Consider the following 63,405-nt stretch of genomic DNA (forward strand, 5'->3'; position numbering starts at 1 on the left):
AAACCCTCTCGCACTTGCCATGTTTCTCCTCTGTGTCAAGGCCATTTCCCAGCACCATCCCGTTTTGTTGTCTCTCCTGGGAGACTCCCATAATTTGCATGACCCTCAAACTTCACTTATAATAATCACCATACACTCGCCCATAAGGTTTACATGTTTGTCTAACAGCAAACAAGTTGCCAGGTCGCGTATGAAACACAATATACACATTATATACAATTAGAACGTATTGGTAACCACAACCTGGCAACCCACAACCCGATTCACACGCAGATGGGCCAGCTAACTCGACATTACCTGAAGCTTCAATGTTTGCAGGCTTGATTTAAATGGTGGAGAGCTGTCTTTAGTTGGAAACATGTGAAGCTGTAATGCTTAAAATTCCTCTTCTTCAGCCCAGGATTTGTTTGCAACAAACTGAGTCCAAGCTGGCTCTTTTGCCTCCACTGAACGTTGGGTGCAAGTCGGAGAACACGGGCTCATCGAGGGCAGGGGAGAGCTTGGGTCTATTAAAATAATAATCATTTTAAACACAGGAAAATAACAACCTCTGCATCCGCACAATAGGTGGTTGTGAGTCCGAGCCTCCGTGTTTTAGTGAGTTGGTGTTTTATTGGCAGTTGTACATCGCATTTCACCATTTGGGATCACGCCAAACTATTGTGTTTTTGCAGGTTGCAAAACTCCAGTCTGTCAGGGCGGTGAGGCCACCATTTTCCTGACAGGAAAAGGACAGGCACGAGCTTTCGTGCCCGGTTGTGTTTTGTGCAGGTGAAGAGACGCGACTGCACTGCTGCATGTGTGGTGAAAAACGTGGTTGTGTGCAGCACTCAGTTTGGAAGGACGATTATGTTCCTGGCCATATAATGGAGTCAGAGGTGTAGTGGTATTTTTTTAAGTACCAGTGTGCATGTATGACACGCGTGTCATAGTTGTGGCTCATTTTGCAGGTTATGTAACCACTTTTCCTGGAGTGGCAAGTTTACATAGTTAGTCAACTGTAACCAGCCACAAGATCAAATGTTAGGCTGAAATCATGAACAGTTTCATCATGTTTAGAAAATTACGCAGAGTGGATTGAGAGCGAGAGCAAGAGCGAGACACAAGGAGGAGAGGAGACTGGCCTTTAAATAAAGAGAATAGTTTATTGCAAATACAATGCAGGAAGTTGGGCTCCACAGGCTGACCGAGTGGGTGCTACGATCTGGCAGCGTGGATGTGGCAGAGCTGAGACTCTCCTACGGAGTCTTGATTACAGGATAGGCTGCAGCTGGAAAGGCTCTGTTCTTTCTCCAATCAGGCAATCACGAGCTCCGAGGGAGGCAAGAGGTTTCCGTGGTTCAAATGATGTCGTGTGTAACATGAATGATGAACAAAAGAATGTTTCACTGCCTTTTCTAGTTGTTATTAGCTGGATACAGACTGAAGAGAAAATAATGTAATTGATTGTGCTGCTCTAAAACTATCAGCAGTTACCGGCAACTTTTAAGGTGGATTTTTTTTGCTCAATGCGTGAGGTGACATTGTGAATCAATCTACACACCTTAAATGTCAATATGAGGACTTTGACCTTTGCATTTGTTTTTATTGGCTCTCTTCCATGGAATACACTTTAGTGATGACTGAATCCTCAAATGCTCAAAAACAGCATATCAATTTCAACTGGATTATGCAAATTGTATTTATCTATGTATCTGTTTCTATAAAAAGTGAATACTCTATAAAATATGGTGAAGCATCGTTCTGATGCACTCCAGCAGCGCTACCATAATGCAGCAGCACCGCCAAATCCGTGTGTGTTTTAATGTGGTGTGGTGTGTTATAAGGTTTAGGGAGATACTGCAAGTCATGAAAGCACAGATGCGCCTACACCCAGCCAACCACCATTGACCCAGTCAACTATGAAGGACAAAAAATGACATAGGCATGAATAGATAAATAAATAAATGCAAAAATGAACTGCTATTTTTGTAGAAAGTTGAACTAAAAAGTCCAACTGTAATGGGGATGTGTGTGGGACTGTGTAAAGTTGCATTAACAAATGCTTGCAGTATGGGGATTTTATATTTATTTAACCTTTATTTATACCTGTAATCTTACTGAGACATACCGTCTAATTCTCAAGAGAGACCTGCTAACTTGGTGGCTACACAGGACCCCCTACAGGGGATATTTGGTGGCCATAGAGTGAATTTTGGGGTCACGAGCCATCAGGCCAGGGTTAATGTCATACCCTGCATGTTCCTTGCCGTGTGGGGGACACTGCAAGGTTCTCATTGGTAATGGAGAGGTCATGGACAGGAGATGCCTTCAGGTGCTGTGGAGAGATTTGTGCTGCTACCTGAGTTTTAGACCAGGGAAAGACAGGATTTGTTGAGTGTCATCTGCATGGCTGTGCTCAGAAAAGCCATGAGAGTGAATGTGAATGTTTATCTGCTTCACAGTGCCTGTTCACCTTAGGAGAGTTTACATTCTCCTTTTTTTCTATTTTTAGACTAGATAAATACAGGTTAAAGTGGAAATCTCAAAGACTTCAGTCCTGGTTGATTTGGTGACACCCTGTAGCTCTTCATCTACCAGCTCACTGTGGCAGCTCCTTCTGGTTCCATTACTCCCTGAAATACTTCAAACTTCAAATGTCAGCTAGTGTTTCGCCAGTAAAATGCTTTAAATGTGAAGCTGCTGAAGTAGGAAATATTCCGTTTGCATTAGTAGTACCTTTATACAGCATTTATTCAAGGAATGTTGAGACTGACACCCAGTTTGTAATACTGCAAACATATATAAATAATGCAGTACTGTCATCAGTGAGCCATAGGCTTTTGTTACCTCATTTGGTGATACGATCACAATGTAACAGACATTTATTCAAATGAAAATCTTTGAGTAATTTTAATTTTATATAATGAAATAAATGTAAAGGGGAAAAAAACAAATCTGACAAATGAATCAAAATCAAAACAAAAAAAAACAAACAAAATAATTGAAATATTTTAGGAACATTTTTGTTGTCATTGTTTGCTGGGATAGTGGTGGGGTATTTGCAGTTCCTGGCTACCTGTGTATTATGTTTGCCAATGTGTCTGCCTGTGCTTGATGTGGTGGTGGGGGGGGGACTCCATCCATGCCTGTTTACACGTGCCCCTGCCCCGCCCCTCTCCTGTCCATGCTGTCACAGACCGGCGCAGCATGGACGGCGGAACCCGGCCCGGCTGGCTCTGTGTTAGCACAATAAAGCATTTCAAATCAGAAGCTACAGTAATGGACCCCTGTCGCGACACGAGTCCCGTCTCAAAATAAAAACAAACTCGGCACGCTTCCTGTCCTCTCCACCTGTTTGACCACAGCGGCACCAGCGCGAGCCGCTTCCTCTCTCCGCCAATCAGCGAGTGGCGGAGCCGCAGAGGAGGCCACGCCCTCTGTTCTCTGTACTTTGGGAGCTGGAACATTTTGTTTACGAGCGTTACAGCTGGACGTCCTGCGGACCACTGCTAACAGAAAAACCTACACTTTGTTGACAGGCTGGCGTTGAACCCCTCCGAGCGACTACCGGGTAGACGTTTGGACGTCCAACTATATTAGTTTCGAGTTTAAGTAATGAAATATAAACACGTCCCTCCTTCATGCTTACTTTCAACAAAAAAGAAGTTATGGATATTTGCGACGGGAAGAAGAGGAGAAAGGTAAGCAGCGGGGTGCGGGACTGCAGGCGCAGCGCGGCCGGGAAGATGAAAGGGGAGGTGGGCAAAGTCCTCCGCTCGCGCACGTTGGAGGACAACAATCACACGAAGCCTATGGAGGAGGACGAGGACGACGACTGCTTCTCCATTAGCTTCCTCCGGAATGACCGACTGGAGCCCGCCGTGGTGGTTTCTCCCCGGTACAGCCTGCTTCGGGAGGTCGGCCGGGGAAGCTACGGGGTGGTGTACGAGGCTATAGCCCGGAAAACGGGGGCCAGGGTGGCAGTAAAGAGACTCCAATGCGACGCCCCAGAAAACGTAGAGCTGGCACTGGCCGAGTTCTGGGCCCTGACTAGCCTGGAGAACCGACACCAGAACGTGGTCCAGCTGGAGGAGTGTGTCCTGCAGAGGAACGGCCTGGCCCAGAAGATGAGCCATGGAAACAAGAGGTCCAGACAGTACCTGCGCCTGGTGGAGACGTCACTCAAAGGTGAGCAGGCCACTGTAGTGCTGCTCATGATGCACTACTACATGCATGAAAGGGAATCAGAGGGAGCTCCACAAAATACTGTAAAAGGCTCCTTACTGTAAACGCAAAATTATTCAAAAAAAAAAAAAATCAATGGCTTAATGTCCAAATTCAGACTTTAGGAGGCCTTCTGTTAAAGGCCCAGCTGTCTCATTGTTTGATAAAAATCACACTGAATTTATCAACTACAGAGTGATTAGATTTGTTTTCATGCAAGCGTGCGCTATGGGTTTGTAGTTCATGGCTGTGAGTGTAACCAAAATTGTGGTCTTGAATTTCTTATTCACACTGAGCTTTAGCATGATAAATAAATGATAACAAAAATACTTGAAAGTACAGTTTATAGTGCTTATCCTAGTTATTTCTCTAACCATTTTTATATGGACGTCATTTACTTGAACTGTACGGTTTGGATGACATGCACGGTTGCTTTATCTCTACTTATCTGTACTATATCAAGTGGAAAATATGTGCCCTAAACTACAAACTGCATGTACGGTGGAAGGCTCATTCACTGAAGGAAGGATTTTGTGAATTGAAAGTAACCGTCATTCTTTTTGCAACCCTCATCTGTGAGTGACGCTGCTATACGTTACCTCTGCTATGCACAGAGAGTACACTGTGTTTCCCTCAGCTCACAGGGAACACAGTGTACTACTTGGCACCATGTTAACCCGTTGCTTGTTGACCAAAATTTCAGACACTGAACCATGATGTTACGGTGTAATGTGGGATATTATAATGAAATACTGCAGCTTTATTTTGTGACAGCTACATTTTTACTTACTTATGTTTGTGTCATTGTTGGCATCAATCCAGTTTGACCTACTTATCACTTCCTTTGTTATTGCTCTGCCTTCCTAGTAGAATTAGACAGATAGCTGTTTAGAATATCTTCCTGAAGTTGAAATAAAGCTTTGAAAGGCCAGTGCTGACCCGTGCTGTTAAAAATCAGGCTTCTAACTGAATCTTTTGTCTTTGAATGCCCTGGCTGTTGAAATGAAATATTAATCTGAGCTGACATCGCTTGCAACCATCAAGTGATAATTCAGGATCTTTGTAGGATCTGGAAAGCAATGCAACAAACTTGTTTTTCACCTCACCAAGCTTCTAAAGTGAAAAGCTAAGTACTCCCCTGCCTTTGTACAACAGCCCACAAAGTGATCATCATGGCAGGCCAGTGTGGGGAGCAGTGCTGTTTGGGTATTTTGAAAGCCTGTTTCATTGCTACTTCAAAGTTTCATTTTGTTTCTGAGAGCTGCATTAAAGAGGAATCAGGTTAACATTTTGCTAACACTTTTCTTTGTTCTTTCTTTGTTGTTTTATGCAATGAATCTGATCGGGTAGTGGACTTTATGTATGAAGGGATATGTGAGAAAAAAAACCCTACTACTAGAGCTGAATTGATAAATCGGCTTGGTTGATGTCATCTTATTACAGATACTGTGTGTTGGTATTGGCATTAGCTGTGTGTTTGCTGATAAGCAACAACACATGCTTGTAGGTTGATGTTTGGGGTCACAGTGTCTGTATTGCATTGTTTGTAAGTCAGACTGCACTGACAGGTGTATCTTTACACTGTGTCCCACTCGCTACATATCTTGGTCATAACTGTTTACCAACCAAATTTAAGGGCTTTATACCAAAAATGTGTGTTTATTTAACAAAACAAATACCAGCTCATTCTTTAAATCCTCAAAAGTCCACTTTTCGTCAGGATTTATCTGTTATTTACACTCAATATATTTATCTAATGTGAGCAGGTTTATGGCGTCGTCTACTAACTACATGGATCATAAGAGTGTCAGGATCCAGGTGGTTATAACCTCAGCTGAACCATTTCCTGAGGTAGACCCTGACTGTCATGTCTTAGCCCACCTGTTTCTCCTGAAACCTGTGGATTATCTAATCTTTTTTTGGTTGCATTGGAATTTGAAAATATCTAAGACACTTATATCCTTGGAGTTCAGTCAGAAAATACCTTTCATGTCAGGTAAAGTGCTGAAATGGCACTGACAGTAGCTCTGTACTTGTGTGTACTTGACTTGTGTATGAATCACTGAGAGAATCACTGAGAGAAGGTTAGGCTCGTCATAGTCCGAGCATGGAGCACCACTGGGTTTGAGCTGTAACAAACTGACTAAATGTCACAGTTTGACTGCTGTTATTTCACTAATCAAGTCATATCTGTCCATCTTCAATCTGCATGCTGCAGGGGAGCGCATCCTGGGTCACCCAGAGGAGCCGTGCTACCTCTGGTTTGTCATGGAGTTTTGCGAGGGTGGGGACCTCAACCAGTACATCTTATCCCGCCGGCCTGACCCCCAGACCAACAGGAGCTTTATGCGCCAGTTGACCAGTGCTGTAGCTTTCCTGCACAAGAACAACATTGTTCATCGTGATCTGAAACCAGACAACATTCTCATCTCACAGAAATCTGGTTCACCTGTTCTCAAAGTGGCTGACTTTGGCCTCAGTAAAGTTTGTGCTGGCCTAAACTCCAAGAACAGTGAAGACCCCCCTGTAGCAGGAGCAGGAGACAGAGGCAGCAACCAGAACAACATCATCAACATAAACAAGTTCTGGTTGTCGTCAGCTTGTGGCTCGGACTTCTACATGGCCCCTGAGGTGTGGGAGGGCCACTACACGGCCAAGGCTGATATCTTCGCCCTGGGCATCATCATCTGGGCAATGATAGAACGCATCACTTTCATTGACGCAGAGTCCAAGCGTGAACTCCTGGGCACCTACGTACGCCAGGGCACAGAGATTGTACCTGTTGGGGAGGCTCTGTTGGAGAACCCCAAGATGGTTCTCCACATTCCTCAGAAGGCCAGGAGCTCCATGTCCGAGGGAGTAAAGAAACTCCTCCAGGACATGCTTGCAGTCAACCCTCAGGACCGACCGGATGCCTTCCAGCTGGAGGTGCGGATGGACCAAGTCACGTGTGCTGCGTGACAGCCCCACCTTCCCAAAACCTCCCCTTGTTTTAACCTAACCAGTCAAAGAAGGGACCCCTTTCCTTCCCAGGTAAGCTCCACTTCTTTAACGACTGATTAGTGTTACTTACTGTCTTCCAACCTTCAGGACTGTTCTCTTTAAGTTAGTTGTGTACAACCAAAGAACCTGCAGGTCTTTAACCTAACCTAACCACACAACAGCTAATTTCGCAGATTTATCAGTCTCTAACTAGAGTGGAGGAGCAGGCCGTGACATGAGCTGCTGTAGTGATTAATGGGAATTAAACCCTCACTGATAGCTGAAAGGGAGCACTGGCCGGTGGTAACCCACGGCTGAAAACAGGTAATCTTCCCTTCAGCTGACACCATTAGCTTTTCTTGTCCCGGTCACCGCCTGGAACATCCCTGGTTTATTAGCCACCGGTGATGTGAAGTGACTGGTTGTTATGGTTTGCTACGTTTTGGTGTTTCAGAGATGTTCTTTCACTGCTCTAAAGTGACTGAAGTGAGAAGCCATTTTATTACATTAGCAGGTGAGGAATTTCACAAATAAAGCAAAACATGTCTGATTGAATATAGCTTCTATCATGACACACACCCACTTTACATCTGGTGTGAGTGTTATGTGGTTAGATTATTTAAATCACTTTATAAGGAGGTAAAACTGAAAATGAGCTTGAGTGAAATATTGCTAATAATCCCTCATTGCAGAGGAAAACTGTGTACACAGCTAATGTAGGAGTAGTAAGTATAAAGTTTAAGCAGGAAGTGGGTCTGTAAACTGCAACTGATGTTACAAGAGGAAGTTTGGGTGATAATTTTTTACCTTTCTTCTGGTTTCCTTTTCCTTATTAAGGGAAAATGACTAACCTGGAGATTTGTTTATTCCTCCCAGACTTCATCAATTCACTTTGTTTGTACAGTGTAATTATTACTGAATGATAGCCAAAACCAGTGAGATAGTGTCCAATTTGAATTATCCTTGAAGAAAACTACAGGAAAAGTATTTTATCATCTCTATTGGGCCATGGGAACCACAAGTGGCTGACAAGACATCAGACGGGATGTAGGCCTAGTCCCTTCACTCCAAATAGTTCCTAAGCCTTAATGCTGCCCTTGATTTCTGCCAGAGCTTCCCACGTCACTGTCAAGGTAACGGGATTAAGAAAAGTGACGGTAGCTATTGTAGAGCACTGACGTCAAGACACAAAACTATTGATACAGTTAAGAAGGCTGATGATACTAGATGCTGAAGTTGATCAGCAGTCGCTGATGAAGATGAAACTTGTTTGAAGTGAATTAACAAATACGAAAGTGTAGTTAAAGTTGAAGTTAGGTAACAGGAGGTGTGTTGATGACTGTGGGAAGGGTGTGGGGACGGAGAGGGCAGAGAAAGAGCACAGATACAGTATGTGAGCAGGAGGGAGGACGGCTTTTGGCACTGGGAACCAAGCAGGGTACAACCTGGGCCTGAGGGCAAACAGCCTAGCTTTAAATGAAGTGCACACTGTGTGTGTGTGTGGGAGTGTGTGTGTGTGTGTGAGAGAGAGACATTGTGAGAGAGCAGAAACCATGAGTTTCTGGCAGGGACATGCATTGTGAAGTGAACATGAACAGTGACGGTATTTCTGGCATTAACCTGACGTTTTCAGCCCTGGAGGTTTATGTGGTTCAGATTCACACCTGCCAGTGAATTATATTAATAATAATTAATATTATTATATTATATCTCGCATGAAAACACTGAAATCAAAGTACCGACTGCTGTGCAAGTCCCCTCCTCCTGTGATATTTATGTCTTCTTCACTGACAGTCAACTGGCTTATTTCCCACCAGAGGATATCCTGACAAGCCACTTTTCACAAATGCATCACTACCTGCTGTTTGCTTACTTATTGATTTGCATGTTTCCTTGTTGGATTTGTACCCCAAGGCTCAGTGACATTAATGTAGCAGCTATATGTTGACAGGAAGGGCAGCGCACTGTCCAGTCTGCTGCTCATGTGGCAGTATTTGTCTCTGCCCAGCCATTGGATCTTGGACACATGTGCCCAATTACATGGACCTCCTTCATCCCTACTGCTGGAGATCAGGAGAGACCACTCTGTGTTGTTATTGTTTCTTCTTGGGTTTTTTTTTAGCACTAATGAAATAGGAATGACTGTAACACGCCTGTGTTTGCATGATATTTACTCTGAATGGACATTTTCAGCCACAGTGGTTCAAACCACATTCCAAAATGCAAACGATGAAGCAGTGTTAGTGTTTCTCAGTGGTGAGAATGTGATGTTTTAGCACCTAACAGAAAACTCTTAGAGTTGGATGGAGGTGTTTTCTAGTTCAGTTGTTTTGTTGTATTGGAGTAGTCAACATTTATTACTTCTTATCTACTCTATTATCATTACTTTCTGCTTATGCATACTCTGACTATGAGCATAATCACAGTATGGTGTGTACATTTTTAGTGTTAATCACATTATGACTGGATTATTACTGGGTATTTAAACATAGTCAGTTCTAGGCCATTGTTATTTTACCTGAGAAACAAAGAGTCCAGGAAGTATTTTTCCACTGAAGAGTACTTTTAGTGTCAAACCAGCCACTTGAATTTCCATCGCACTTCATTTAAGGAAATATAAATTACACAGCTATTGTGCATATTTTCCTGTTTTGTAAAAGAGGGTAGAACTGTATGGTCAACCTCCATGGTACACTACTGACTGGAGAACTTCACACCATATAGCCTGTGAACATTCATTCAAGGCTTCAGTGTGTAAAACTACTTATACATAACGAAGGTAATTTAGATTTATTCATATTGCCAAACACACAGCACATAGACTCGTACCTTTCACCCTTCACTTAGTTTTGGATAGGCTCCAACAGAACGTCACCAGGCACTTTTTTCATTAGAAAATGATCTGAACTTTAATGTGAAGAATCAGAGGGACATAATTCGAATTCTCAAGAAATCCACTTCCAGAACAATCACCCACACTCAGTATGAAATGAGCTCCTGTGCTGCAGTGACAGTGTAGGATAGGTGTCCCTCTAAGATGGTAATTGTCTCAGTTTGCTATTTAGAGCGGAAATTTCTTGTAGCACATCAATCAGCCGCTGAGTGGATATTCACTGACCCGAACTGTCCGTCTGTTTGTTTGAACTTGAACCCTCCATTGACCAGGACTAAGCCTGGAATTTGTTTAACAATTAGCTCTCCCATCCTACAACTATTCTCTGTTAACCCCTTATTGTAAGGCCCTGCTCGGAGACCCTGCCCTCTCACCCTGTGATGTAACACCTCTCGGCTCCCAGCGGTCGACGGGGACGGCGGTGGACTCTGAAGGTGCCATTGCATGCTAGGAGACTGGCCTCTTTCTCTTGCTGCATGATGGGATAGCATGTTATGCAACAGACCCACGGCCCTGCACCAGTTCAATGGGAAAGCTTGTCATCTGTTGGAGCGAGGGATTAGTGGCTGTAAACAGGGGGTGGAGGGATGGGTGGGGGGGCAGTTGTTTTTGCTGCGTGTGTGTATTTATGTCAGGAAATGGACATAATTGAGGGGACAGCTGATGAAAGCACAACGACAACACTCAGATCACTGATGAGATAGCACAAAAACAGAAGAGCAGAAGCAGTCTGGAGTGTGATGGAGCAGCATGTGGGCCTGATGTTGCTGCTGTGGGAATCTATGGGATCCATCCCAGTGTGGGGATGGATGTGTTTCAGTTTGATTATTTTCATGATAGATTTCTTGAAAAATGGCTCAAATCATGATTCAGTAACAGACAAATTGTTTCTAAGTCCCACGTGGAACCATTTCTACTATATGGAAACTGAAATATGAAAGAAGCTCAGTAACTGCACTGTTTGCAGTCCCAGCGTTTCATGATCTTGAAATAACAGTTACCTTGACAACGGACTGAAACTTAAGTGGAACATTAAGTGGAGTTGTACTTTTATTCCGTGGAGTGCACTAAATTATGGACGGTGATTTGTATTCAAAAAAATAATGGAGACCACAGAAGAAGATATCGTGATCAAAGCTGGTTATTTTTCAGTGCAAAACTATTCAACAGCCGAATATATCAGATCTGAAATTGACTGGTTTCACTGTCTTTGATGCATTCACTTACACACAGTGACGCTGTTTTATGTAAGGCAATCTAAATATCATTACATTGTCATTTATCATTATCATTTCAAATTCCTGTGAAATGTGTATTTTCAGCATCATGTTCTAACCATGTGTTTTTGTGTGACACCCTCTCCGTCTGTCTCACCCATCCTCGCTGTCCATCCCCCCTCTGCTGGACAATGAGATTGCTGCTCCAGGTTCAGGGCTTATGGAGGCTTGTGTCTGGAACATTTTGTCCTCTCGCTGCCTGCCAGCCATGTGCCGCCTCTGTCTAAACCAGGCCACAGCGCTGTAAGCCTCGGCCATGCCCACGTGTGTAGTCTTTACTTTGGGAATCCTTTTTGATTTCATCGACAGCATGAACAGGCTCTCTGCAAGTTGAGGCATTTTCAGGGTGTTGTCCTCGCACTGCACACACGAATGCCTCCATGTCCGCTGGTAAACATACCGATGGCTTCAAGCAGGGTTGGTGTTTTCCTCTTTGCCTGTGCCTGCCATCTCATCTGACCCCTCTAAAGCAGCTTTCATTTTAAAGAGAGACAGCAGAGAGGCTGCGAGAATGCTGATCTTGCTCCTCTAAAGGAAATTAAATTGTTTGGAGAGCAGTTTGAAGGCAGGGTACTGCATGTTCTGCGTTGGCTCGGTCGGTGGGGGGTATTATGGAAGGGCTGAGAAATGTGGAGGCGACCTTTATGAGATTTTGGGTGAGGGTGTGAAGAGCGTATTTACGTTCTTATGCAACATGCTTGTAAAAGTGAGCTTTCAGCGGCTGAGAAGGTAGTAAATATTTCCTTGGGGCCCTCGAGGTTCAGAGCAACAACCGCAAAAACGAGTTCTGACACAACTGATTCTGGTTTAGCATGTCTCTGTGTTCTTGTGTTTATTCAAAAGTTGAAAACTGCAGAGTAAGAGGAAAGGAAGAGTCAGAAGCTCAAGCCACTTCAGTAATCTGACCCCTTACTCTTTATTTTTCTGTCATTTGGCCAAAAAAATGTACAATTCATACAGTCTAGGAGACCCTGTCATCCCATAGTACTCTCGAATAACTCTTCTCCACTCCACTGCCCCCATTCATGGTGGCTGTGTTGGATATAATGGATTGTAAGCTCTTAACACCATGTTAATCTCCTCACAGTCTGCGAGCCATCCATCGCAGCCTCACAGCTCGCTGCAGGTGCTGCTCGTGGTAATGTTTTGGATTTTCTTTGGCACCTCTGTGGTTGCAGTGTTGTGTTGACAGTTCATATTGTTGGAACGGTTCAAACCAAGCTTGTCACGCTTCTTTTTGACCTGTAAATAATAGATGAAAAGAGGCGTGGACGGCATCTGTTGCTGAAAGCAGAGATTGGTCCCCGCTGCCTGATAGTTTTTTATGATTTTTGGATTTGCTGTGTCTCTGCTTTAATCGACTGTCCCCTCTGCCCCATAACAAAATGAGAACATAGAGGTTCAAGATGGGAGAATTAGCAGAGGGTGCCTCAAACAAACAGTGGAACAAACCTTTACCCGATGTGGGGCTTGGCCTTGGAAAATGTTTGCCCTTGTTTACATTTCCAGCTATTGTTTTTCAAACTGCACAGAAGCTCTGGTGATACGCATGTGGCTATTTTTCAGCACCAGATTTCCCTCTCATTTGCCAAATTTCTCTATTCTCAAGACTTTAAAAACAAGAAGTATTCAGAATTTGAACAAATTAAGTATTTTTCGGCTGCAAGATCTGTTTTAGAAGAATTTCTGTTGGGTGTCTGTGTGCATTCATGTAGAACTAGTAGAAGTTAATTAATTGATCAGTTGAGCGACAGAAAATGAATTAAAATTTTTGGTAATTAACTATTGAGTTATTTAACAGCAAAAACCCTGAACCACTGTTTGGTTCCTGAGTCTCTTTGGGTTTTAGACTGTTGGTTGTTGAAATGCTTTGTCAGTTTTGCATCAAGTGGAGCTTTGAGGCACACACCTAAACTTATATAATGAACAGTTTTCGTGAATGCCTGCCAAGAGGAATGTGTTGCTTTGCATGCCACACAGCCACGGAACCACCCCGAGCTTGTAAAATGCTAACACTCCCTCTCTAACTGGTTATCATGGAGAGCTACCACAGTGTCCCAGGCTCACAAGAAACCAGCCCCCACCACTTCCCCAAAGATACTGGTCCTTGCCGGTTTTTAACGAGGTAGTCTGCTTTTAGGTTATGCAACAACAAATGGCTGGCAGGGTGGCAGAGGAGGCAGCAGGCCTCAGATTGCTCGGGATCTGCTAGGCTTCGACCTACGCCTGTTTTTCCTTTAATTGTGTAGTAGCAATAGCTCCAACAGCGCAGTAAGCAGAAAACTGATATCTTAACTTCAGCAAGGGTTTGACCAGAACGGAGATTCAAATGCTTATGTGTTGTACCATGTTAGTTTTATCAGCATTCAGACCACTGATCGGACTGTATGGATACAGCTGCATGAAAGAGTTTGGCAACCCTTTTAAGTAGAAGATGGACTGATCTCTAACACACATCAAGTTAAAGATGAAACATTCTCATCGACTTTTTAGGCAAGATTTTAGGCACCGCAAGAGATTTGAGCTCTCATTACTTTTACCAAGGTGTCAGACCTGAATTAACTTGTTAGGGCTACAGCTTGATTAGAGTCATCATTAGAAAAAGACAAATGATTCAAATTTCAGTTTTGTAAATACTCAGTCTCCTTGTCCCAACAATCAGCAGCCATGGGCTCCTCTAAACAGCTGCCTGCACTCTGAAAAGTAAAATAATTGATGCCCACAAAGCACGAGAAGACTGACTGAAGATGACAGCAAAGTGTTTTCAGGTCGCTGGTTCCTCAGTTCGTAATGTCATTAAGAAATGGCCGGTAATAGGAACAACTGAGGTCAAGCTGACCAAGAACACTTTCAGAGAGAACTGCTCGTCGGATTGTTAGAAAGGCAGATGCACTGTAATACTGTGCAGCAACACCTGCATACGTATGACCATCATGGAGGAGTCATCAGAACAAATCATCATCGATCACGCTCTGGGCTTGTGTTGCAGCCAGTGGCACAGGGGACATTTCAATGACGGAGGGAAGAATGGATTCAATTAAATACCTGCAAATTCTGGAAGCAAACATCACACTGTCTGTAAAAAAAAAAGTCGTAGAATGAAAAGAAGACGGCCTCTACAACAGATAATGATCCCAAGACCTAAATATCATCAAAATCTGTGGACAGACCTCAAAAGAGCAGTTTGTGCAAGACGGCCCAAGAATCTCACAAAAGAAGCCTTTTGAAAGGCAGAATGGAGAGAAAATTTAAATACTGGAAATAAAACAGAAATCTTGCTTGAAATTTTAAAGCATTGCGTCATCTTTAAGCTTTGTGGACATCTGCTCACAAATACATTGATACATGCATACCTTTGCAAAAGGCCCTAAAAGTCCATACACACAGTTCAGTGTGCGTGCAACACGCGTCTGCATGAGCAAACATGTTCACACATGTTGTCTGTTTGGACAATATTTACTTTACAAGTTCCACACAGTTGTGTATCTTAACTATGCTCAGTGGAATATTAATCCAAGTCTGGCTAGTAATGTGCTTTTTGACTGCTGTGTGGAGGAAACAGTCATTACCCACTCCTCTGCAGGGAGGTCAGGGTCCCCTGCAGAACAGCACCAGCAGACCTGAATGTGTTTATTACCGTTTTATTTTCTATGCCCCATATTTCCTAGAAAGCAACTGATATTTAACTGCAGATTTTTAGGTTGTTTCCTATAATAACAGTCTACTTCGTCACTAATGGAAAATATAAACAGCATTCGATTATTTACTTCTAATTAGCATTCTCAACTAAACTCATGATTCATGTTCATTTGCAAATGATTGCATCTGTTTTTATTCACGTTTTACACAGTGTCCCAGCTTTAAGCAGGGTTGTAGTTCTTACGAAATTCCAGATCATAAGGCTTGCTCTTTCTTGTTTTATACCAGGTTTTTCTTTCATTGAAAGCACAGCCGTAAACCAGTAATTCCTTCAAAAGAATGCTTCAGCAGAGCTCCATCTTTATCAAAGCTTTGCTGATGGACGTGTGCTGCTGACAGTGTGTGTAATCTGCTGTCAGCGAGAAGCATAATTTATCCTTGGTGAGGTGTATGCTGAGGTATGGGAGACATGCTCATTAAACGTGTGCCTGAGGTCGCAGAGTTCAGAAAGTTCTTCCACAGGTACAACAAACGAGATGAAGAACACAAACAGCCGCTGAGTGCTGCAGAGTTAGAGCCATGCCAGTGAGTTCACCGCAGACACCTCAGAGCGCCGTGAACTCATCAGCCAACAACAACACTGAGTTTTTAGTGTTAGTATTAGTGGTCATAGTATGACGGTAAATGCAAGGAAAACAGGGTTTACGTCAGAAATGACTGGAATCTTTTTGCCTGTCCAAAGCTCAGAGATGAACAGTGGGAATTAAATCAGGGACCAGTGGCCTCTGTCCACCCCTGGACCAGAAAACAGATCGATGGTGCCTGGCTTTTAGCATATCAAGATACTTAACAGCCGGACAGCTCCGCAGTGACTTTCAAGTTGTCTGAGAAGAAGCTATAAAATGACGAATAGTGTGGACCGAACTCGTTGTGAAGATGAATTCTGTGTTTTAATAACCAGTCTGAATTTATTTTCCATTTGCTTTAGGGCACATTTGTTTTCCCAATAGGACATTTTGTCACCAGCAAACTGTATTCTATTGTAAATATGTGTGGATTTAAAAGTGTTCATCCTCAGCGGTGACATAAGCACTTTCCATGTCTCCATTCAGCACGTCATCCCTTATTCACCATCTCTAGCTTGCGTGCTTCCTGCTAAGCTGACCCACTTGTGTTCATACCATGTGCTGTGCAGTTATGCAACCCATGAAAAGAGGAACAAACCACTGCTAGCCCGAGCTCTGTCATGTCAGCTGCTGGGCTATTATTAGAACACAGCGCTGAAGTAAAGCTGGACACAACCACAAGCAGGAAATGCACTCGAGTGTCAGGTGGTGTTGTTTTGCAGCAGGTAGATGGAGAAGCAGTGCATTATGCTGTGACACAGCCAGTGACTCCATACTGCTACATAATAAAAAAAAAAACAAATGTAATTGTCTTGTTGTTGCTCCATGCTGACCTGTGCATGCTTGTGTCTCTGCAGCTTTGTTTACTTCATGGACGTGGACTCCAAAGGAAAAAGGGACTTTGACAAAGGGAACTGTGAAGAATCCACAGTCGTAGTTTGAGCGGGAAGCGATGGACTGGCTGATGATTCCAAAACTCTGGGACTGGAACAGTATGCACATCAGACCACAGTGCACCTACAGCACCATCCAGTTACAATCACTGTCACCATGGACACCATGGACAGCAGGGCATTTAATTGCTGGATAATGCCAGTGTCTCTGTGAGCTGACAAGATGTGACAACAATGTTTATGACATTTGTTGTTTTCTATGTTCCCAACAGCCCCAGTATAGGCCTGCTCTTCCTTATGTTTGTGATGTACTCGGCTGTGGCGCAGGTTACTATACCAGTGTTCTAAGGTTGAAGCACGGGCTGCCCATCATTTTACCAATGATAGTATGCGAATACTCTGACCAACATGCGACACTACCAGTTTTCTTTTCCACACCATTATACAACCTTGTGCCTTAAAGATGATTCACAGAAGTGCGATTGGATCTTTGAATCAAATGATTTTGTGGGTTAGGGTAGAAGCTCACACACCCAGACGGAAACTTCGTGAGGCTGAATGCAGGTTTCTGTCTGCAGAAATGCACATTTGACCAATGGAATCTTTTGCTTTCAATGATGTCACACCTTTTAAACAATATCCCAGGCTGCAATAAAGCCAAGTGAGAATGAGATAATTCGGTGACCCTCCTCTAATCAAAAGCAAGTGCAATCATAACGCCAAAACTTGATATAGTCTCAGTGTCACATGACATGTACACCCATGTAAAGAAGGATTATTTCACAAATCTGTGCCACACTCCGAAGGCAGAGGCATAACAAATGTGAATATTGTTGGGTTTTGTGTTGTTTTTAAGGTGTAATATAGAATTCACACCTTAGAAGTAGCAGGCCTGCATCAACTCTATACAGTACTGTGCATTTGTAACCAAACAATGTCCAGCAGGGTATTCGTTAGTTTTATCAAGCTTTTATTTCTGTGAAATTCAAATACCACCTGTTAGACAAACTGCATACATCTGTTTAGCATCACTGCAAAGCTTAGTAATAACGTATTTGCTAAATTAATGTATGACCAAGAAACAATCATGATCATTTGGTGGGTTTTGGTAACTTTTTACTGAATGTTTTTTTTTACTTTGAGGTTGAGTGTGACATTTTGAAAATCCTCACAAATTGAAATAAAACTTTGAATATACTTCAAGATATCAAGTCAGTGGATAACTTAGGATCATCTGTCATAAAGAGATACTGACTGTTGTTCTGTACTCTACCTTTTGAGTTTTAAGGTTTCTGATTGGCGTGATATGAATGATGTTTAACGGGTCTTCAGGAGCAGCCTGACACCTAAGCAGTACTGGGCCAACTGTGGCTGTGTATCTGATTTGGTCCTGTTTCCTTTTTCGAAGGAGATTTGAAGGTTTGCCATCAGGAAATTGTCCCCAAAAGCAGCCATGGGACACCCACCCCAACTGTCCCTTGCTTCCTTCCTTCCTTCCCCCTCTTTATTGAAGTGCTTCACACTCCTTGCAGTGGCACATAATGCTGCGTAAATCACATTCACACAGTGGTTGGCTGTAGTCTGCCATCTGTGTTGTGAGAACCCCTAGGATAGTATGAGCTCTGATCCAAAACTGATCGCTACCTGGGGTTAAACAAAAACATTAAGCCATAAGCCACATGCCTGATCTACAGGTGAGATGGTACTTGAAGCAACTAGGGTTACCAAGAAGATGCAAAGAACAAAAAAGCAAGCAGAGAGGAGTTGAAGCATAAAGTGGTCAGCCTGAAAGAAGGCGTATTATAAAAATGTTTGTATGTTCCAGACCTAGAACGCTCTGCTAGCCTTCACCCCCCCATCACAGACCAGAGGAATGAGGAAGTCCTCCCCTTGGTTTCATAGCACTCTGTTGCATTTGGGCACAGCTCAGTGACTCAGAAATAGTAGTAGCTTTTGAGGCGTTTTGCAGTGTGAACCTACCTCATTCTCAGCACTCTGAAACATCTTATCTACCTTGACAGTCTAGTTTGTGACACGAGGGGCACTGCTTGTGTGGGATAGATCTTTACCTCAGTCTCTTCAATCCTGAACCAACCTCAAACTTACTTCTCTGTGTGTTGTTTGCTTCGAAACAAGTAATACATTGCTTTTCCCTTTTGAATGATAGCTTCTGGAAACACCTGTTACCTTCTCTTTTAACAGCCAGCCTATGTTATGGTGTTTGCATTCAACAACGACAGCTCCCGTAAGGTTATGTTGGTGCATAATGGATAGTACAAAAATGCTGTATTACATTCCATTGAATTTCAGTTTCATCACATATGCTGAGCTGCTTCAAGTGCTACATTTAGAACAATCAGGAAATAACAAAGACAGAAAGGTTAGGTGCAGTTTGAACAGATGAGTTTTCAGCCTGTGACGGAAGATGTGTAGACTTTCTGCTGTCCTAAAGTCAACGAGGAGCTCGTTCTGCCGTTCTGGAGCCAAAAGAGCAAACAGTCGGGATTTTGTCAATCGGTACCTGGGCCCCCTGGTAGTGAGGGAGTAGCAGAGTGTAGTGGGCGGGCTGGGGTGTATGGTTTTACCGTGTCCTGGGTGCACCATGGGCCCGAGCCATTCACAGCATCACAAGCAAGTACCAGTGTCTGTAATTTGGAAAGACAAGATTATTTGAGTGTCATCTGCATAGCTGTGGTAGCTAAAGGAATGTGACTGCATAACAAGAGACTTGGTGTAAAGAGAAAAGAAGAGGAGCTGCCGTTGTTGAATGCTAACACAACTGTTGCTGTTGATGAAACATGAAGGTGTTTCATGTTGTGATGACACTTTTAAGTTTTCACTTTTTTCTTAAAGGACTAGCGTAGCACATAGGAAGTCTGTTATTTATCCTGTGGGATGTTGACTCTGACCTGCTCAGCAGTGTTCAACATACATGTTTCTTTTAGTGTTAAACCTAACATGGTTCAAAGACTGTATGTGGCGTTGCTGTGGTTCATAGTGATAAACTGAGGATCCTTACAGCTAAATCATCAGTACTACAACTTGTTCACTTTCCCTGCTGTCACTGTATTTTTGTATTCAGCTCTTTTCAGACTAGTAATGATTCCACTTGAAAACACTTTACACTATGCAAAATGTTTCACTGCCTCACTGTAAACACCGTACAGAGCCACACCATTCTCAGCTGTGTGTAATATCTTGAATTTTGATCTTTTAGTGCATTTTTCCAGTGTGTACAGAAATGTATGTTTCAGAAGTTGTGTAAAATAATGAAGCTGACAGGAGCCATTAGATGTTTGAGAAAGCATCGTGTTTTTTTTTTTGTTTTTTTGCTGTAAATATGTTTGACAACTTTTCTTGGAATAAATGATCAAAACTATAACTGTGTAGATTGAAATGTGTGTGTGTGTGTGTGTGTGTGCACTTAATATTGATTTTCCCACCTGAACATGTTCAGCAAACCAGTGTATTCCTGGCATCTCTTTGCTGGATGCACAGAGAGGAAACTGATCATCTTAACTCTGGGCATGAAAATAGTGATTTGACTTTTTGGAGCACTTGAAATGTGCCGCAGTTTTGTGATCATCTGTTACCCTGGAACTCAAAGGCCATGTAGCCGCATACCAACAGAGCTGCACATTATGTGGATATAAGGTTGAACTCCTCGTGGTTAAACAGGAAATGAGGAAATTTGCCAGTGGCAGTGATGGACTCTAAACATTTGATTTCTGTGGCCACTGCACTGCTCACTGAAACACAGCAGAGTGACTGGGTTTGTTCTATGTTGTTGTCTTTTTGTCTATGTCCCCGTCACTGTTTCTTTAGGCACAGACACCAAATGGAAGAAGCTGTTTCCCACAGTTGTCACTAATCCCCTGGATCCTCACTGGATTATCCCACAGATTTTGTTTTATCAGTCTAGAAACACCAGACAGGCTCCAATCTTTGATCAGACATCACTCTGTACAATCACTGGGTGCTGATATCTTTTCAGGATTCCACTAAATACACGTTGCACTGAAAGAGTACAGAGAACACGATGCATAAATCAGACTGTAGCACGTCCGTTGTTCTGGAGTTTAACCCGTTCTAGGAACTAAAATTCAGGATATCCTGCTTCAATTCTGACCATTCCTCTTTAAACCGTCTCTTGAAAGTCTACCGGCTTTATAAAAAAAGCAAAATGCAACACTAGAAGAACGAGAAGCGAAAGAAGAGGAAGAAGAAGAGGGAATCAGCTGAGATGGCCCTTTAAATTTTGTCTGACAGATTGTTTTATGCTTTTCTTGTGTGAGTTTGCAGTTCATGTATACATGCTCATGTTCATGTATGTCTGGACTGCGTGCATGAGATTGTCTGCGATGTCTTTTCTGTAGACTTCAGGAAGAGCAGCAGCTGAAGTGGCAGCAGATAATAGGGATAATACAGAAAGAATAACAGAGGGCAGTGATCCTATTGGCTGAGGGAAAGTGGGATACCCCCCTGCCATAATCAGTAAGGATGGAATTGTAAACAACTCCGCAGGAGACCGGCGCTGCCATGTCACAGTCCTGGACAGAAACAAAGCCCCGCTGAGCAGCACTTTCTGATTAGCCTGCTGGATGAAGAGGAATGTGTAGATTAAATAATGGGCTGAGAGCAGGGAAACCCCACTGATACTTCCTACAACACACACACACACACACACACACACACAATGCCTCACACACATACACAGCAGACAACAATATGTCAGTGTTCTGTGTGCTTTACGCTCAGCTGGGAACACAGTGTACCAAGAGTGGAGGAGCAGGGGGAGGGGGAGGGGCATTTTACAAGACGCCGCTGAATCAGGGAAGATGGAAACAGCTGTGACATGAGCACCGAGCAGCCAATAGGAGTGCAAGAATCCTCAATTCCCAGACAAGACAGTCAAGGACCAGACTTGAAAAAATCAGGAATCGATTCTATTATTTATGTGTGCATGTGTGAGTGGTGTTTCATTCATTATTCAGCTGCTGTACAATTATCATTATTATTTTGAAGAGAAATGCTGCCAGAAAAAATATTTATATGAAAAATGTAATATTTCTGTATTAGATTAGAGATAATACATTTGCATAGATTCATACAAAAAATCGTTTTTTTAATATGTATTTATATATATATGCTAAAGTTTGAAATTAATTGCACACACCAACAGGTGCTTTGCTTTGGGGGGGACAACAGAAGCCCCTCTGACACTGCTGCTTTTGTTCCTGATAAAAACACAGCTGTTCTTTCTCTCATTCCTGCCCCATGACGTCCGAGCAAACTCAATCCCCTCATGAAAGCCAGGAGACGTGGCTAAAAGCCCTGGAAGAATTCGAGTGGAGGGACCTTGAGTTAAGGATTTGCTGTTTTCTTGATTTCCACCAGCTCAGCCCAATTAGTAGAAGAAGAAAATCAAAACTTTGTCGAGTGCATTTAATGAATGAGTTCCACTTCTGCTAATGTTCAATGTTAAAACAGAAACCGTAAAAAAGAGTTTGTGATTTATTTCATTTGCTTTGAGCTTGTCATTTACAGATTCCATAAATAAAAAAAACTTATATGCACATCATGACTTCATCTTTTTTTTCTGTCCACTACTCCAGTCCTGTATGTCTACACACACACACATATATAATGAATCAAAGTCGAAACAGACGGTGCACACAGTGACTGCTGGTGCCGGCTGCAGCTTTCTCTCTCCTGTTTTAGGTGACGGGTGCTCTCTCGGTCGCCGCTGTGGACTGTGGATGTATTGAAGCAGTCGGAGTGCATTCCCTGCAGTCAAATCTGAGACGTGTAAGAGCACAGGTGCTGCAGCCTGAGGATATGTTGGTGGTGTTTTCAGGCCCGCTGCCAGGGAACAACATGTTCCTGAGCATATAAGAACAGGAGGGAGGAGCATACTACATATACAGAGAGAGAGGGAGAGTATTAAAGGGATCATATGTGTGCTACTCTGATGACAGTGTCCAGCATACATCCACTGTCCACAGTCCCCTGTTAATGCGCCGTATAGACTGAGGTCAGCCACCCCACACAGCTACACACATATTCTCCAGCTTTTTCCACATTCACATTCAGTTTTTATTTTACTTTTCTTAAAATGGAGTCTCCAGAAGTCTGAGCTTGGCATGCTGAATGTGGGGTCTTGAGAACAGGAGGACACTGTGCTACATGTGTTACTGGAACAACAGCATTGCCCTGTAGTCTCAGCTAACTAGTCTTTCTAAAATAAAACATGTGAATATGTTGTTTGTCCATGCCCTCTAGAACCGCACATGGAAGTGTTTTCTGATCCGAGGCCCAAATAAGCAGAATCGTTTGTCTGTGGCTTCCTGTTACTAATCGCCGCTGGAAAATAATTGTGTGACTGCACTATGATTAAGGTTTGGTCAGGTTCAGTGATGATTCCCTGTGGGATGAGTGATACCTTTCACATTACTCATTTGATCCATTGTTTCCATGTGTGTGTGAGTCTAACATCAGTGTTACCATCAGTGTTTTCTTCACAGTCGTCCCAAACCTCAAGACGCTCTGCAAATGTGCAGCAGCGATGTCAGCTCAGCTCACAGCAACACATATTCTTGATTATAGCAACTGAATTAGGCTGTTAAAGACACCAGCTGTCTTTAACAGCTCATGTCAGCTGTCAACAGCTGACACGAACAGAAATTAAATAATTATGAGGTAAATATGCGTTTGCTGACCAAAATTGCATTACATGTGATGATGGAACCAATAAACCATTTCTTATCATCAGTTCAGTGTGATTGGAGGACGTATGCTGCCGTCCGTCCGTCATGGGCAGATTATTGATTATGAAGAAGAACATTTAGTCTAATGCTCATCAATCCGTTAAAGGACTGAATGTCAGATTAGAAACATCGTCCTTGGTTTTCCATCAGTGTTGTGTAGTTGTTCAGAGAAAGCGGTGCTAAAAGTACTTTTGAATGATTTCTTGATCTTCAAGTATTCCATTAGGTCCTCTCCTGTCACATGCACCCTCTCTCTCTGTGGTGAGGGCCTTTGTAATTAGTTTTCTATTCAGTCTGGACATCTTAAGAATCAGAAATAATGTGCTGAATGTGCTGTTTGATATAGTTATCATGATAATAAATGGGCCTAATGGCTTCTCCCTTTCTGTTTGTCCCCATAAGAGAAGTATTGATCTGGGTTAATGCCTTAATAAGTCTTCAAACAGAGCGTCCTGTGCTCTAATGACAGCATGTGGACGTCAAAAGGACTTCTGTGAAAGGAGACAGCTCAGGAAGTGGCTGATGCTGTTGGAAGGTTTTGTTTGTCTGGTTTTAATCTCAGTTTAGTTGCTCTGTTGTAGGCTGTGTCTGTCTGAAATGACTTTTATTTTGTCACACATGCAAAAAAAAAACAGCCTTGTTCACATCCAGCTAGTTCCTACATTCATTAAAGCGCTCCATCGGCCAAAGACAGGTGATACAGTTGAAGTCACTGGAATCAGGGCACTCACCTTGTATTTACAATTCTGCTGCTTAAATGTTGGACAGATGTGACTTTCTGTTCTCTCTTTGAGTTCAAAATTCATTGTTCCTTTTGAATAATTACGAGCCCAAACCAACTGAAAACACGTGTATGTATTTCAGATGCAGCCCCACAAATATAAAAAAAATGCCTTTTAAAAAAGCAACTACAATGATGTGATCAAAATCAAATGTTTTAATCAGTTATTTTTGTTGATTAATGTCACCTTCCATTACTTGATATACAATAACCTCATTTTACTAGATTTTTCTTGTGTGGTATAAAAGGAGCAAGACGATTCATCAACAGTGAGCACAGCGTCAGGAAACACAGCTGCAACACAGAAAACTGGTTGGAAGTATTTCTTCTCTTGCAGTGGATTGAATATCTTTGAGGATATTGGAGGGAGTGTTTTTCACAGAGTTTTATATTTAATATTTTATACAAGTATAAAAATGATTCTCTGCATGTTTGAGTTAAGGTGAGAGTAGACAAGATGTGAACCCGGGCAACTGCTGCCATATTCAAACACTGATACAGTGAGTATCAGACAGTGCGCTTCAGTAATTATCTGAAGTTGATGTACTTCCATGATTCTGGCTATTCTGGGGTTTTATGCACATGGTTTAATGCTCCTGTGATCAGCGGCTTTTGATTAAAACATCAGCTAAATGAATGTAATGTAATGTAAACCCAGCCAGCAGTTGCCTTTCAGTATTTGCACTGCCTCTTTATGTGTGTGTATTTATATAACTGATTTGATTTAACCATGGAGGGTTAGGGTTAGGGGTTGGAAGAAAATTAGTTAAATTAGTTCTAGTCATGCACTGAGTTTAACAAAACGTGTAACTGTTCTTTTAAAGATAATAAAGTTGGGCTGCTGCTGATTTGGGGATGAGTCAGACTAAAATAACACAATATTTATTTGTCTTGACAAGTACAAATTTTGGAAACTCTTCATCGTGCACTCTGAGGTTTGCTGCTTCTTTTCGGCCTGAATCCAGCACTGGTGTAGGAGCTTCACAGCAAACAAACCCAAACAAACGAGCTGCAGTGAGCTGCTGTCTCTCTGTCTGCCTCTCTCAGACCCAGCTGACCCACTTCTGCAGTGAGGCTGCCTTGTTCCAGGGCGGCACATGGCGCCTGCAGCTGCCGCACACACACGCGCGCGCACACACACACACGCACACGCATACACACACACACACGTACACACACAGGCCTGCTGAAGCAAGGCTGAGATCTGCCCTTTGTTGATCCAAATCTCTCTCTGTCGCTCCACCCTCTTCGACGTAGAAATCAGATGTGCTGTTTGAAGAGGAACGTTGTTCCGCGCTGCGCAGCATTTCCAAAAAAAAGTATTAATGTGTCACTTATGTTCTTTGACAGACCCTCACAATTCAGATGGAATTATTTGAATAAAAGCATTGTCCTGCTCCTCTCTGTGGATTCAAACATACAAACACAGGGAATAATTCACACCAACACCAACATTCCTGTCAATGCTCTTGTTTTCTGTCTCAGTCGATATTAATCTCATTTCTGTGCATCCAAAATGATTCCAAAGATATTTCCATATTATATTCCATGAATCAAACCAGTGTGTAACCACACTGTCAGCTCTGCGAGCCCTTTATCAAATGTGGCAGATGTAATCCAGGCTAACATGAGCAAAAGGCCAGGCTGTATGAATGAAGTGAAGCTAAACGGAAATGTACTGTATGATGTATACTTTATGCCTTAAATTAATGTAACAGTCAGACTTCAGCTGGACGACTAAATACATTTGTTGCGCAAATCAAGCAATCTCTGAACCCATAAGTTGCTGTATGGCGAGGACTTCTTGAGTCTTACCTACACATTCTGCAGTCGTGTGCAGATATCTGTTTACTGAGACGATAAATTAGGAGCATACAAAGTTCTTCACATACCACTACACCACTTGGGTGTGTTTGTTTCAAACTATCCTGAGTGAGCAAATTTTGGTTTGAGTTGTCCTCTGTGTTGTTATTTAAGGTAAAGCAACAGGGTCGCTAGACTCCAAGCATTATTTTTACCGAGGATGGCAAAGACATTCCCCACCATGATATTCTTACCATAACCTAGTGGCTACACCTAACCAACCCAGTGGAGTGGGACAGCACAGTATGGTTGATGCACTTCAGAGGGGACTTAGAGGTGGATATGCTGACTGAAAAGCAAGCAGGTGTATGTCGTGTACCTGCGTATACCCAGACTGATGGTGTCCTCACTGCTGTTTATGTCCAACACTGCACTGCACCCTCTAAAAACTCTGTCTTCTCACTACTCGCTCCACCACATTGTTAGCAGTCATGTGTCCCTCTTTTCTGTCACATGCTGCCGCTGGAGTAAAGAGTAAAAAAAAACCCTGACCTCATACTACTGACCCCTGGGTTTAAAGACTTATTGCTATGACAACAGATATGACAGAACTTAAAACAAGTTTTGAAGAACTCCAGGCTGGTTGTTTCTGACTGCTGCTGTGTCATCACCCCTGATAACATACTGTAAATCCATTTGCAGCGTCTCCACGTCACTGCTTTATTTCCAGCACGCTTCTCACTTCCTGACCCTGCTTCTTTCCACCAATAGTAAGGCTGGACGTGTGCACAGGTATACATAGATCTGACTAATCCCTTAATCTGCTGTGAGAACAAGCTGCGGACACATTGCGGCTCGACAGCCCGGCCTGGCCTGATCTAGTCTGGGTTATGGTCCTCAATCCAGTCTTTCCGCTGAGGATGACACAGCAGGAAAGTGGATCCAGCACACAGAGACAGAGCATCTCAGATGACACAGCCCTCCCTGCATCCACACATTCTCTGCTGTTTCATTTACTTATTTTGAGCTCAAAATCTCACACTGCATGTAAATGAGAATTACTCTGTCAAAACAGGTACTGCATCATGCATCACGATTATCACAGCATCCCGTATTTTATATTTTCATCATTGGATTTTGACCATTTTTTGTTTTTTAAATCAAATGGTGATTATGAAATAATGCAATTTATTGTATTATGTTCATTTCCTCCAAGATTATACAACCAACATATGCAATTTACACAGATGCAAATCTTTGACACACTGCGGGCTAAACATTCTTTTGGAAAACGTGAATTTTCTTTTGTGGATATATTGTGTTATTGTGAATATATATATGATCTAGCCTTGAGTCTGACTTTGATGATTGCGACTGTCCTTACCAATCTTTTTTTCTAATTGTTAGTGGTGATGTGCAGCTGAATCAGGTGCTTCTTAGAACAAAGACAGCAAACTTAGTATAAGTAAAATTAGGTACCAAGTCCAACCAAGTACAGGGCTGGACCGTGAACAGGTAATGTGCTCTATTGTGGCTGAATTGTGATATGGATTGTCAGTGGAAGATATCTGCAACATGAACTTTTATTTAGAGCTTGTGGTCTCCACCACCTCCTGAGGAAAATATCTGCCTCTGCTTTGCTCCACAGTGTTCAACAGTCAGTCCATAAGTGTGCCTGTCTGCTGTTTGCTGCTGAGCAGGTAGCGCACACTGGGCTTTTCACTGAAAGCAGCTGCAGCTGAGACTGACGACATGAGAGCGGTGAGAGCGAACCAAGAGTGAGTGCTAAACAGTGAGCTGAAACTCTCTGCACAGCTGAAAATGCTGCAGAGTCAGCTGATCATTCTCTCAGTTCAACACAATCAGAGACCTCTTTCAAATGGTTTTCACACTTTCATTTGACACACTCTTATAATAAAACATATTTTAATTGTAGCTGCTTTAAAATCAAATAAAAAAACTGAATTTGGGTTTGAGTTTTATGTATTGATGTGAGTATGTGATGCATTTACATCCAATTAAATTCCACCGAGTGTTTGAAGAGCAATGTCATTTTCCTTTCCTGCCAAATGGCATGATTTGGAAAAGGTTATTATTTCTTATTTAATTTTTATTTATGCTAACACTTTTTTTCTGAGGCAATTGTATATGAAGGAATGGAACAAAAGAAAAAAGAGCAGGTAACAAATATGAATCTCAAAATAACAAACAGATTTCAAATGAAATACCAAGCATATGAAATTGTAATTCCTGAAGAGCCAACACTTGGGACATATGAGCTTTTCACAGGTCAGCAGTTCTGTCTTTTGTCTGCGTGTGTGTGTCTTTTGAGCAGCAGCACACAGCGTTCAGTACATGATGTCCCAGCACATTTACAGCTCTGCGTCCTCGGCCTGGAGACTGATGGCTCGTGGCTAAATGAACTGAACGCTCAGCTCATGCGGAAGCCTCAGCAGCAGAGTGCAGGGAGCAGCGCTGCCCTCTATCTGTCGGCCCTGCTGGAGGGGCTGGGGTTAGGCTGAAAGCAGACTCTTATTATGATGATAGACGATTACTATTGATTATTTATTATTACAGTGAAATATTACTGAAAAAATATAGATCTCCTTCCTCGTACTGTTATTTACTTCTCTTATGTTGGACATGATATGATTATATGTTTGCCAAAAAACTGACTGAAAGTGTTACTCTGTTCATAATTGCAGACTTTTTATGAATTATGCCTGATTACTTTTCTAAACTGTCTGCCAAAATAAACCATCCAATGATTTCTTCACATTTTTTCAAGTCTATATTGATACAAAGCCATGTGGGCTGAAGATAGGTGCAGAGGTGAGAAGTCTCTACAGATCACCAAATGCCTCACCAGCCACTGGGGACCAAATGATGATCCATTTGGACATTTCTGATGTGGATGATGAAGCACAGACACCTCTGTCACGAGGATTCTGCACTTTTCAAGCTTGAAAACTCGGGGAATAAGCTTCATTTGCCTTCTGTCCTCTGCAGTTGTCCATTGTTTCCATGTAAGACAAAAGTAATGAGTAACAATCCCAGTTAAATTTCTGCAATTGAAACTGCATTATTTGATTGAAAAAGTAATGTTTCATGTTTCAAAAGTAGTGGAACTACAGTGTAAAGTGTTACTACTAACACTGGTCGCAGGTAAACATTACTTTGTTTGATGGGGTCACCAACTAAAAAGGTTGAGAAGCACTGATTTAGAGGACATTTCTTCCCACTGCCTTACATATTTGTAGTCTCTCAGGTAATGACAGACTTGCTGTGATATGGCATTGAGCACAAGAGGCCTTTTTGTGAGTGAGAGCCAGTAGCTTTCAGACTTCTTCAGACTCTGCAAGCACATGTCGTGTGTGAAGGCGCTGTGTCACTTCTGCAAACATAGTTTCTGCTTGCAGTATATTTCAGTATTTCACCACAATCATTTGTTTTGAGCAAGAAGTCTCTTGGAAATGAATTTCCTTGTAAATTTTTGTAGTCAAAAGTTTTGCCCGCATCAATAATATTTTTCCCCTAACAACAACGTGAACACCCATTTTTTTCTGCTCTGTTATTTAAATCATTGAGGATGGAGCAATTTCACAACAAACAGAGAAAACAGCCGTTGGGGATGTGGGTCCTGAGGTGACATTAGGAAACACATCCGCAGGCTGTGGTCAGGGGGAACAGGCAGCAGACGCACATGAGGTTAATGACCAATAGTGGAAAACATGAAGAATCCCATCACAGTTATAGACTGCCCCCTGGTGGTGAATGATCATCAATCACCAAACAAACGGCGCAGTCACAAATGGATCAATAAGAGATTATAAGAAACTTCCTGGCCTCTGATTAGGGTCATCAGTCATTTGTCCTTCTAGATCTCTAGAAACTGACAGCGCGTTAACAAAACAGTTTTTAAAATAATCAATTTACTTCAGACATTTAAATAAGTTTGAATTCCAATCCAATCAAAATCCTCTACAAGATTGAGGTTAGGAAGGAGGCGGCGGAGCAGGTTATTTATGCTGAAGTCTTTTCTCGACAACAAAACCGTCTATGTATGTGAAGACGGCATTAAAAACAGGCTCGAGGCAGCTGCTTCTTCCTCCATCTGCCCTTCTCCACAAACACTCTTCTGCTCGTCTCTGAGGCTTCTGCTGTAAATTTGTCCCGTTTGAATGTGCAATGGGAAATTTTAAATATAGAAAAACATTTATTTAGGTGCACAAGTTGTATTTGTAGAGATATTCCTATAAAATACCCTTCTTTGCTGTATGCATGTATTTGTGTGTTTTATTTAAGCACATAATGACCTCCCTCACTCAGTTTGCTCTGTTGACATGTTAACATCATTTTAAACATCACAGAAATCATTGGTATAAAGCAACAGCAACATTATTAAAAAATATAAGACATTCAATTTATTATCAACCTGTAAAATGTTCCTGATTAGTGACACTTTAACTGCAAGAAGACGTGATGATTTCAAAGCATTTCTATAGAGCTGATCCCAGAGTGTGGGCAGCAAGTCCCATGATGACAGCACTTGAGCCGATCAATCCTGTCCAGTCTTTATCTCGTGGATACAAAAGCATATTAAAATGCTTTACAGCCATGTTAGGTTGTTTCTTAAACTTGCAATAATTTATTTGTTGGCCATGTTTTAGGCACAGTGCAACAATCTGTAAATACACTGATGTGAAATTATTTCATAAAACTGATCTCCACCAACTTCCCGAGGGAAATATCTGGTTCTTTAGCTGCTAAATGCTCCACTATGTTCAAATTAGACTCTTCAGTTAGACTCAAACTGTGTCTGTGTGCTGTTTGCTGCAGAGCAGGTTGTACACAGTGGGTTTATCTGTTCCACTGAAAACTGCTGCCTGCTGCTGCTGAGGACCAGAGTGATGAGAGTGCTGAGACTGAACCAAGACCGTAGAGGTTTGGGCTGTAAAACCAAAACGATGAGCTGAAAACCTCTAAAAATAATCAGAAAATAAGTCTTTGTGGGTTTGAATGACAGCTTTTACAATACAAACAGCCACTTGATTCTTTGTCTTCATTAAAATATATTTAGTGCAGCTTTGAGTCATCACCCAAAATAGCACAAATAGCATAAAACATCACAGTAGCAACAGGTGCTGTGTTTTGATAAATAGGCCTCTATCATCTATTGCATCCAGTAGCCATACAGATAAATTCATATTTTCATTGCGTACTTATGATGATTCATATATGATTGTGTCACAGTCATGAAAGCTTTCATTTATGAGATTTAAATTTTGCACTGTCAAACAAACAAAGCAGGAGCAGAACCCCGCAATAGAGCAGTGTACATAAACAGACCTTTATGGACATTGTTTATAGAGTGCAGATCAGGAAGCTGAATTGGAAAACATAATTTACAGGCCTATATAAATTGGACAGAGCAATGTCTTCCTGCTCTAATCCTGCATGGGCTGGCCTTTATCCCCAGAGCTAATAAAAATGATGGTTTAAATTCATCTGGAGAAACTGTGAGCCTGGTGGATTTAGGATGTGGCTAATCGCTGCAGGACTCTGACAGCTCCCATGGTGCTGGATCTGCTTTTATCTGTGAGCCAAGGGACACAAGGAAATGAATCTTACAGATAGCATTACACTGTTTTGATGGATTTACTGTAAGTTGGTGCTCCGCTGATGGAAGGTGAGTTACTCATTTCAAGTATTTCATATCAACCCTGTGTAAAGCTTGGTGGGGGATATAATCATTTGTTGTGTCATCTCCTTATACAGCATGGGGTCGATGCTGTGACTCACACACCCATGGACAGTGACACAACCATTCTTAACCTCCCTCATGGGATGTTATATGATATTATATTGCCAAGCTGTAGCTTCAGCACCACTTCAACACAGTCTGTTTTCATGTGATATCCCGGAAAGAAGCTGCATTTCCTGCGCAGCACTGAAGCGTTCAACAGGATTAAGGCCAAACAGATCGATGCATGAGCCAAAAGGACTGGCACACCTCACAACTGCAGCTAACTGCTGAAGTGCAAATCAAATGAAGTGTTAGTCTGATTGTTACCTGAGCGCGTCTGAACCTCTGTCTGTTTGCCTGTTGTTAAGAGCAGCACTGATTCAAATTCCTATCAACCATGCTGACATGGCAAAAGTATTGAGCAATATTGCTGCTTAAGAACAATATGAGGGCGCCTACAGATGCAAGCATTCTTCCTGCACTGGCAAAAGAAAGGGGAAAAAAATAATTAAGAATTTGCCACAGACAGCAGGGATGAAGTCTCAACAACTCGAGAGTTTTTTTGAGGGAGTCCGGCGACTTCATCCCCTGGCCACAAAACATCAAATTGCAGTGAATGTTTTACCGTCATTAAAATGTTTATTTCTTTCATAAAAGAGTTTAAATGGTGAAATCAGTTGAAATGTGTTGTCTGCTGCTTATCTTGGCAGGTACAAAACGCAAAGACACACATGGGTCTCCACCCAGTTATATGCCGACATGCCGGCACAAACAAAGGATGTAGTAAACTAAACGTAAGCGGGGTCAAATGATTATGATGATGTAGCTTCTTAGACAGTGATTCATAAAAAGTATAAAGTTTCCCCTAACTCTACAACTCACAAAACTTTCTCTCCAGGTGACGAAGGACACTGTACTCTTTAGATTGTGCCCCTGCTTCTTCTTTAGTGTGGTTTCTCCAGCCGTACCTTAGTCATTTGGACGGTCGCGGGTGGGCTGCAGCCAATCAGTGCTGACATTGAGTGTGAGTCGGGGTACACCCTGGACAGTTAATCACACACAGAGACAAACAACCGTTCAGTGCTGTGTGAATGTGAGTCAGGGCCCAGAGCTTTCTTGCTGTGAGGTGACAGTGTTAACCACTGGGCTAACCACTGCACTGCACTGCTGCCCCTTATAACAGCCATATCTAGTGTCATACGCAGTGTTTCTCTGTGTGTGTGTCTCACCCAACAGTCCACACACAAGGTGGGAATTCAGCTCCAGCCACCAGCCAAATGCTGGTAAAACTGGAAAATATAATGAAAGTGGTTGGTAGGTTTATGATATACTGTTGAGTAAATACAACTATATTTACCTTGTTTTACTGTTGGGTGGCTGGTGAATTTGAACATTCGTCTGTCAGTGGCTGATAGATGCTCACATTCAGAAAGGTAATTTCCCACCCTGTCAAGACATGTTCAATCATCACGTGCACAGCTTTCATATCGTATTGTTTGTGAGCCTGTGTGTGATTATTGTATGCGTGCCTTGAGGATGTTACTGAGCTGTCATTTAGGGTCTGAGGGCATAATTGTTAATGAACATCTGTTGAATGAAGGCATGTTTACTACAAATATGTTTTGCATATTAGCATCATGCACCATGCTGTGCAAGCTCCACGTCACCCAACACAATCGTGAAACGGTGCATGTGTTATGTCCGTAATGTGTTGTCGTTGTTCATTTTCAGTTGTTCATACGTGTCAATTAATTTCTAATGACATGTGGGGAGATATGCACACACAAGGACACAAAACCTTCATCAGATGAACCAGTTTTACAGCAACAAACATCAGATTTCAGTTCTGAGTCTGAAACTTGAATTATATCTTGTTTAAAATGCTTGTGTGATAGCGTGTTAGCAAAGAGCTGAGGTTAGACTGCGGTTCCTGGGATGACCATGGACACCGACCTGCCGGCTGCTAAGATGCTGGATGTCTGATATCTGTCTGATCCGCCCTGGACACCTGAAGTGACTGAGAGTAAATGGAGTTACATGAGGTTACATGAGCGCCTCTAACTTTGAAACAGTGTGGCAGTTCATTGTAAAAGTAAATGCAACCAAGAAGGAGATGGACTGAAACGCCGCTGAGGCTCAGTCTGGTAAGATTTCTCATTAATTCAGGTAAAAAGTCATTGTTGTCACTAAACTGTGTCATCCTGGCGTTTTTGGTTTTCAGGGACCCCTGTGGACTGGACTGGAGCATACCCTGATTGTCATGTGTTGAGTCAAAGAGTGAAGATTCTACATCTTCCTGTTATCAGCAGGTGACACTGATTGTCAGTTTTTTTTTCAGCACTTGTCATGAATGGTTACCGTGGAAACACACACCCTAGTTCTCAGAGAGCCTAGACTTAGCCTATAACTTAGTCTGTGTTTGTGAGGCTGGGTAACTCCCACTAGACTTGTCAAACAGAGGAATTAAGACAGAACAAACTGGAGCAGGTTTTTGCACGACCAGCATGTGTCCAGCTCTAACGACCGCAGGCACGGCCGGTGTTGTCTGGTTTAACTTCACTTGCAGAGACAGCCCTCCCGACACATTTGTGACAGTTGTTCCGGCGCATCAGATCCTGACACAGTGGACCCGAGAGAGATGACGATCAACACCAAAGGCCTCTCCCCACATTCTCCTCGTGTGTCTGCGGCTTCCAGTGCAGCCGGCGACGCGACCCAAGCCTTTGCTGCTAATTGCTTTGTCACATCTCACAGATGAGGTCACCTTCACTAATGAGAGCAGACATGCTCTGTCCTTGTCTCTGCATGAGAGCAGTGAGCTATTGTTGGCTCATCAGCCGATCTGCTCTAGACATGAAAGGGACATATAAATAGCCTGATAAAAACACACCACTCGAACAAAGGCATGCTGGGAGCAAGACGCTGTCGCTCAGAGGACAAAAAGTGACGGTCAAGGCGGATGGATCGTCTAGCGATTGGCTGCCAGTGATTAAAACTGCTATCCACTCACTGATGTTTCTATTGTAGTCGCCCAGTATAATTTGGATTACTGAGATAGTGTGCATGGAGGAGCACAGGTCACACTGTAGATGGCTTGCAGAGGAGGTTACTCTGTAGGTCTGCTATAGCTGTTTACTAGGAGATAAAAGAGAAATTATGATTCAACTACTTTCTGCACTTCACAAAATGAAAATGACTTTAGACAACAGCTCACACAGAACACAAGAGAGAAAAGGTCTAACCAGTGTAACACATCCCATCTTACCAGTCAAACACAATATCATATTGACAATAGATGGCATTCAGGGGCACTAGTGAGCACGTTGTTCTTCTGCTCTGAGAGAAGAAAGCAGGAATATCGCAGGAAACGTGTGATCTCCAGCAACTTTAGAGCGTGAAGCCACCGAGACAATCTTAACAGTAACAACGTCAAACACAACATTCAGGCACCAGACAGCCATGTTATTTATTACTGAAGACGAGTAGCCTAGAAATCCCTACAACCCCTACAACTATAGCACATTTTTGTGTGTCTTCATTTCAAAGAGCTTTGGGAAGCCGGAATTGTCTTTCATATATCACAGTCCAACACACACACAGCTGAATGAAGTCATTTCACATCATTGTATTGTGCATTTCAGTATAATATACACATTCCAGTATAAACAAACACAAACTTCAGTGCTCTGAAACCAACAGGGTAATTTCGGGCTCCAGTCAGATTTCAGCTGGAGCCAGTTTCCCTGTGGTCCTGCCCCTGGATCCGCCCACGCCTTATCAATCCATAACCAGGTGGCTGCTAGCAGCAGTTAACTTAAACTTTTAATTCTGTGACCTGCAGCTATTACTATTTGTCACGTCCCCTGGTATCTCATACACGTGTACAAGGCACCCTTTATGGTCTGTATGAGATGCACTCATCCCAGCCATGCAAAGCGAAGCCTTCCTGCTGGAAAAGTCTTTCTCCCGCAGTTAATGTGTGATACGGTCACAGTTTAGGTTTACTGGTTAGCTGTGGGTGATTCAGAGATCTGGAGCCAGGCTGCAGATGATTACTAACATTGTGGGTGTGCTTCTTTTCAGTTTTACCTCCACATAAAGTGGTTTCATCTGGGTGAAGTGCTTAAGAGAATGACTTTCAGCCTTGGCGTTTCATCCCCACCTGTTATACAAGGCCTTCCCTTCTCCAGATAGTATTATAATCACAGACATTAGTCTGGAACAGGGAAGTCTGGGTGGTCGTTTTTCCTGCAGTGCCACAGGGAATCTATTCTGTCTGTTTACAGGGATTTTAATATATGGGTTGGATGGGGGAACATTCATCATTTTGCATATGGAGTATATCACCATGAGAGACTGGGGAATAATTATGTTATTACCTCAGGACTCTGGAACCTAATAAAGGTATGCAAAGGAAATGCAAAAAATGGCAACAATGGGAAAAGTTGTTTTTTCCAAGCCCAGAAAATTCAAGAAATATTAATGCAAGTTTTTATGTTAGGGTTTAATTCATCAAGGTTGAAGGGAAATGATATAGAGAAGATATGTCATTGACTGCTGGTTTGTTTTTCCCACTATTCTCTGTAGTTTTTAAGGTACCATGTTCATCTGATTTCATGCTCTGGATACAGACTCAGTTGATTGGGAACAGGTGATTGGGTATGAAAGGAGCATCCTGTAAAGGCTCAGTGGTTCACAAACGAGGATGGAGCGAGCTTCACAACACATGATTGTATGAAGGATGTTACTACATGGACTCAGGAACACTTTGTCAAAGTAACACTTTGTCAGTGAACACAGAACATACCTGACCTACCTGGTTGTTTTTCTGATGGGCTGTTTAAAGCAATTCACCGGATTAAAGATCTATACGTTTTTACATGTAGGTGTTATGATTGAAAGAGAGACAACGTTAATAATCAGTCTACTTACTTCTGCTTCATATGAACAAAGAAAATAACCTGCTTAATGAACCTTTTGAAAAGGAATGCAGTGAATGAGCCAAGCCTATGCTGTAGATCTTCATCTTATGTCTCGTAATCACATTTAAATATGTGTTTTATGGAGGATTTCTTTATATATATATATATATATATATATATATATATATATATATATATTTGCAGTGTGTGAAAATCATATCAGAAAATTCCATCTCATCATCGGCCATGTCCCACTAAATGTTTGACTTCTTGTGACTGTTAATACTCCTACAGATCGAGCAGAGCACTTTGCTGGAGGAGGAGTGACAGCTCTTTAGAGATCTTTGGTCTTGTGATATCAGTCAGTTGTTTGATCAGTTTGCAGCTCTGTCTGCAACAATGTTCAACACAAACTTTTCCTGAACAAAGCCATTACTTACATTTTCATGTCTGTTCATGTGTATGTGTTGAATGTGTTGCATGAACAAGATACAAGATGAATTAAAGGAATAAGATTGTTTTGGACTTATTGGTGTGTGTAATTTGTCACTTGAGATACAGCTAGTTTCCCCCTGCTTGAGCTAAGAAAGGATAAAGGCATTGTGAGTCTCTGTATATACTAATGACAGAGATTCAACTGACTTTCTCATGTGGGAGCATAGAGGAGGCCTGTGGATGTTTCATTACAGTGCTGCTGATGTTGTTATTGTCATCAGTGGAAGGCAAAATGCTACAAATCAGCATCACATTGATAGCGTACAGACTGTATGAAATTGCGTTTTTTCCCTCCATCGTTCAGATGCACAGCTGTCGACAGTCTAAGACTGAAAATAATGCAGTGATCATAACATCAAATGCATCCAGCTGAAGCTCCCTGGACGACTGTACTGTCTGCATCCTGTGGTACAAAAAGTGACACGCTGGTGCCACAAGGAGCATATTATATACATATGTCGTCCATTTATGGTGATAAAACATGCAGTAAATCCAAGTAATGCAGTATGTAACATAGCTGGTGTCCCATATGCCAGTGTGCATGCCGAGCTACAGATTTCTATTCAACATCAAACTCTTTATAGAGAACAGGGTTGTTGTTGTTTTTTTCTCATACAGTTCTTTTCAAATGTTTGAGCGAGAGACATCTCTTGAAAAATGACCGTTCATCACAAGAAACACTTGAACCAGGGACGGTCGTTCAAGCTGCTTTATATAAATTTGTACTACAGACGTTTTCATTTCACGGCATGCGGCCCAGATGCCACTGATCATGTAGCTGCAGTGTACTGCAGATTTAAACATATGGTCAGACCAGGGGAGTGCACTGAAAAGTAATGGTCATCGCACAACATTACAAAGTCTGCAGAGGCTCCTCCTGCAAGACAGAATTCCTTAAAAAAGAAATTTGTTTAAAGCTGCATTATGACGTGTTTTTGGCTACTTGGGGTCAGAACTCAACAACAGGCTGAAAATCATACACATCTTACATATTATCACCTTATATATTTGATACGTTTTAATATTTATTTCCACATATTGCACATCTGACACCAGAGACCATCCGGGGTTACCAACCAAACAGTCTCTCCCCACAGAATAATGATTTGACAAGAAAAGACAACCAAGCACGATTTAACAACCCAGCATACAATGATGCTGACCTGCTGTCAGAATCTGACCCCGTCTAAACCTGAGGACAGCCCCAGTGACCTCACACTGAGTGAAATCCATACAGCACCGATCCATCCACACCCTGCATGACCACCAGCTAATAAAACGCACAAGCTGTATATCAAAGAGCAGAAAAATGATGTCCCCGGGATCAATAAAAGATGGAAAGAGAAGACGCTTTTAATTAAACTGTGCGAGGGAAAATTTAACTTGACCCAGCCGAGCAGATATGAACAAGCGCAACAAGACTTCATCATTTCAATTTATGATGAGCCGACGACTACAGAGATTTAATGTGAATTTATACCTAACAGAATAGAAGAGGAATGCAAATTCACACTTCTGTTTACTCAGTTTCTTGTTTGGATTTACTAAGCCTATTAAAATGTGACTTCCAGTCAGTGGAAAGCCGTCTCACTTCTCCAACAGCCGGCTAAAATCAACAATGATAAAACTGAAAGTTGATATTCAACGTGGTTCATATTTCAGCATGAGGCCATGTTTTTTTCTTTGTTTTTTAAACGGTCAGTCTGTCCACCACTTTGGACCGATTGCTTTGAAATTTTGTACCATGGCAAATTTTGTGCCATTCATGGTTCTCAGAGGATAAATCATACTGACTTTGATAATCCACTGACTTCTCATCTCATGCCAAGGTTGACCATTTATGGTTCACAGTAAAATATATCTACAACTATTGGACATATTGTCATGAAATACGATACGGAAAATCATGATCCCATCAGGATGAACTTTGGTGACTTTTTCATCCCGCGCCATCACTACGATATCACTTTTCCCTATAACATGGACTAAAACCTGCAAAACTAATGTCATTCCCATCAGCCTCAGCTGCACTTTGTGTTTAGCATATAATAGCACATTATAACTGAAATCATCAGCATGGTTAACATTACCCAAACTTTAGCATGTTGTCACACTGAGCATGTTAGCATGCTTGTGTTAACATTTAGCTCAAAGTTCTGCTGTGTGTAAGTGCAGCCTCACAACAATGCTAGATTAGATTAGATAAGACTTTATTAATAAGAAAAATTGAGAAATAAGAAATAAGAATAAGAAATTTAAAAAAATAGTGTGGCTGCAAGCACTCTGGGCTCTATTTGAATGGGCCAAACATAATAAGCAGCTCAAAGTGGTCGGTCCTGGGTGCACAGAATGTGTGGGTGGATGCTTGGCTCAAATAGATGCAGAGGCACCACATATAAAAGCGCTAGGTGAAGTGGAGTCATTATCCTCTCAGTCACAGCTACAAGTATTTATTTTGCTCTTGTTGACAGCATCAGCGAATTACCAGCTGAGTGACTGGTTCTGCAGGTTCTAAAACCCAATTCCCCCCAAACACTAACAACTTGCTTTGCACTGCTGTATTTGAATTTAAACTCCCACATAAATGTGCCTTCCAGATTGCACTCTGTACGATTATGGGTAGCAACATAGCGCACAGTGGGCAGGGTGAATGTCAAGGTAAGAAGCTGTTTGTGAAACAGTTTTGTTCTGCCAATGCCATCAGAATCATTTGAAGGATTGTGCAATCACATAAAAATACTTCAAGAGCACGCTTTTGTTGAGCACCTTGAGGCAGTGGGACAGACTGGAACACTGTAATGTTATGAATGTGGTTTGTCTAACATGTTGGCAAACAGTTGTCTATTGAGACATTCAGCAAATATAAGTCCAATAGTCACTCTCTTTTAGCTCTGTTTTGGTCTCCACCAACTTCTGAGCGAATTATCTGGCCCTTTGTCTGCTAAATGTTAGTTAATGCTAGTTGCTTCCTGTCTGTTGTTAGAGCAGGTAGTGTACAGTGGGTGTGTGACAGCACTTCACTGCTGCTGCTGGAAACCAGATCGATGAGAACGCTGAGAGACTGCATCAAAACTGTAAAGTTACAGCCCTTAAAAAACAAAAAAATGAGCTAAAAGAGGCTAAAAACTGCTGAGCAGTTAGTTATAGATTCTCTGAGCCGTCACTATGAGGGACACCTTTCACATTACGCATCATCTTTTGATCCAGCATTCAGGGGGATATATTGGCAGAAATGTAGCAATAGTCAGAATTATTAGACCGCCATGTCTCTATAGTAACCCAGAATGGACAAACCAAACACTGGCTCTAGAGTATTCAGCTGGTTGCAATCTGCAACCTCACCACTAGATGCCACTAAATCCTACATGCTTTAATATACAGTATATGTATATAATTTTGATATTAAAAGAAAAAATCATGATTATTTACCTTGATCCACATCTATTCGGCATATATATTTATAGCAGACATTACAGTATAACAAGTAGCATCAGACTGGGCACAGAGACACGAGGACGGGGTGTTGTGATGGAACAAAGGATTGGTTCTTAAAGCCTCATTTTTACTACCACTGCATCGCTGCTCAGACGGCAGCAGTATTAAATAAGTGATGTATCCTCCTGCAGGCTGAGGGCTTGTGTCTGTCAGCGTGAATGGAAATGGTCAGTGGGCTGAAACCAGCATCTGCCATGATGACAGTAAATCAACTGACCCACAGCATCTGCAACTAAATCACGCTGGTTTGAGAGATTTGTGTGTGTGACATGGAGCGTGTGTGTGTGTGTTCATGAGCTCCTTTCCTGCCACCAATCATATTGTTTGTTCCAGACACATCAGATCTGAATTTCTGGTGTGATGTCATATGTGGAAAAAAAGGCTGAAAGCCTTCATATGAGCTGATATTCAATAGTGAGCCATGAATGACATGGTAATGATACCATGCACAGACAATAACACCAGATGATATGTTAATTAAAGTGCCTCGCTGACATTTCAATGATTCGAGCCTTAACTCTTTTGTCCATCAGGGAATGAATAGTCTATCTGATGAATGAATCACTGTTTAGTTTAGACTGTGTTTCTATAATAAGGTGTGTGTTGTTAGATAAGAAAGATAAGATAGATAGAAAAATAAGATGAGTGAGAATCCACATCAGCTCAGGTCTATTCAAGCCCCTAAGCAGCAATAAGGAAGCCACACACCTCTAACACTTACCTCTGTCTGTCTTAAGATCATCTTCTAATATCTAACAGGATTTAACACAGTGTGACCCGAACAAACAACTGATCCTAATGATTTTAATGCAACACTGTTCCAAACTGTTTTTGTAGCATCCCACAACTTTTTTATTTAAGGATTTACCATTTGTCTTCTGTGTGAGATGTTTACATGAGGCATTTTCATTTTAATGACTGTGGGAAGAATAAAAGGCTCGGATAGTTTTGGGATATCCAGGTGTGTGAAAACTGGAACAGGCAGATGACACATGTTGACAGTACTCACATCCAAATACACAATCAATGTAGGAAGTAGTGGAAGTGGAAAGAAAATAGATTTGACATGGAAAAATTCAAAGTACATTATTTTTATGTATTATTATTATTATTATCATCATCATCACCATCATCATTATTATTATTATTATTATTATTATTATTATTATTATTATTATTATTATTATTATTATTATTATTGTTGTTGTTGTTGTTACTATTATTATTATTATTGTTGTTGTTGTTGTTATTATTATATGTACAATTATTATTAGATATTTTTACATTTATTTGAAAACATTTTGAGGTCTGAACTATTGGTTGGACAAAACAAGTATTATGGGAGTGTGACTTTGGGTTCTAGGTAACTGAGACAGATATACCAGTTGGTCTGTCGGGTGGACGTCTGTGTTATGATCCCAACTGGGATTTAAAACAAACAAACAAACAAAGCAAAATAAACAATAGAATAAAAGAACTAAATTACATATATGTAAGAATTAAATGTTGCTTGAATGTAAACGCCATCCACTCCGAGCCATGTTCCACAGTACTGCTGCTGTTTAGGTCGTGGCATGAAGAGAGGACACCTGGACCACTTTAAGGCTCATAGCGCCACCTGCTGGAATTTAAGCAATGTTGAAAACCAGATACCATAGAGAGAGGTGTCCAAGGCGGTCTCTGTGTGTGTGTATTTAGCAGTTTTGTTTGTTGTTTCAAAAAGCAGTCCGCAGGCATTGGCATAATAAAGAAGACTGCTGTTACAGTGTATATGATCTGACTTTATTTGGCTATTTAATAACTTTTTAATTTCAGTGTCGTGAACGCATCACGTGACCGTGCTGACATGGCAGATGTCTGGCTGAGCGAGATTAGAAAAAAGCGAGTGCGCGCGTGTGTTTACGTGATGGCACGAGCGTAGAGCCCGCCTATGTGTTGTGATTCCGCTGTCACGTGACAGATATGGTACTTTTTAGAGTACGCTAGAAAAAGTTATGAAATCACACTAAAAGGCAATGTGCACTCTCTCAGTCTCATATATCGAGTACGATGTATGAAAACTGCGGTTTATTTGAGGCTATTCAATAAAAGGACTCTACCACATGGTTCACACGCATCACCTCTGACGCAGGGAGTATTATTTTGAAAATTCAGAGCGGAAGTGGTTTGAAACTGGGTCCGACTTGACACTGACCGGGGATGAACCGTCTCCGTCCCTCGCGGTAATTAAAGATGGAATCACCGGAAAACCTGTCCGAACAGGTAGTCGGCGTGGAGCGGGATGCTCCACCGACCCCCGTGGACGTGGACACCGCAGTGCTGCTGCTGGGAGCGGGAGTAACAGCCATCACGCACCCTCTGCTGTATGTGAAGCTGCTGATACAGGTAGCTGATGTAGCTAGCTAACGGCAACCGTGATGATGTCTTTAAAACGCCGCCGCTGTGTCGGGTTTTCGAGTCTTCCAAGTGCTCGTGTCCATGTCCTCATTCACCTTTGGCGACAAGCCGGCTTGCTGTCGTCCGTTAGTGGTCCTTTTTTCCAGGCAGAGGAGTCGTAAGTCACTGCAGCGAGCTCTTCCGGTAACAGGGGCTGCAGCACAGGAAAGAGCCGTCCACTGTAGCGGGGCTTAAACAAGCGTTTCCTTTATTTCTCATCGATTAAACACTTTTGCGCAGTAGTTTTTCTCTAACAAGGCTACACAGTTGTTCACCTGTCATGTCAAACATTTTCTCTCTTTCTAACTGAGTCAACACGTGTCCACGGCTTGTCCACTCCTGCGCTGGCTAGTGTCCCCTCTGCATCCTCAGCATTTACTCATCTGAGTGAGTGCAGTGCGTGTGTCGCTTCCCCTGCTCTGTCAGCCTGATCAGCGGCCGTCTTAACAAGCAGGACACTTGCTTATTCCACCCTGTGAGGTGTGACACAGTGGAGGAGACGGAGCATCTGTGAAGCCTCACGGTGTCCTGACAGAAAGACGAGCATGCCAGGACCTGACCACTAATCACTGCAATGTGATCTGTGACATGGACCAAGAGTTTGTCTCTGTCGCCTTACCTGTCACCTCTGTACATCAATGAAACTGTGAGCAGTCAAAGCTGGTTGCCATGGTGTTTTTGGTCATTACACTAGTTGTCAGCATCATCATTACACGTGAAGCAGAGGGGCTGTGTTTAATCTCACTGTTGTTTCCAGGTGGGCCATGAACCTCTCCCACCAACTGTGGGCACAACCATGTTTGGACGAAGAGTCTTGTACCTGCCCGGCTTCTTCTCCTACGGTGAGTGAGGGGGGATTATCATCATTATCAGTCTGCTTGTTTCACAGCACGTATGTTAAGGGCTGCTAACAGGAAAACGAGTTTGTCCTCAGCACAGTACATCGTGAAAGTGGATGGAAAGAGAGGACTGTTTCGCGGCCTCTCGCCTCGCATCGTGTCCAGCGCCATCTCCACCGTGGTCAGGAGCAAAGTTAAACAGGTAAGCAGGTTATTTGCTAATATGAGGGCTGATGCTGACGTGTTTTTGAAGCATTTTCTATTTCGCTGGAGCAAATGTCATTAAATTTGATGTCATTAAAACACAAAAACACACACAATTCAAGCTTTCCACGCAGTACTAGTAAATAATAAAGTTTCTTAATTTATTCAAGCTGAACGGTGTGAGTATGGAGGATACAGCGGCAGTCTTAAAGGGTGAAGCCTGTAAGAAATAGAACGTTAGCTACGCACTGTAACTCCAGATTCTATGACGAGCCGAAGAAAAAGCTGGTTGGGAGCCCACTTTCTGGCCTCAGCTCGACTTATTCAACTTATACACAAGGTGGGACCGAGGTGGTCCATGTAGACCCTGGGGTGGATTTAAAGTCTTCAGTGCTGCGAGAGAAGGGATGAGCCCACTGGTGATAGCCTTAAAGGGCTGCACCTGTACTCATAGAATCTGGAGTTACAGTGCATAACTAAAGTTTGCGCCTGTCCATTTTGACAGAGCAGTGGCCAGTGGGGACACTTTTTTGCTGTGGTCCAGCCACCAGTAGTCAGGTGTCTGTATGTACATTGAAACAGTACATTGAATCACTCCCCCTCTTCCTCATGACCCCTAAGAGACCCCGTCCTGAAGTGTTTCCAGTGTGAGCGATGAGGGACAAAATCCACGGCCCTCGTTCTGTGCAGAAGTGTACTCAGATCTGAAGATAACATGAGGCTTCAGCAGTCTGACTTCGACACATCACGTGGATGTCTTCTTTTTAGTCTGAAATGAACCCTTTGACTTTGTTTTACTGTCCCTCCATCACAGCTCAGTACAAAAACACAGCCTGGAGACATAAAAATAGGGAATTTTATACCAAAAATATACATTTGGAACACATCCAGCTGATTTAACAGTGTAAAGAATATGATTACTTTTATTTATTTTCTGCTGATCTTGAATTAGGCTCACTACGTCTGACACATCACTCGGTGTGTGATTGGCAGAAAGAAATGTCTTTGTGTGAGAGGTGTTGTTAAAGCGTCGGAGGCGGAGGTGGAGGTGGAGGTGTTGTTAACGGTTGTCAAAATAATTTTAGTTTGTTTATTCAGCAGGTGGAGCTTCTTTCCAAGAGAGACGACGTGCAGACTTCACTCAGGAAAGTGGTCCAAGAGGTGAGAGGTGCTTCTGAAAAACAGCCGTGGCCTCTGTTGTTTGCAGTCCGACTGAACTGTGAAATGTCTCATTTTACTTCCTGTTGGACATTTTGGTTTGAAAGTGTCTCTTTGTGAACTGACTCTGGGTGTTTATGACGTGGATTTATGACTGTCTGGTCAGAGTTGGACTCTTCTTCACTCACTCTTTGTCACACTTCTTTTTATTTAAGATTTTGGCTTCTTGCCAAATCTTGCACTAGTCATTACACATTTATTGGACCTATTTTTCGACTGATCCTGCACACTGGAGCTGCTCGATTATGGCAAAAATCGTAATCACGAGTATTGTGGTCAGTATTGAGATCACGAGTATTTAATGTGATTACTCAGTGAGTTTGGAAACAGCATATTTCAATTTAAAATCAAGTAAAGAAATAAATGGACCAGTGCAGCAGCATCATGTGCTTCACTGTGTCCCTTTTCAGTTTTATCTGCGATACGCCCGAATTTACTTCAACTCCTTCAGTACTCAACAACCACCAGTGACACACACACAGCTCTGAGAACACCACGTGCACACACACACACACAGAGTCATCATTGTACAAGCTGATACATGCACTCTGTCTGCACACTGTAACAATTGTCAGTGTGTGTGTGTGTGTGTGTGTGTGCTTGTGTGTGTGTGTGCCTGAACCAAACAGCACCTCTGAGACTTTGGGCAGAGCTGTAAAGATTTATCCCACAAGACGAAATGAGAGCGTCATAGTGAAAAATGCAGCACAGTATTCGTTTGATCTCGATTATCTTGTTTTCGTAATCGCCGAAAGTAAAAATTATAGCTGGAAACACAAAAATGCGAACATTGGTCCAGCTCTGCTGTACATTCCTGTTTCTTGCTCTACTTTGGAAAAAGTCCTTTCAACGTTGTAACGAGTTGTCTCTTCAAACTGTGTCCTCTCTGCAGACGTCACATGAGATGATCATCCAGTGTCTGTCCAGAGTGGCCACCCATCCTTTTCATGGTACGTCCTCATTAGGGCCATCAAAGCTATTTCACCATCAGAAGAGTCTGCGAATATGTGGCCGAATTCTGGAAGCTTCCGCCTCATCTACAAAAGCACACGACAGGGCTGCAACTAATTCTTTTCATTCTTGATTGGTTCTGATTTCAATGAATCCTTCACTCTATGAACTGTTAAAACACAGTGAAAAATGCTCATCTGAGCTTCTCCAATGTGACGTCCTCAAATGTCTGGCAAAGCTAATCCAGTTTAACAGCGAGGTACGTGTTCACATTGGAGAAACTGAAAGTGAAGGTTTGATACTGTTAACCATCCATCCTGCAGTGTGCACCATGTGTCATGTCCCCGCTGAGTGGAATGTAACGTCATAATATCTAAGAGGTCCGCTGGTTGTGCGGCTGTTCACCTGTTGTGTTTTCCTTTGGCAGTGATGTCAGTGCGGTGTATGGCCCAGTTTGTCGGCAGAGAGGCCTCGTACAGGTAAGACTCACGATTAACTCAGCAACAAATCAGGGTGACGTTGTGAAGAGTCATCGTCATCATCAGTGATTATTTATTAAATGTTTGTACAGCGTGACCTCACTGATAATACATTGCGTTTCCTGTGACTTCTTCAAAATAAAAACCACCCTGTGTTTCACCAGTTTCACACTTTTAATGTGAAACAGCGATAGTAGGAAATGTTTTGTTTGCGTTAAAGGAGCAGTGTGTGGGATTTAGTGGCATCTAGTGGTGAGGTTGCAGATTGCTGAATACCCCTCACCTCACCCCTCTCTCAGCAAGCGTGTAGGAGAACCTATGGTGGCCACGAAACTGGAAACAGACATGAAAAGTGCCCCAAGACTCTGGAAGAGGATCTGCTTCTGCTGTAGCTGTATGAGCTATTTAATGCCATGTGACTATACACTAATGAAAACATATTTATGAGTATTATATTCCATTTCTGCCAACAGCTCGCCCTAAATCCTGCACACTGGCCCTTTAACAGTAAGGTAACACAGCTAAATACTACATGGCTGTATTGAGTGACCAGTGAACAAGGAGGCCTCTCTCAGTTAAGCAGGTTTATGTGTAACTTACAGGCCTCATAGCTACATGCCTGCAGCTTTTCCTTCTGTATCCCATGTGCATGGACACACATAGTGAATCCTGCGCAGAAATGGTGGACTCAGCCTCTTTTCATGAAATTAACTTATCTATTTAACAGGACATAAATAATATTAAAATAGTATCAAAAAGGAAGATTTAAATCAAAGTCTGTAGGATTCTAAATTAAACCACGTCTCCAACAAAAGCCTGACTGGCAAAAAGATTGGATGATGTCACTGGCCAACAGTAGCTCAGCACTGATGCATCAGGATGTGTGTGTTGTCCAGTGAGAAGAAACTGCAGCACAGAAATGCCCCAAAATGTTTGAGGGCATTTAGAAACGTGGTCACTGTTCTTTCAGAAACAAACTGAAGGGATCCTGTGTGGAAATGTTGTTTTATGTTAAAAACAAATATTGGCCAATACATTGGTCATCAGGTTTTTCTTTTTACTCACTGTTCAATATCAGGCCTCAAACGTCCAGCCGTGCTTGAGCTCTAGCATCAAATAAGGTCCTTTTTATTAGTCATGAAGAGTTTAACGTTCAGAAACTGGTTTGGTTATATTTGAGTGACAGTGGCATCTCCCTGGCAACAAAAGCAAAGAACCCACTACTGTTGTGATTGGTGCATTGAAGTATGTGATATCACCTTTGTACAGCAGAGCCTCGCCTACTTTAAACCAGCAAGAAGAGCACAACACAAATACACTGCAGTGAGCTGCAGAGCTGAGAGTTCCCACATATCAAGGCTGAGTCCTTAATGCAGAGGCCCGGGTTCGGTTCCAGCCCGGACCCTCTGCTGCCCCCTCTCTTGCTCTAGCTGTCACTATTGAAAATAAAGCAGAAATGCCCAAAAAAGAAATAGTAATAATTAATTCAGCAGATGATCGTTTGTTCATGTAGGATGCAAAGATCCGTTGAAAAGTCAGTTTTTAGAGCCTTTAGCTGTGAGCCAAACGTGACATTTGCATATTTTACCCTGTAGGCACGCTGCACTCGTTAATGCCGTTTGTGTCATTTGCAGCGGGATGTTCAGTTGTATCGCCAAGATTTTTAAGGAGGAAGGAGTTGCTGGATTCTACGTGTGAGTCATACACAATTTCACTGTTCTTTTGTGAAGTTTTTGCGACACATTTGCCCTGACCTTTGACCTCCAGCAGGCTGAGCAGTGTTTTGTGTGCTTGCAGTGGTCTCGTACCCCACGTGGTGGGAGAGGTTCTCTTCCTGTGGTGTTGTAACCTCCTGGCTCACTTTATTAACACCTACGCTGTCGACGAAAGTGTAAGTCCATCACCCTTTTGGATGGTAGGAGGCGGAGTGTAAGGAAATAATGATTAATGATTCATTTTATATGAGTAAAATCATCTAAATAAACAGCTGCTAGTTTCTTCTGCTCTGGCTTGTTTTGGGTCATATTATTATGAACAGTGTTCAGAGAATACTGTTCATGAGAAAGTAAATCTGACCCTGACTTTTTATTCTCCGACCAAAATACTGCAAGTCACGAACAAGTTTCACAATTAAATCCTTCCATCGGCTCATAGGGCATCGTTCCCTCTGTTCCTCGTAGGCTTTTAATTTGAAACGAACACAGGAAGTGTTGAGTTTCATTGATGGTCACTCGTAAAAGAAAGCTGATGAGTGAATGAAAACAGTGTTCGCATTACAAAGACACAGAATGGTGAGTCTGACATGACTCTGTTGTACTGATGAATAGCAGCTGTGAAAATGAACATTATAGTGAATTTATCATGGGAGTTTCATTATGGCACAGGTGATTCCACCTCCCTCCAGTGTGTTTTTCCCTGTTCTTTATCAACGAGCGGCCTTTATTCATCCCTGCAGCTGTGATTTGAGACTGCCGTTGCTTCAGTGCCAGAGATGGAAATCCAGACATATTTAACTGGAGGATGATAGAAAGAGGTGTAAAGATGTTTTTCACTCTCAGTTTGTCAAGATGCTCCGGAGAGCAAGGTGACCTCACCCTAATCAGTTTTTATTACAGGTGCTTTCAAGTCATCAAGTAAAGGAAGATTAAATTTCCTTTAACACTCAAAAACATTGAGTGTCAAGAACTCTGCCCGTCTATGTACACCATGGCTGTATTTAAAATCTTTAGTCCAAAACACAATAATAATCCACAGAAAGATGTTTTCTCATCTCAGATTAGACATGCTAATCTTCCACGTCGTCTCTGTTATAACTCCAATAAACATGTAAGCATAACTGATGGGTTGATCCCTGACCCTTTGATTGACACCTCATTGGACCAATTAGGACCTTCCATCTCATGTCCACTGCTGACAATAGCCAATGAGAGTCTGCGCTGAAAGGAAGGAAGTCGGCCTCTTCTTTCATGTGAAAAACCGAGGCCTTAACAACCGATTGAGCAGATGATTTCAGTAGATGTGCTTCATATAGCCAATGAACTTGTGAAAATGAGGGTATGCTGCATCAGTGAGTCATTTACAGCTAAATTAAGGAAATCAGTGCAAACAGGGATATTACTCAGAGTTTCAAATGCTAAATATAATAAATGGTGTGAATATAAATATATATAGTCTACATACAAGATACCCAAAATATAAATGTAGATGGCCTAAATATAGATATAGATGTTTGTCTGGATAAATATAGTAAACTGAATTTCCAGGGATGGTAGAGGCTTAATTTAACTAAATTAATACATTATCTGTGACATGGAAGTACACTTTGACCTCTGTCCGTGTGTTTCTGTTGCAGTTCAGTCAGGCGTCAGCTGTAAGAAGCTACACTAAGTTTGTGATGGGGGTGAGTTCAACATTCAGACTGTTCAGTGTTTCTAACGTTAACATTAGTGCATGTTGACGGAGTGTGTTTTTCTCTAGATTGCAGTGAGTGTTCTAACATATCCTTTCATGCTGGTGGCTGATCTTATGGCGGTCAACAACTGTGGGTGAGTCACTCTTTCAAACATTAGTACTAATTGATAATCAGGAGAGATGAACCTTTTACTGTGTGTGTACTGAGTGATTCAACACGTAGAGGATTCATTCAGACTGGCAGCTCGTGCCTGAGGAGAATTGGGTAGGGGTTCAGTGACCTAAAGGGAATTATGTTCTTTAAAATACACAAAGTTTCACTGTTTTCCCACCACAAGTTGATTCCTGGCAGCATGCAGAAGGTCTTGAACCAACATTTAGGCTGTTGGGAAATAAAATTTACAAAAAAATATTCTTAACACAGTGAATAAAAATATGTCAAATCCAAACGGGTTTGTGTTCTTTGTATTTGTAAAATGCCGGCTACAGTCCTGATGCCTCAGTCTGATTGGTTGTGCTTTGTGTTGTCAGCCTGGCTGCAGGTCTTCCTCCCCACTCTCCCGTCTTTAAGTCCTGGCTGCATTGCTGGAATCACCTGAGCCACAAGGTACAGTCACTCTTCCACTATCATTCTGTTCATTCAGCACCTAAAGGACACAAAAGGAAGAACACGAGTGTCCATTCATTCACTTCATAAACCGGCTGCATGCCACCTCATTTCTATGTCTGACCCTGTGGGTCGCTGTCTGTTTAGGGGCCCTCCTAAATCGAAGAGATCAGATCTGTTTCAAGTTGCACTTGAGGTCCCTGCAGGTTTAATCTTGGGGTTAAGGCAAAGATCAGGTTAATAAACAACTTAGGTTGTGCAAAAAGTGATGAGACGACCTGATGTGAGAGCAGACAAGAGTTTGTAGGAAGTCCTGTGTGACTCTCATGTGAGCAAAGCAAGAGAAGCAGAAGTAAACAACAGGTGTCTTTTGGTCAATTAACTTAACTGATCTGAAATCTGATCATTGAAGTCTTTTATGATTTTATCTTCAGTCGTTCAGGAGCAACCCCCATCCTCACCCCAGTCATTGTCATGGTCCCTTACTTTGACCAGGCTGATATCTACATTTTGGATCGAAGTTGTCAGCAGTCAGCTTTCCAAAGCCTTTAACGTGGTCTGTGTGTCCCCTCCCATCAGGGCCACCTCTTCAGAGGATCCAGCTTCTTTTTCCGCCGGGTGCCTGTGATCTCCCCGCCCTCCATCGAGGACTGACGTCACCATCGCCTGCTGGGACGTTCTTCCTCCTCTGGCTCACAAGCTTTCTCCAAAGACGTGGCCTCCACCCCCTCCCTGCCTGTCGGACTTCTCTGCTGTCATCCAGGTGTAGCGGGAGCAGCAGACGCACTGCGAAGTGTGAGCTTGAACTTTTCTTTACAGGAGCTTAAGTTCAGTTGGTGGGGTGAGGATGAAGGTGGTCCTCCTCACAGCCGGCTGGATAAATCCATCAGTTTGAATCAGTTCAGAAACTCTGGTGCAGTGTTTTGTCCTTCACTGCAGTGTCCAAACGTTACTTCAAACCGAACCAAGAGAAATATCCTGATCTCTAAGTGGAAACATCTCAAACTGATGGTCATAACACATATTCCAATAGTGTCGTTCATTTTTCTGTTTCTGTGTGGAGGTACAAGCAGTTCACTACGAATCACCTGCACTTAATGACAGTGAAGCATTTTGCAGAACGTGGACGTGGAAGACATTTTAAAAATCACCTGTGAACTCTTTAAACTCGGTTGAGATGTATAATCCATCAGAGCGAGCGTCAAGTCTGAACTGATGTTTGTCAACGTGACTTTATTGCTGGGTGACACGGTGCAGTTTTTTATTAATCAGCACTTTAACTGCTTCACTGTGCAGAAATCATGTCCCGGAGACAAAAGCCAGCACAGGCTTGATGTTCACTGGGTTGGACACGTGAAACAAGTCTCACGAGTCCAACACTTTCACCACATCAGAAATGAATGGAAACAAATCAAAAATGTGTAGTTAAGGAGCTAAAATGTGCGTAGAACAATACACTGGTATTGTCTTTTAAAGCGAGACTCTAACTCTGGCTGAGCGGTGGCCGCTGTTGCCACCGACGCTAATTAAACAATGACAAAACGCTGAATATGCTCACTTTTCAGTCAGTTGCTGTAAGGACATCAATGGCAGGCGAGCCGACCGAGACCTCACAGTTAAATGATCAAGTCCCACTTGGTAAAATCATCCTCATTATTTTATGATCTTTCTTGAAGAAAAAAATAGCGATCCAACTGAATTACCTAAAAGTAACTAACGAAAGCTTTGATTGGTTACTGTGCTGTTCAAGATTAGCATGTTGTCATTGGTGATTGTGTGTTCGTCTACTAACCGACTGACACTGTTGTCAGCTGCTGCGACAGGCTAACTCCACCTGCCTTCACCTACAGTCACTCAGGCTGTCTCTCTTTAGCTCATCAGTGTTTCTTTCACACCCAGCTCACTGCAAGAAGCACAAACAGGTTGTTACCTAACAAGCAGCATGATACCAATATCACTTTAAGTCCTGAATGGAGAAACTCTCACACCTCACAGAGCAGGGACCCCAGACCTGAGATCTGTAGTTGGACCCTCATAGGACTGAGACCACAAAGCAGGAAACCTCCTAACTTTCTTCAACTACTCTAACATTTTGAAGTGGACAGCTGAGCAATATCAACTTACAAAAGTCACACAGTCTGGCTTTTAACTGTCCTTTAAAGTACTGACTGGGCACCAGTAGCTCACTGGTGGAGTGCGTCCCATGTAGAAAGTCCTTCCAGCAGCTTGGCTTCCCTTCCAGCCCGAGACCTCCGCTGCATGTCATCCCGCTCCCTCCCTGCTTCTCCTGTTCAGCTGCCACTGTCTAAATAATGAAGCAGAAATACAGTAATAATAATTATCACCTCACCCTGTTATTTTCACTAATTACCCTGTCACCCACACCACTGACTGTGCTCCGTTTACCAGTAGGTGTCATTGATATGAAGCCAGTTTGGACTCTGTAGGACGCATCGCACCTGAAGACTTTGCTGTGTCTTTGCTGTTGAAAATCCTGCCTGTGTTTCTGTTTCTGGAAACATCGACATGCGGTTTTTGCTGAGACTAACAAAAAGTATTTTTTTTATTTAAAGAGAATGATTTAAACGACGTGAAGGCGTGGGGGGAAAACTATATAATGAATATAGAAATGCATACAGTAATGCATGCCAAATCTCAAGGCTACCATGTAAAATCTCTCACATGTAGGAAATATGTATATGTAGGAATGAAGTGTGTAAATGTAGTCTGTGTCTTGAATTTTAACTTTATACTCTGAAGTTTTAAGAATTTTCATTTTGCTTGTGTTTCTTTTTTATATTTTCAATCTGTGTCACATTTAAATCCCTCCCCAGAGGACTGATTAAAAGCCATACGTGCGTCACCTGAACCGAAAGCCTCCCACGCTCGCTCGTGTGAATGACGAATGAATGATGTATGAATGATACAGTGATACTCATGTTTTGACTCCAGTGAAGTTCCATCTGACAGGCTGTCATTTGTGTTTTTATTCATCTATCTGTGTTGTGGCTGTTTCACTTGTTCATTCCTCCCGCAGACAAAATCAATGTTTGCTGCTCACCGATGTGCAGTTCATGGTCAAAATCTGGGCACTGCTTTCGAATAAGGCATCTTTATAAGGGCTTTCTAAGCTTTATATATATAAATAAATTATTTACCAATCAAGCTCAGGTCCTTATTTTCTTATGCACAACAATTACAGTGAAGCAGTTATTGGTAATTTAATTCTTTGTCCTCAGGCTCCCACTAACAGTGTTCCTACAAAATAAAAGAGGTAAAATACATTGTATTTACATTGTAACTTTGATTGTAGTTACATGAAGTATAAGTAGTATACAGGTAAAGTGTACCTGTGCTGTGCAGTAAAGTGACAGTAAGGACTATTGGACTATTTGGTCTGTATGCAAATGGTACTAACTGCTCAAAGGACTTTATGATGGTGGAGGTGAGTCCTACTGGGCATTAGTCCTTCCAGCAGAGGGCTTTGGTCTTTTTGGGGAATGGACATTTTGAAGCATGTGGGAACTACAGGCTGGGGCAGTGACAGGTTGAAAATGTCTGTGAAGACATCTGCCAGTTGATCTGACACCTTGAGAGCTTGGCCAGGGATGCCATTAGGTCCAGGTGCCTGTTATATTAGCACATATTAGTAGTGGGCAGGGGCCCTTGGCCTTTTGTACTTCCTCAGCCACAAAGTTGTTCTCAAACTGTGCATAGAGGTGTTCATTTCACCTGGTAGAGATGTAGACATTATCTCAGTACTGCTGGTTTTCACTCCTGTAATAGTTCTTAGTGCAGACCACATGTTCCTGGAGTCGGAGCCCTGATATTTAGACTCTACTTTGTTAGTAGTGCTAAGAGACAATGCAGGGACAAAGTGCCAGATTTAGTACTGTATATCAACTGAGTTGTGCACTTCAGGTTTGGCACAGATTTCCCTGTAAACACTTGAGTTATCACTTCACAATTGCAGATTATTCATTCATTTTCTAGATTTTTTATAACCATTTTTTACAACTTTTGCTGTTATCTTATTAGAAAGTGAAAAACTTGCAACCCATATTGATTTATTGACATTTATAACTGTAGAAATGATGGTTATTTAGAAATTATCCCCTTAATTACCTTCATAATAATAATAACTAGAAAATTCCCCCTGGGAAATTTTGAAAGGGACACGGGGTGTGTTCGAGCCGACAAAATTATCTACGTTTTAAAGTTTGAATGAAGTCTCTAGGACAAAGTATGGCCGAGCAGCGGACAATTGAAAAAGGCTGAAATTTGAGGAAATTTCCCCATTCATTTCTTATGGGAAATTTATCGCAGTTGTTCGCGTCTTACGTCGGCCTTCGATGGTCATAGCTCGAAAACCGTAAGAGATATCAAAATGTGCCGAGGGTCATTTGGAGCCGACAAAATTATCTACGTTTTAAAGTTTGAATGAAGTCTCTAGGAGAAACTATGGCGAAGCAGCGGACAATTGAAAAAGGCTGCAATGTGAGAAAACGGCAGATATCAGAGGCAGTCAGTCCCTGATTAATGAATTGCTCTCAGCTGTGTTTCTGTGGCTTTCTCCTTGTCTGTCTCTGTTGATCACCTCAGCTGTCTGTGTCTGCTTCTCTCCTCTGCTTCATGTCTCTGTTAACATGAATTAATGAACTGAATCAATAAACATGAATGGAGCTAATGCTAACGGAGCTAACAGAGCTAACACTAATGGAGCGAACAGCTAACGGTGCGAATAGAGCTAACGGCGCTAACGCAACCAGAGCTAACTGTGCTAACAGAGCTAATAGAGCTAGCGGCGTTAACAAGGGGGCGGGGGGATGGGGTTTTCATTATGCATTTGTCTGTGTGTGTGTGTTTATGTATCTGTCGTTGTGTGTGACTGTGTATGTGTGTGTCTTCGTCTGTTTCTGTGGCTTTCTCCTTGTCTGTCTCTGTTGATCACCTCAGCTGTCTGTGTCTGCTTCTCTCCTCTGCTTCATGTCTCTGTTAACATGAATTAATGAACTGAATCAATAAGCATGAATGGAGTTAATGCTAACAGAGCTAACAGAGCTAACACTAACGGAGCTAACACTAACGGAGCTAACAGCTAACGGCGCGAATAGAGCTAACGGCGCTAACGCTAACAGAGCTAACTGTGCTAACAGAGCTAATAGAGCTAACGGTGTTAACAAGGGGGCGGGGGGATGGGGTTTTCATTATGCATTTGTCTGTGTATGTGTGTTTATGTATCTGTCATTGTGTGTGACTGCGTATGTGTGTGTCTTCGTCTGTTTGTGTGTGTGTGTCTGCTTGAACTACACAAGCAGCCCAACCAGCTCCTACATGGAGATGTGTATAGTATATATGTGTCTGAATGTGTGTGTGTGTGTGTGTGTGCGTGTGTGCCTGTGTAACTTCTGCCCCACCTGCTGATAATTACCTCTCTACCTCTCCCACTTTTTACCTGTTCCTGTTCAGTTTTGACGTGCTGTTTTTAATCACTTTTTAGCTGTTGGTTAGCCCTGCTTGTGTGTGTGTTTGTGTGACTACTGTCTCAACCTTTTTGGCAAAGCGCTTGGTGAAGCTGAGTTTAACTGTTTGTTGGATGGAGATTGTTTTCAAACAATGCCCTTGTTTTGACTGAGCTCGTTAAGATAATCATTCTCAGGCTTGTTGTCCTGCAGATGTGTGTGCGTGGGTTATTGACCGGTGTGTGTGTAAATGACAGTTGCACCTGTTAAACTCCTCCCTTGAAAAGCGGCTTTTTCGCTGTCGGTTTCTTCCGAACAACTTGCGATTGTGTCAAAACCGTAGCTGCTATCAAAAAACCGATTACACTGTGAGATGCGGACAAGTCTGGGCCAGATGTACGTGTGTTTTATGTCCAGATATTCTTTAGAAAAATGACAAAATGGTCGACTTAAAAAGACTCTGCGACTCAGAGAACAGGAGTTTGTATTGTATGCAGTGAGATTTGGGTTCGGCGAACCTCCTGAACTAAATCCTCTGGTGAGAGAACCGTACCTCGTATCAGAGTGTACTATAGATCATCAGACTCCCGAGAACTTCCTGAGTCCGGCCATCTCCTCGTTTTATTCCTGACACAACAACTTTTCGTTTTATGGCGATCTAAAGACAGGAGGCATTTCTGCTTTGCTCACAAAACAGCTCTGAATTTTAACATGGGACTTAATGGGAGAACAGGAGGGCGCTGGCTGCACAAAACGTCTCACTATTTAAATTCAGTAAGTCTCTCGGCTTTTTCGAGGACATCACACGAAAGAGGACAAGTTTGTCTACAAAATGAGCCCAAAATTATGCGTGTAGAGTGTAATTTGTGGCCGTAGCGACGAGAAAAAGAGAAGATTTTCAGATCGTTTTTAGACTCTGTGCCACTCTAGCACGCACTCTAGCACGAACATTCCGCGCAATACACACCCATTATAATCTCAAAATTTCCCTCCAAACGATCACTGTCATTGAACAGTGACTGATCAAAAACTATAGGACCAATCAAAATGTGGATGAACACACCAATAGACCAGACTTGGGTCTACATTTTAAAGTTGAAATGAAGTCTCTCGGTGAATGTATGCCTGAGCTACAGATGTTTGAAAAACTCCAATTTCAATCTTGTTTTTTTCGCCCGTCCCATTCATTTCTTATGGGAAATTTATCGCAGTTTTTCGCGTCTTACGACGCGAAAAACTGCGATAAATTTGAGAAAAGTAATAGCACACCGATCCCGATCAAACCGCACGTTTTGATATATAATTTGCAAGGGTTTTCTCAAAGCTGCGGGGTGAGTTTAGGGACGAAAATTTGGAGGATGATGAAAAATAATAACTAGAAAATTCCCCCTGGGAAATTTTGAAAGGGACACGGGGTGCGTTCGAGCCGACAAAATTATCTATGTTTTAAAGTTTGAATGAAGTCTCTAGGACAAAGTATGGCCGAGCAGCGGACAATTGAAAAAGGCTGAAATTTGAGGAAATTTCCCCATTCATTTCTTATGGGAAATTTATCGCAGTTGTTTGCGTCTTACGTCGGCCTTCGATGGTCATAGCTCGAAAACCGTAAGAGATATCAAAATGTGCCGAGGGTCATTTTGAGCCGACAAAATTATCTACGTTTTAAAGTTTGAATGAAGTCTCTAGGAGAAACTATGGCGAAGCAGCGGACAATTGAAAAAGGCTGCAATGTGAGAAAACGGCAGATATCAGAGGTAGTCAGTCCCTGATTAATGAATTGCTCTCAGCTGTGTTTCTGTGGCTTTCTCCTTGTCTGTCTCTGTTGATCACCTCAGCTGTCTGTGTCTGCTTCTCTCCTCTGCTTCATGTCTCTGTTAACATGAATTAATGAACTGAATCAATAAACATGAATGGAGCTAATGCTAACGGAGCTAACAGAGCTAACACTAACGGAGCTAACAGCTAACGGTGCGAATAGAGCTAACGGCGCTAACGCTAACAGAGCTAACTGTGCTAACAGAGCTAATAGAGCTAACGGCGTTAACAAGGGGGCGGGGGGATGGGGTTTTCATTATGCATTTGTCTGTGTGTGTGTGTTTATGTATCTGTCATTGTGTGTGACTGCGTATGTGTGTGTCTTCGTCTGTTTGTGTGTGTGTGTCTGCTTGAACTACACAAGCAGCCCAACCAGCTCCTACATGGAGATGTGTATGGTATATGTGTGTCTGAATGTGTGTGTGTGTGTGTGTGTGTGCGTGCGTGTGTGCCTGTGTAACTTCTGCCCCACCTGCTGATAATTACCTCTGCACCTCTCCCACTGTTTACCTGTTCCTGTTCAGTTTTGACGTGCTGTTTTTAATCACTTTTTAGCTGTTGGTTAGCCCTTTTTGTGTGTGTGTTTGTGTGACTACTGTCTCAACCTTTTTGCGAAACTGCTTTCTGAAGCTGAGTTTAACTGTTTGTTGGACGGAGATTGTTTTCAAACAATGCCCTTGTTTTGACTGAGCTCGTTAAGATAATCACTCTCAGGCTGGTTGTCCTGCAGATGTGTGTGCGTGGGTTATTGACCGGTGTGTGTGTAAATGACAGTTGCACCTGTTAAACTCTTCCCTTGAAAAGCGGCTTTTTCGCTGTCGGTTTCTTCCGAACAACTTGCGATTGTGTCAAAACCGTAGCTGCTATCAAAAAACCGATTACACTGTGAGATGCGGACAAGTCTGGGCCAGATGTACGTGTGTTTTATGTCCAGATATTCTTTAGAAAAATGACAAAATGGTCGACTTAAAAAGACTCTGCCACTCAGAGAACAGGAGTTTGTATTGTATGCAGTGAGATTTGGGTTCGGCGAACCTCCTGAACTAAATCCTCTGGTGAGAGAACCGTACCTCGTATCAGAGTGTACTATAGATCATCGGACTCCCGAGAACTTCCTGAGTCCGACCATCATCTCGTTTTATTCCTGACACAACAACTTTTCGTTTTATGGCGATCTAAAGACAGGAGGCATTTCTGCTTTGCTCACAAAACAGCTCTGAATTTTAACATGGGACTTAATGGGAGAACAGGAGGGCGCTGGCTGCACAAAACGTCTCACTATTTAAATTCAGTAAGTCTCTCGGCTTTTTCGAGGACATCACACGAAAGAGGACAAGTTTGTCTACAAACTGATCCCAAAATTATGCGTGTAGAGTGTAATTTGTGGCCGTAGCGACGAGAAAAAGAGAAGATTTCCAGATCGTTTTTAGACTCTGTGCCACTCTAGCACGCACTCTAGCACGAACATTCCGCGCAATACACACCCATTATAATCTCAAAATTTCCCGCCAAACGATCACTGTCATTGAACAGTGACTGATCAAAAACTATAGGACCAATCAAAATGTGGATGAACACACCAATAGACCAGACTTGGGTCTACATTTTAAAGTTGAAATGAAGTCTCTCGGTGAATGTATGCCTGAGCTACAGATGTTTGAAAAACTCCAATTTCAATCTTGTTTTTTTCGCCCGTCCCATTCATTTCTTATGGGAAATTTATCGCAGTTTTTCGCGTCTTACGACGCGAAAAACTGCGATAAATTTGAGAAAAGTAATAGCACACCGATCCCGAACAATACACACGTTTTGATATATAATTTGCGAGGGTTTTCTCAAAGCTGCGGGGCGAGTTTGAGGACGAAAACTTGGAGGAAGATGAAAAATAACTAGAAAATTCCCTCTGGGAAATTTTGAAAGGGACACGGGGTGTGTTCGAGCCGACAAAATTATCTACGTTTTAAACTTTGAATGAAGTCTCTAGGACCAAGTATGCCCGAGCAGCGGACAATTGAAAAAGGCTGAAATTTGAGGAAATTTCCCCATTCATTTCTTATGGGAAATTTATCGCAGTTGTTCGCGTCTTACGTCGGCCTTCGATGGTCATAGCTCGAAAACCGTAAGAGATATCAAAATGTGCCGAGGGTCATTTGGAGCCGACAAAATTATCTACGTTTTAAAGTTTGAATGAAGTCTCTAGGAGAAACTATGGCGAAGCAGCGGACAATTGAAAAAGGCTGCAATGTGAGAAAACGGCAGATATCAGAGGTAGTCAGTCCCTGATTAATGAATTGCTCTCAGCTGTGTTTCTGTGGCTTTCTCCTTGTCTGTCTCTGTTGATCACCTCAGCTGTCTGTGTCTGCTTCTCTCCTCTGCTTCATGTCTCTGTTAACATGAATTAATGAACTGAATCAATAAACATGAATGGAGCTAATGCTAACGGAGCTAACAGAGCTAACACTAATGGAGCGAACAGCTAACGGTGCGAATAGAGCTAACAGCGCTAACGCAACCAGAGCTAACTGTGCTAACAGAGCTAATAGAGCTAGCGGCGTTAACAAAGGGGCGGGGGGATGGGGTTTTCATTATGCATTTGTCTGTGTGTGTGTGTTTATGTATCTGTCGTTGTGTGTGACTGCGTATGTGTGTGTCTTCGTCTGTTTCTGTGGCTTTCTCCTTGTCTGTCTCTGTTGATCACCTCAGCTGTCTGTGTCTGCTTCTCTCCTCTGCTTCATGTCTCTGTTAACATGAATTAATGAACTGAATCAATAAGCATGAATGGAGTTAATGCTAACAGAGCTAACAGAGCTAACACTAACAGAGCTAACACTAACGGAGCTAACAGCTAACGGTGCGAATAGAGCTAACGGCGCTAATGCTAACAGAGCTAACTGTGCTAACAGAGCTAACAGAGCTAACGGCGTTAACAAGGGGGCGGGGGGATGGGGTTTTCATTATGCATTTGTCTGTGTGTGTGTGTTTATGTATCTGTCATTGTGTGTGACTGCGTATGTGTGTGTCTTCGTCTGTTTGTGTGTGTGTGTCTGCTTGAACTACACAAGCAGCCCAACCAGCTCCAACATGGAGATGTGTATAGTATATATGTGTCTGAATGTGTGTGTGCGCGTGTGTGCCTGTGTAACTTCTGCCCCACCTGCTGATAATTACCTCTGCACCTCTCCCACTGTTTACCTGTTCCTGTTCAGTTTTGACGTGCTGTTTTTAATCACTTTTTAGCTGTTGGTTAGCCCTTTTTGTGTGTGCATTTGTGTGACTACTTTCTCAACCTTTTTGGCAAAGCACTTGGTGAAGCTGAGTTTAACTGTTTGTTGGATGGAGATTGTTTTCAAACAATGCCCTTGTTTTGACTGAGCTCGTTAAGATAATCATTCTCAGGCTTGTTGTCCTGCAGATGTGTGTGCGTGGGTTATTGACCGGTGTGTGTGTAAATGACAGTTGCACCTGTTAAACTCCTCCCTTGAAAAGCGGCTTTTTCGCTGTCGGTTTCTTCCGAACAACTTGCGATTGTGTCAAAACCGTAGCTGCTATCAAAAAACCGATTACACTGTGAGATGCGGACAAGTCTGGGCCAGATGTACGTGTGTTTTATGTCCAGATATTCTTTAGAAAAATGACAAAATGGTCGACTTAAAAAGACTCTGCGACTCAGAGAACAGGAGTTTGTATTGTATGCAGTGAGATTTGGGTTCGGCGAACCTCCTGAACTAAATCCTCTGGTGAGAGAACCGTACCTCGTATCAGAGTGTACTATAGATCATCGGACTCCCGAGAACTTCCTGAGTCCGGCCATCTCCTCGTTTTATTCCTGACACAACAACTTTTCGTTTTATGGCGATCTAAAGACAGGAGGCATTTCTGCTTTGCTCACAAAACAGCTCTGAATTTTAACATGGGACTTAATGGGAGAACAGGAGGGCGCTGGCTGCACAAAACGTCTCACTATTTAAATTCAGTAAGTCTCTCGGCTTTTTCGAGGACATCACACGAAAGAGGACAAGTTTGTCTACAAAATGAGCCCAAAATTATGCGTGTAGAGTGTAATTTGTGGCCGTAGCGACGAGAAAAAGAGAAGATTTTCAGATCGTTTTTAGACTCTGTGCCACTCTAGCACGCACTCTAGCACGAACATTCCGCGCAATACACACCCATTATAATCTCAAAATTTCCCGCCAAACGATCACTGTCATTGAACAGTGACTGATCAAAAACTATAGGACCAATCAAAATGTGGATGAACACACCAATAGACCAGACTTGGGTCTACATTTTAAAGTTGAAATGAAGTCTCTCGGTGAATGTATGCCTGAGCTACAGATGTTTGAAAAACTCCAATTTCAATCTTGTTTTTTTCGCCCGTCCCATTCATTTCTTATGGGAAATTTATCGCAGTTTTTCGCGTCTTACGACGCGAAAAACTGCGATAAATTTGAGAAAAGTAATAGCACACCGATCCCGAACAATACGCACGTTTTGATATATAATTTGCGAGGGTTTTCTCAAAGCTGTGGGACGAGTTTGAGGACGAAAACTTGGAGGAAGATGAAAAATAATAACTAGAAAATTCCCCCTGGGAAATTTTGAAAGGGACACGGGGTGTGTTCGAGCCGACAAAATTATCTACGTTTTAAAGTTTGAATGAAGTCTCTAGGACAAAGTATGGCCGAGCAGCGGACAATTGAAAAAGGCTGAAATTTGAGGAAATTTCCCCATTCATTTCTTATGGGAAATTTATCGCAGTTGTTCGCGTCTTACGTCGGCCTTCGATGGTCATAGCTCGAAAACCGTAAGAGATATCAAAATGTGCGGACAATTGAAAAAGGCTGCAATGTGAGAAAACGGCAGATATCAGAGGCAGTCAGTCCCTGATTAATGAATTGCTCTCAGCTGTGTTTCTGTGGCTTTCTCCTTGTCTGTCTCTGTTGATCACCTCAGCTGTCTGTGTCTGCTTCTCTCCTCTGCTTCATGTCTCTGTTAACATGAATTAATGAACTGAATCAATAAACATGAATGGAGCTAATGCTAACGGAGCTAACAGAGCTAACACTAACTGAGCTAACAGCTAAAGGTGCAAATATAGCTAACGGCGCTAGCGCTAACAGAGCTAACTGTGCTAACAGAGCTAACAGAGCTAACGGCGTTAACAAGGGGGCGGGGGGATGGGGTTTTCATTATGCATTTGTCTGTGTGTGTGTGTTTATGTATCTGTCGTTGTGTGTGACTGCGTATGTGTGTGTCTTCGTCTGTTTGTGTGTGTGTGTCTGCTTGAACTACACAAGCAGCCCAACCAGCTCCTACATGGAGATGTGTCTGGTATATGTGTGTCTGAATGTGTGTGTGTGTGTGTGTTTGTTTGTGTGCGTGTGTAACTTCTGCCCCACCTGCTGATAATTACCTCTCTACCTCTCCCACTTTTTACCTGTTCCTGTTCAGTTTTGAC

The 63,405-nt window shown here is 42.4% G+C and overlaps 2 protein-coding genes across 5 annotated transcripts; both read left to right on the forward strand.

Annotated features, from left to right (window-relative positions):
* The first annotated feature begins 3,455 nt into the window (after window positions 1-3,455).
* Window positions 3,456-19,841, forward strand: stk35 (serine/threonine kinase 35). The gene is made up of 3 exons (XM_041945822.1): window positions 3,456-4,170; window positions 6,425-7,239; window positions 16,481-19,841. Exons 1-2 carry the CDS (start codon window positions 3,624-3,626, stop codon window positions 7,165-7,167), a joined length of 1,290 nt encoding a protein of 429 aa, XP_041801756.1. The 5' UTR covers window positions 3,456-3,623; the 3' UTR covers window positions 7,168-7,239; window positions 16,481-19,841.
* A 22,866-nt stretch (window positions 19,842-42,707) lies between these two features.
* Window positions 42,708-53,820, forward strand: LOC121612545 (mitochondrial carrier homolog 1-like). 4 transcript variants are annotated; one of them, XM_041945497.1, is made up of 12 exons: window positions 42,708-42,910; window positions 43,719-43,803; window positions 43,896-44,002; window positions 45,103-45,165; window positions 46,115-46,172; window positions 46,601-46,652; window positions 48,287-48,346; window positions 48,450-48,543; window positions 50,005-50,052; window positions 50,130-50,197; window positions 50,595-50,670; window positions 51,250-53,820. In XM_041945497.1, exons 1-12 carry the CDS (start codon window positions 42,758-42,760, stop codon window positions 51,322-51,324), a joined length of 939 nt encoding a protein of 312 aa, XP_041801431.1. In that variant the 5' UTR covers window positions 42,708-42,757; the 3' UTR covers window positions 51,325-53,820. The 4 variants fall into 4 exon arrangements, with proteins under 4 accessions (XP_041801431.1, XP_041801432.1, XP_041801433.1 ...); XM_041945498.1 differs by having other exon boundaries at window positions 45,106-45,165; XM_041945499.1 differs by having other exon boundaries at window positions 42,774-42,910; window positions 43,901-44,002.
* Window positions 53,821-63,405: the final 9,585 nt, after the last annotated feature.

The sequence above is a fragment of the Chelmon rostratus genome, chromosome 10 (assembly GCF_017976325.1).
Source record: "Chelmon rostratus isolate fCheRos1 chromosome 10, fCheRos1.pri, whole genome shotgun sequence".
Classification (NCBI taxonomy): Eukaryota; Metazoa; Chordata; class Actinopteri; order Chaetodontiformes; family Chaetodontidae; genus Chelmon; species Chelmon rostratus.

Excerpts from the sequence above, each read along its gene's own strand:
- stk35 (XM_041945822.1), top strand. The coding sequence starts at position 3,624 with ATGCTTACTTTCAACAAAAAAGAAGTTATGGATATTTGCGACGGGAAG. Across the intron at positions 4,171-6,424 it reads GGTGGAGACGTCACTCAAAG|GGGAGCGCATCCTGGGTCAC; the intron begins GTGAGCAGGCCA and ends TGCATGCTGCAG.
- LOC121612545 (XM_041945497.1), top strand. The coding sequence starts at position 42,758 with ATGGAATCACCGGAAAACCTGTCCGAACAGGTAGTCGGCGTGGAGCGG. Across the intron at positions 46,653-48,286 it reads GGCAGAGAGGCCTCGTACAG|CGGGATGTTCAGTTGTATCG; the intron begins GTAAGACTCACG and ends TGTCATTTGCAG. Across the intron at positions 48,347-48,449 it reads GGAGTTGCTGGATTCTACGT|TGGTCTCGTACCCCACGTGG; the intron begins GTGAGTCATACA and ends GTGTGCTTGCAG.